Below are 72,089 nucleotides of genomic sequence, written 5' to 3'. Positions count from 1 at the left end.
CCAGACAGTAGGACTTGGAAACACTGGGAAGCATGCCCTTCCGTTTGGAAGAGGCACACTGCGGAGTCACCTCCTCCCAGAGGGGTTAAGTGGCATTTAGACATGTGAAGTAACCCGTAGGGCCCTATTGCACATGGAAGTCTCTGAGATGGCACAGGCTGCATCACTAGAGATGGCAGAACGTGGTCTGCCAGGGGAAACACGGCTCTAATAAGCATACCGTGGAATACACATATGGGATCCCGGCAGGGTCTCTCATATGGGCACTAGCCTCACATCAGATTTCAAGAATTCATTGGCTGAAAGGCCTGGCGCCGGACGCTCCGCCACGTCCGGACGCCGGAGTGCTGGAGGACTCGACAGGGTTTGCCTGGTTAAGGAACTCTCTGGAGAATTAGGCGAAAGAACGCCGCAAGCCGGGCCTCTCAATGCCACTACCCGTTTGAGGTGAGAACACAGGAGGAAACCGGTTCGACACGCAGGCTATAAAACCTAGCGAACGTGTTAGGAGTCGCCCAACCCGCAGCTCTACAGATGTCTGCTAGCGAGGCACCACGAGCCAGCGCCCAGGACGATGCGACACCCCTAGTGGAGTGAGCACGCAACCTGAGTGGGTAGGGCACACCTTGTGCTTCATAGGCCAAGGTGATGGCATCCACTATCCAGTGGGCCATCCTCTGCTTGGAGACAGCCTTCCCCTTCTGCTGTCCTCCGTAACAGACAAAGAGCTGTTCTGAGGTCCTGAAGCTCTGAGTTCTATCCACGTACTGTCCTGTGCGCGTACAGGACAGAGCAAAGCTAGGGCTGGGTCTGCCTCCTCCAGGGGCAGCGCTTGCAGGTTCACTACCTGGTCCCTGAAGGGAGTGGTAGGAACCTTGGGCACATAGCCGGGCCGGGGCCTCAGTGTTGCACTGGAGTCAGCCGGCCCAAACTCAAGGCACGATTCGTCGACCGAAAATGCCTGCAGGTCCCCCACCCTCTTGATCGAGGCCAACGCAGTCAGGAGCAGGGTCTTCATAGAGAGAAACTTCAACTCAACTGACTGCAAAGGCTCGAAGGGGGCAGTTTGTAGGGCTCTTAGCACCAATGCCAAATCCCAAGAGGGTAGGGAGGGAGGCCTAGGCGGGTTTAACCTCCTGGCCCCCCTAAGAAACCTGATAACCAGATCGTGCTTCCCCACCGACCTCCCCTCTACGGGGTCGTGGTGAGCGGAAATAGCAGCAACATAAACCTTAACTCTTCCGAGTCGCCGATCACGCCGGCGTGATCAAGACACATGACCAGTTTAAGACGTTGAAGCATAAAAACAAAGTCACGTTGAGCGCTGCAGTCCACTTCTATCGAAAGTGCTGGCTTGAAACTCTATACTACTTTTTGTTTTGTGTTGATAGACCAAGTAAAAACGGAGATATGATCATTTAAACTTTATATAAAAAATATTGAAAATATTGACGTTCGTAAAAGAACGCAAGATGGGATCGACAGGCGTTGCATTTATTCTAATAACTTCGTCGGTTTTGTCATAAAACAAAACGGAGAAAAATGTGCGAATCTGCTGACTCTGCTCTTCAGACTGCACATTTCAGGGAGTGGAGGAGGAGCCAACTGAGCAAAGAAGCGAAATTGAAAGGCGCCGGCGGAGATTGGTGGAGTAGACGGAGAGACACACATATTAGAGAGAGATATTATTGCTAGTTTTGGAAGAGTTTGAGTAGATTTTGAGAATAGTTTAGGAGTAGTTTAGGTAGTTTTGTCATGGAAATGCAAGGCCTGTGATGTAGCCCTCTGTCTCATTGTTGACAGAAACTGTTTTGAGGAGTGGCACAGAAAAAACAACAACACACTTTTGTTGATATTTGTTGTAAATAGTTGTATGTATAGTTTGACTTTGTGTTCATTTGACCTTTTGTATGGTATATTTGCACTTTTAGGAACCCTCTTACTCAGGAGTGAAAGCCCTGTAATGTAGCTGTCTGTGTAATTGTACATGAAGTGTTTTGTAGAGTTTATAAGCAAAAAGAAAAGAAAAACGCCTATTGCCACACCTGTTTTTTGCTGTATATAGTTAGATTTTATCTCAATTTTACCTTTTTTATGTTGTATTTGCACTATTTGGGAACCCTAATATTCTGGGAATGCAAGGCCTTAAATATAGCTCTCTGTATAATTTTGTGCATGAACTGTTTTAAAAAGTGGCAAAGCTAAAAAGAAAAAAAAAAGCCTATGGCTACACCTGCGTTTTTTTTAAATCATATTTTTTTTGTATATAGCTTGATTATATCTGAATTGTACCTGTATATGTTGACACTTACAACTTGTGTTTACATTTTAAACCTTTTAAAATGCTTCATTGAGCATGTTTGTGTTTTTTGTAGTAAAAAAACTATAATTTTTCTATTCGGATTTTGTATTTTTTTGTGTGATTTTGGGTCCAGTATCTTGATACAGTACATCAAAGTGAAAAACTAATTGTTTGTTCATATAGGTGATGTTGTGCTGAAAAAAATGATACCAAACATTGGTATGGTATAAATTTGTTTATGTCGCAAAATAAAAAAATAAAAAAGTACTCAAAAACGGCCAAAATAGCCCAAGACTCCGAAGAGTTAAGGGTGGAGGGGGACAACCTACGCTCCAACCCTTGTTGCAAAAAGGAAAGCACGGCTCTGATCGAACATCTCCGGGGGTCCTCACGGTGAGAGGAACACCATTCGACGAACAGGTTCCACTTCAGCGCATAGGCCCGTCTTGTGGACGGTGCTCGTGCTGAAGCAATAGTGAGAGCTACCTCCTGGGGCAGATCACCTAGAACCTCCGCGTCCCGTCCAGGGACCACACATGGAGTTTCCACAAGTCTGGACGCGGGTGCCAGAGGGTGCCCCGTCTCTGAGAAAGCAGATCCTTCCTCAGAGGAATCGGCCAGGGAGGGGCTGTCGCGAGGAGCATGAGTTCCGGGAACCAGGTCCTGTTGGGCCAATATGGAGCCACTAACAAGACCTGCTCCTCGTCCTCCCTGATCTTGCACAGTGTCTGTGCTAGCAGGCTCACTGGGGGGAACGCATATTTGCGCAGGCCCAGGGGCCAGCTGTGTGCCAGTGCATCCGTGCCGAGTGTTGCCTCGGACAGGGAATAGAACCACTGGCAGTGGGTGGTTTCTGGAGACGCGAACAGGTCTACCTGAGCAACTCCAAACCGACTCCAAATCAGCTGGACCGCCTGGGGATGGAGTCTCCACTCCCCAGGAAGTGCCGCTCGAGACAGCTCGTCGGCCGCCTGATTGAACACTCCTGGGATGTGGATGGCATGAAGGGACCTCAGATGCTTCTGACTCCAGAGGAGGAGGTGGCGGGCGAGTTGCGACATGCGACGGGAGCGTAAACCGCCTTGACCAGAACGTCCTTGCCCCGAAGGCGCCCTCTGAGGCAGCTCAAGGCAAGGCGTACTGCCAGCAACTCGAGGCAATTGATATGCCAACGCAGTTGGGGACCCGTCCACACCCCTGACACTGTGTGCCCGTTGTACGTGGCTCCCCAGCCGGTGGCCGAGGCATCCGTGAATACCACAGCATGCCTGGATACCTGCTCCAGGGGCACTCCTGCCCGAAGGAACGAGGGATCTGTCCACGGGCTGAAGGTTCTGCGGCAAGCCGGTGTAATCTGAACCCGGTGAGTACCGCGTTTCCACGCCCACCTCGGGACTCGGCCATGGAGCCAGTGCTGAAGCGGTCTCATATGGAGCAGACCGAGCGGAACTATCGCCGCAGCTGCAGCCATATGCCCCAGGAGCCTCTGAAAGAGTTTCAGTGGGACCGCCGTCCTGCCTGATAAAGTCTTGAGGCAGTTCAGCACCGACTGAGCACGTTCCTGGGTGAGGCGTGCTGTCTGGTTGACCGAATCCAACTCCATGCCGAGAAAAGAGCTACTCTGCGTTGGCACGAGTTTGCTCTTTTCCCAGTTGACCAAGACCCAACTGGCTGAGGTGCCTGAGCACCAGGTCCCTGTGCGCACAACTGCTCTCGAGACTGTGCAAGTATGAGCCAGTCGTCGAGGTAGTTGAGGATGCGCACACCCGTTCTCTCAGGGGAACAAGGGCCGCCTCTGCGACCTTGGTGAAGACGCGAGGCGAAAGGGACAGCCGAAGGGCAGGACCTTGTACTGATATGCCCGACCCTCGACGCAAATCGCAGGAATGGCCTGTGTCGCGGGAGAATCGAGACATGAAAGTACGCGTCCTTCAGGTCGATCGCTGCAAACCAATCTAGGGACGGACGCACCCAAAGATGCGTTTCTGCGTCAACATCTTGAACGGCATCTTGTGAAGTGCACGGTTCAAAACTCGCAGATCCAAGATCGGTCGTAACCCACCGCTTTTCTTGGGCACAATGAAGTAAGGGCTGTAAAACCCCGACCTCATATCGGCTGAAGGACTGGCTCTATCGCTTCCTTCGCCAGCAGGACTGCAATTTCCGACGCAAGACAGGGGCATCGGCGGCCTTGACTGAAGTGAACCGGATGCCCCGAACCTGGGGGCGCGGGCGAACTGAATCGCGTGGCCGAGTCTGATGGTCCGCAGGAGCCACCGAGACGGACTGGGGAGCGCTATCCAGGCTCCGAGACCGTGCCAGCGGAACCAACGAGGCCACCGACATACCAGCGGTGGGGCAGCGAGGTGGAACACAGGGACCCGGCCCGGAGCCTGTGACGGCTTGGCCTGTGATGGCAGGGGCGGGTCTGGGTGTGCAGTGTAACACTCACCTGATTCCTCCTCGTGAGGGAGGAAACACAGGAACCCGGCTTGAGGCTTGTGACAGCCTGGCGTGTGACGACTTGAAGTGGGGACTCGAGTGCTACCGCCCTTACCTGGTTCCACAAATGGGCAGGAGGGGTGCTCTTGGGCAACCCACTGCTGCCTGCTGGCGAGAGAGGAGAAGGGAAGTGTTCCCGTGATGCACGGTTCACCACTCTCCTCCTCTTGAGACCCAGAGATTGAGAAAACTGCTCTTTTACTGATGTTTTGGGTACCACTGGCTGCTGGGCCAGCGGCGGAACAAAAACAAAACGAAACAAAAGATTCTCCGCACGGCCCTCCTCCGGGGGAGGGAGTGGTGCGGTCACCATCTCCCGACAAGCAGTCTCCACCATCTCCAGGTCGCCCGTCTCAGGGCCTCTTGCACTTGCGCTTGCCGCCAGGTTTGGCGGGGGCCTGGACGGGCTGGGCGTCCTGCCTGCGACCGGCTCCACAACGCTGCCTGTTGGAAGGCTGCTGCGGCTGCGCGGGAGCGGGGGCAGCCTCAGGGGGGCGCCCACGGCGACGAGCAGGCTGAGGGGCTGCAGCCGGAGTGGAAGCAGCAGGTTTCCTCCGGCGCATGATGTGTTTGATCGCCTCAGTCTGCTTCTGGGCTGCCGAGAACTGCTGGGCAAAGCTCTCGACAGCGTCGCCGAAAAGGCCGGTCTGCGACACGGGAGCATTCAGGAACTGTACCTTCTCCTGCTCCTTCATGTCAGCAAGACACAGCCAGAGATGGCGCTCCTGGACCACTAGCGTGGACATCGCACGACCCAGAGACTGTGCGGTCACCTTCGTCGCTCGAAGCGTGAGGTCCGTCGCAGCACGCAGCTCATGTAGAACCGCCAGGTCGTGACCACCCTCGTGCAGGTCTTTCAGGGCTTTGGCCTGGTGGACCTGCAGTAACGCCATGGCGTGAAGGACAGAAGCCGCCTCCCCACAGGCTCTATAAGCACTGCCAGTTAGACCTGACAAATACTTACAGGCCCGCGAGAGACACGGGTCACCCGCAGAGTGGTAGCGGCTGTTGGACATAGTTGCATGGCCACAGACCGCTCCACTGAGGGGATGCCCGCATACCCCAAAGCGGCCCCACCATCGAGGGTGGTGAGAGCGGAGGAGTCACAAGGTTTGTTTCGGGCAGTAAAAGGTGACTTCCACGATCTTGTAAGCTCCTCATGCACTTCCGGAAAGAATGGCACCGGAGGGGGGCGCTGAGAACCAGCGCGACCCCCACAGAGAAACCACTCGTCCAGCCTCGAAGGATCGGGACGCGGTGGAGGATTCCACACGAGCCCGACATTCTCGGCGGCCCGGAAAGCATAGCCGTCATCTCTGGGTCTGGCTCGGACAACGCTACCACACCCGAAGGGGCAACGCAGCCGAGTCGTCATCCCCAGAGGGCGACTCGCTCTCCAATGCAGCAACCGACATCTGGTCGTCAGGGGGAGCACCGAAGGAAACAGGCGGTATACCCCACTCTGCAGAGGTCCCAGCCCGCTCCAACGGCAACCCCACCGGCTGCGGAGCGCCTGAGGGTGAGGAACTCCTCTTGGGAAGCCCTCACTGTCACCTCAGATCACCTCTGACTCCACCGGATACAGCGCCGCCCGGGAACGAACGCTGGATCGCGGCAGAGGCAGAGGACTCCGCCATGTTTGACATAGCGGAGTCTATTATGCAACTCGAGATGGTCATGTCCCCACAAGAAGAACATGAACCATCCACGAAAGCTTCCTCAGCGTGCTGAATGCCCAGACACATGAGGCAGCAATCGTGACCGTCCTGAGGCACCAGGAAACGACCACACCCAGAAACGCACGGGTGATAAGACATCTTTAAAAAGACGTGATCACCCGTGTTGCTCTTTAGAGAAATTTGCTCTTTATTAAGTGCTGAAGCACGCAGGGGAGCTGGCCACCACACACTCCGAGTGTGACTGTCTTCATGGGAATCGACCTCTTCTCCCGTGAGACCGCGACCACCGCTGCTGCGCTGTAACGCCCGCACTCGCCGCTCTTCTCACTCGCAGGATAGAGAGCAGCAGTGATTCACCGCTGCTCGGCTCGAGCGAAAGGATGAATTATCGGTGCACCCGCTGCCTCTTATACTCACACTGTGATCAGCGGCAGCTGGATGCAATGATCGCATGCCAATGTCCATTGGCTCGTTTAGTTACACTCGAAGTGGATTGGTCTCTCTGGCGAGATCCCAATTCGTCGGTCATCCGACGTGACTCGGAGTGACCGACTGAAAGGGAACTAAACGCATTGTAAATGTCTATTTTCTTTGAAAAGTTCAACTATATAATTTGTAAAACCTTTATGAGGTGAATGCCCATAAATCTTTAGACAGATGCCAGGAGTTTCACACAATTCCAATAAGTTTTTCCTTTTCCTTTTATCTAGTCGCTTAGATTTATTTATCTGCTCCCTTTTTGATATTGGATCAGTATTGGGACATAACTGTATCCCAAGGTGTTAAAGTGGGGAGGGAGGGGTCAGGCTGTCTTGTTCGGGTGGACAGCTAAGGTAATTTGTTCATGGCAGGTTTTTGAGTTATTATTTTGGTCTTGTTTTTTTAATAATTACACCTTAGTCGTGCAGATCTTTTGGTTAACTTCCACATCAAAATATTATTTGATTAACATGGATGTATATAAAGATGTACAATCTAACCTAAGTTAAAGAAAATCTCACAAAACAAGCTGAAGTTCACCTCTTGGAATGTTAGGGGGATGATCAGAATGGTTAAGCTTGAACAAGTTATGACAAGGATTAAACAACTGGAATCTTCCATAGTGTTTTTACAGGAGACTCATTTACTCAAAGAAGAGCTATTGAAGGTGCAAAGAAGATGGCCTGGTCAAGTCTTGGCTTCATGTTATTCTTCTCATTCCAGAGGGGTTATGTTGTTGATTCATAAGTCCGCACCCTTTTTAGTAAATAATAGTATTACAGACAAGGCCGGTAGATATTTGATAGTACAGGGAATCTATATGAGTAAAGTTATTAATCTGGTTAATATTTATGGCCCAAATGAAGATAACCCATCATTTTTTGAAAATCTTTTTATATTGCTAGCCTCTCTTCCAGGTATGGTTATAATAGCAGGTGACTTTAATTGCACTCTGGACCCGCTGCTTGACCGCTCTTCAGGACTGGATAGTTCTCACTCTCAAAGCAGGAAAAAAATTAAACAGTTTATGAAAGATTTAAATTTATGTGACCCCTGGAGAACACTAAATCCATCAAAAAAGGAATATTCATGTTTTTCATCATTGTCTAAAACCTCTTCTCGAATAGATTATTTCTTAATTCCATTTTCTTTACTTCCGAATATAGACAGCTGTATATATGATAGTGCTGTTTTGTCAGATCATTCTCCCATTTCATTATTTTATATAGATTCAAAATTAACAAAAGGCTCCCCTAGATGGCGCTTGCACCCTAATTGGCTGCAGAACCCTGATTTCATTAAGTTTGTTGGTGAAGAAATAGACTTGTACTTTGCTACAAATACTGATCAGACTTCCGCGACTATTAGATGGGAAGCCTTTAAGGCATACATTAGGGGCCAAATGATTGGGTATACTAGCTCTAAATTTAATAAATTTAAACAAAAGATGATTAATTTGGATACCGAAATCAGAGATTTAGAGAAATTAATAAATATAGATAAATCCAAACAACTTAAACAAAAATTATTAGCCCTTAAAGCAGAGTATGAGGAACTTTCCACATTGAGAGCTGAAAATAGTATATTAAGATTGAAGCAAACTTATTATGATCAGGGTGAAAAACCCACCAAATTGTTAGCTTGGCAGCTTAAGAAATTAATTTCAGAAAGATCCATTAATGAAATTAGGAATGAAAAAGGCGTAATTACAACAGATCCTGCTGAAATTAATTATACTTTTGTCTCATTTTATAAATCTTTATATCAATCTGAAATTCCTACAAGCCTTTCCAATCAGAATAACTTTTTAGATGGATTGGATTTTCCCTCTATCACTGAAGAAACAAGATCTGAGCTCGATAGGGAACTGGAATTGGAAGAGGTTTCTAATGCCATTCTTAGTATGAGGAGTGGTAAAGCGGCGGGTCCGGATGGGCTTCCAATTGACATTTATAAGGAATTTAAAGAGAAATTAATATCGCCTTTATTGGAAATGTATGTGGAAGCTTTTCGACAAGGTCATCTCCCTCCATCGATGAGGAGTGCCCTCATCACTCTTATTTTAAAACCAGGAAAGTCACCTGTGGAATGTGGTTCCTTTAGGCCAATCTCGCTTTTAAATGTAGATGCCAAAATTATCGCTAAAGCATTGGCAATGAGACTCGAGAGGGTTCTACCTCATTTGATACATATAGATCAAAATGGCTTTATTAAAAACCGTCAAGGGTTTCATAATGTTAGGAGAGTACTTAATCTAGTGCATGCAGGAGATGGAGCCCCTGATACGGCCATTTTGTCACTCGATGCTGAAAAAGCATTTGACAGACTAGAATGGCCGTACTTAATGGAGGTGCTGGCAAGATTTGGTTTTGGTGACTTTTCCCGTAGATGGATGGAAGTACTTTTAGTTGAATCCTCTGCAAAGGTACTTACTAACAATCTAATTTCGCCTGCATTTAAACTTAGTCGGGGTACTATGCAAGGCTCACCACTTTCACCTCTACTGTTTGTACTAGCTATGGAGCCTCTGGAATAAGATCACATCCTACCATTCACGGTATTTTTACAGAAGCTTTAGAACACCGCATTGCTCTATACGCTGATGATGCCATCGTATTTCTATCAGAACTTGGAAAATCTATCCCCTCCCTCTTAAAACTTATTGGCCTGTTTGGCAATTTTTCTGGATTTAAAGTAAATAAAGACAAGTCCTCAATTATGTTTCTCAATGAACAAGAGAGATTAAACCCTAAAGTAAGCCACCCATTTGTAAATGCTCTAAATGGTTTTGATTATCTAGGAATTAAAATAACCCCAAACATAAGCCTCCTTAGTTCAGCTAATTATAGACCTTTGATGACTAAATTATCTGAAGATACGACTAGATGGATGACACTGCCTCTTTCTTTAATGGGAAGAATAAACGTGATTAAGATGAATATACTTCCAAAATTTTTATATGTTTTTCAATCACTACCGCTTCCCCCTCCCCCAACATTTTTTCTTAGAATAAGTAAACTTCTCTCTAATTTCATTTGGAACAACAGGAAGCCAAGACTGAGACGTTCTTTACTATATCTGCCCTATGAAAGGGGAGGGCTCCAACTACCTAATTTCTTATGGTATTATTGGGCTGCTCAGTTGAGGGCTGCATTGTTCTGGTTTGCTAGTGAAGCTGCTGTGTCTTGGTTACATGTTGAAAAATTGGCCGCAAAAGGCTTGACACTTGACAGCTTTTTATATTCAGCACCACTTAAAGAACTAAAAAAAAGGACCGATAACCCATTTGTAAAAAATACCATTGTAATTTGGTACGAAGTCCATAAATATCTTGGAGACCTCCCTGTGCTTTCCCGTTTTTCTCCTATCTGGGGAAATGATCATTTCAGCCCAGCTAAAAAAGATATGGGGTTCAAATTATGGATGAATAAGGGCATGATTAGTTTGAAAGATTTGTATGAAGACAATATATTAATATTAATGTCATTTGATAATCTTGTAACGAAATTTCACATACCTCAGAAACACTTTTTTAAATATTTGCAACTCAGAAGTTTTATTTTTACGCGTTTAAAGAATTTTACACAACTCCCCCCAATGTCAATATTGGAAACATTTACATTGCAAGATTGCTACATTAAAGGGCAGATTACCCAGTTATATAACATATTAAGAGAAAATCATAAAGAAAGCTCTGAAAATAAAAGGCAAGCATGGATTCGAGATCTAAATATGGATATTTCACTAGATGATTGGAATACAATTTGTTTAAATGCACAAACACAAACTTTGAACTCTCGGTTGAGACTCTTACAATATAATTGGGTAATGAGAATTCATATAACCCCAGTAAGATTAAATAAATTTAACCCTAATATCCCTGATTTGTGTTTTAAATGCAATAAATTTCAAGGTACATTTTACCATTGTGTATGGGAATGTGAGGAGGTGCAGAAGTTTTGGGTAGCGGTGACTCAATATGTTTCTCAATTTACTTCCTCTCCAATTCCTCTTTGTCCTGTATTGTGTGTATTGAGTATGTATGAAGAGGATTGCTCGTTGCCCACTAAAGAAAGAAAGTTGGTGGATTTGTGTCTGTTACAAGCAAGACGTTCCATTGCCCTGTGCTGGAAAAATACCAATTGCCCTTCCATCGGATTATGGCTAAAAAACTTAATAACATGTTTGGCTCTTGAAAAACTTACATATGTAATTAGAAAGAAACCCTTTGATTTTTTTTATATCTGGGAGGTGTTTTTAGACTTTGTTAAAAATGGAGATATTGAAGATGCTTTAGATGTGTGAAGTTATAGAATTTTATTACTGACGGATTTTTAAAAAAAAAAAATTATTTTTTTTTTTTTTTATTTAACCGATCTGGGGTAAGTTATGGGGAAGGATGATGTGTTTTTTTTTTTGTGTTTTTTGAAAACTTTGTTAAAATTCAATAAAAAATATGTTATACAAAAATGTCCCTTAGAGTCTTCACAAATAAACGTGCGGCTTCTTCCATAAATCAGGCATCTTCTACAATACCCAATAAATGAAATGTTGAATTCAGGTTTAGATACTGCCCCAAAAGCCGTCTTCGTCATTTCGAAGCTCTGTTGAGACAATCGCGTCTGTGGTGGATGTTCCGTCATCTCCAGTGACTTTGTCAATGTTCTCGTCTATAAAATAAAATACTTTATCAAACTTCACCACTCTTACAACATCATTGTTGTACTTGCCACGTAATTCATGTACCAAAAACAAATCATCTTTTAGCCATTCTGTGTGAGCACTCAAGTCATTATACAAATCTCTGACCTCTGGGTGAAGCACTTTCAACTTATTTTTACATTGTTCAAACACTTCTGTACTCAGACATGTTATCAGCTCATGAGATCTTACACAATACTCCAATGTCCCATTCTCATCACTGTACCAGATTACAAGTCTAATCCTTTTAAAACAGTTTTGACACAGATCTCCCATGACAAGTCCAGCCTTTTGAATAAACAACATTTGATGACAATTCATGCGTTCGTCATCCCTAACAGCAATCCAATAATCCTGATGTTGTGACAACATTTGCCCTCTTTCTGTTCATCTAAGTTCCTACAAACAAAACATATTTCAAAGTATTTCTTCATTTCTAATATTACATATTTTACCTTTTTCTTTAATTACAAAGTTCAGTTATTATCAGTAAACAGTATTACTCTTTCTTAGATAGAATAATTCAGTAATGTTTACCAATATGTCGAAATGATCCAGGCTGTCTAAGTGTCCAGTGGACTCTGAGGTATACATCCTACTAAAAGCCATTGTCTGCTCGTGTCGATTTCTCAAGCGTTCTGCCTATTATGTTCTAAACATATGTCTTTTCATATGGCTTCACACCACCAATTTTTTTATTCGCATGACGAGTTGAATGTAAATTACTATCAGTGGGCTGTCTCTCTCCTCTTTTACACTTTCTCAGAAATGTACAGGTGTAAGGCTCCACCCGCTAGCCCAAACAACGGAATCCAGCGGCCTGGACGAAGGTTTAATGCATGTTCGGTCTTTTACTTGCGCTTCTGAATTTATCAGGATCTAGTTTCAATTTTAGTCTAACTCCGTGCTTGATCTGACTCCAATTTCAAGTGATCATTAAATTTAGACAATATTTATAATTAAACTGATCACAGATATCGATTGTACATTAACTTAGATATTTGATTATTCCGAAAATCTCATACTTTCAATTCTTCGTTCATTAGGGACTAGGTATCGCATAGGAATTACACTTCGGCCGATTATTTAGTGAATCCACGACACAAACTCGTCAGTTCTGAACTTACTCAGAGGGTGCAGAGTGATTATAATACCTTTAAGTGAGCTGCGCCTGCATGCTCATAACAAAGAGTGTATTTTTCCTATAACCACGAGAGCTACACCGTGTTAAGCCAGCGACAGTCAGAAATCCAAAGTCTCCTTCATGGTGCTCCCCATGGTTCATCCATTAGTGCTTTGGTGTGATCTGTCCTGAACGCAGATTTGCGGAAATACCTCTACCATTAATCTACTGGAAAAAATGATTTCAGAAGAGATCAGAATAAATCAAATATAACAATTTATTATTAGTCAGGTAAACGTATCTCGCCAATTACATAATAAAACAATAAGAAGCCAATTCAAAAATAAGAAAATACATAACAGTTGTTCAAAGATGAATCTAAGAACAAAATGTTTACCTGGCTTCAAGAAGAAGATACATAGTATGGAACATATTAAATATCGCGCCGACTTATTTGTAACTTTCCCTTAAATACCACCAGAACAAAAGGCCCATACACATTTATTCTCTGCCCCAAAACAGATTATATCTATGTATGGGGATGAGAAGCCTCTCTAGGAGCTGTTCTCGTGCCCCAAATGGTCACACCTGTAGAGCAATGTTTATCAGGTTTTGAAAGGAGACCGCCCACAACAGAAGCACAGAGTTAACTTAAGTTTCCAATATTTCCCATAATATAAGTGACTGCTGTGAAATTGAGACCAGTTTACCCATCGCACCGAGACCTTTAAAATGATACCAAACATGAAAGGGAAAAACAACAGGTTCACAAGATACATGATATGTGGTATTTGCATATTCTTAATGAACTTTGAGTGAACCCTTTTGGGGAGAAGGAGGGAGATGCAGAGATGGCAGGGTGAGGAAGGGGGTCATAAATGATCAAAGAAGATAAGTTAGGTTAGGGTGGTGTTGTCTGTTCTCTTTGGAGATCTTTTGTTGTCTTTGGAGATCTCTTCTCCAGGTTAGTTTCATGGCTTTATTGCATGGTATCTGTGAGTTCCTGAGTTAATTTCGTAAAGGAAATAATTTCACTCCCTACACAGGTTTTGAAACAAATCATTCTTAGGAGTTTCCCAATGCCAGTCTGCTCCAAAATAATTAGTAGGAACAGTCCAGTTACTATGATTAATATCATGCGAAAGTTAGTCATTAACCACTTCAAGGTTCTGTATGTGCGTACTGAGACTCCACTAAGGATTATACATTTTTCTGTTATCTTGTTATCCAACATAGACCTTCTACTCTTGGACTTTTCCAAACTAACTTTTTCTTCAAAATATTGTTTCTTAGCCACTATAAAATAAAGTGGGAATGGAGGCATGCATCTTCCATTTTCTTGTACATTGTATTCTACTAATGTATCTGCAAATATATTCTTGTCAGTCTCAATAGGCTCAGATAACAGTCTACTAATGCCTTGATTAATGTAATTTCTCCTTATATTACTATCAATTGTTTGATTTAAACACTCCCAATTTGCAATTCCAGTTTGCTTTATATCTTCAAAATATCTCACTATCCAAAAGGTTTTCAGATTAAATAATTCCCCTTCTTTTAGGTCACCTCTGAAATTCCTTGTTAGTTTATACACCGGTTTTGGTATATCTTCCTTTCTATAGTATTCTGGAATTTCATTAGGAATTGCCCATGTAATTATATTCTTATCGTTTTTGTACCTCATTCTAACTATAGGTATTGGGTAATATTTCCCTAATCTTTTATTATCATACTCAACTCTTACTCCAAGATGTTCTGATTTGGAATCCTTCACTGGACCTTTAATCTTAACTGGAAGTATCTTTTCACTCTCATGCATTGCTACATCTTGCAGCAAATCAAACAGTCTGAACTGTATTATCATTTGATCAGTTACTGTATTATTTTCTGTTATAAAATTTTTCCACAATAGTGGTTGTTTTAGCATTGTTGAAATCATTACTCCCTGACTATTAAATCCATATTCATTTGAAAATACTAGCCAATGTTGCCCTCTAATGTTTGAATCTATCTCTGGTCTGTGGCTATAATTCTTATCACATCTCCACTGTTCTGCACACGTACAGCCAACACAATAAATATCTTCGGCAGTGCAAGCTTGGTCTTTAACCCTGTTGCTTAACACCTTCAATACGTTTCTACGCCACATTACATGTAACTTCCAGTTGTATCTGGTATTAACGCATTCGTTAATATTATCATCAGGGCAATCTTCCCAGTGTTTATCTGTTATAATACTGATCTGATAGAACATCCTTTTATCCATTAAGTATTTGTTATGCCCTAGAGCCACTTCAGCTTCTCTGGTGGATTCAGTATACCACTTTAAATTAGGAAAAGGATTTCTTAACTTTTGCAAGGTTTCATAAAGTGTATATTTCTCTTTAGTGAATTGTTCCTTACATTCTTCAATAAAGTGTCTTTTACTCACTTTTTCTAGCTCTTTCATAGCTATTGGTGACTTTCTCTTAGGCTCTTGTCTAACATTTTCTTTCTCTGACTTTTTAATGTCAATTTCTTTGTTTATCACAAAGGTTCTATCTATCTCATAGTCAGGATCAATATACTCAGAATCAATTTAATCTTTTTCCTTGGTATCTTGATCCACTACAGTCAAATTCCTATTGGATTTTGCTACAATCCAAAATGCTATAATAACTATAGCTATGGTTATCATTGTTACCACAAAGATTGGTTTGTCTAGGCAGACCTTTTTCCATCTTCACGTAATTCTTGGACTTCTTTCTGTGTGAGTCCAACACTTAGTTTCGTCTTCCATTATCCTGTAAAGCATAACAGAGAATTGAGTCTTCTCCTCAGTTTCCCTCAATCATTAATCACTCGGTTACTCTTTTCCAGCACTTGTTACTTCATACAGGTCTGACTTTTGAGGCTGTTTTGTGTGTAAGAAGACCTTTCTTGCTTATTGGGGTTCATTCCCCTTCTAAAAGTCTTATCACATTCAAAACATTGCATTGCATTTTCCCCTTCCTTTGGGGACTGTTATAATTTATTGTAATTAGTGAATTTTTATACTTACGGTGCCAGACAGCCAAGCCATTGCCAGTAAAGACATTTTCTTTTTCTCTGCCTTATCAGTTTCATCTTTTTTGTTTTGTTCCAAAGTATATTCATTATTTTTCACTATACCTTGATAACTTCTTTTAACCCTCTGGGGTCTGAGGTCATTTTGGGGCCCTTGATATGTTTTGACATGCCCTGATATTTGTGCTTATTTCAGCTACTTAAAACATACTATTGACCAACATGTAATTTTTTTTTTGTATTCAGCACAAACTGTGCTACAATAATATGTGACCAAGATGGATGTACATGTTTGCATTTTTTAGAAAAAAAATATTATGCGTGGTTAGTAAGTTTTGGGGAAAAAAAAGTGGCTGAAATAAGGCTATAAAACCCACACTAAATAGTCCTGAACAAGACTTTTGAGTAATCAGTCTTGTAGGCTAGAATATTTACTTCAAAATTATGTGAAAATCATTCTGCTTACTCATTCACAGAAAACAATATATTGATTTAAAATTTTCAAGACATGTTTTGTGGTCGAGGGTCTATATGCGAGGGAGTGGCAATGTCCATGAATATTAAGTGAGTCTCACCTGAGAAGGGCCACAAAGGGCCCTCCCCTAATGGCCTCTAATGGCCCATCAGTGTGACTGTGAGGCAGGTAAGAGAGAATGTGAGGAGATTGAAAATTTTTTTTTTTTAATTATTTGTATTTTATTTACAACACAGTATAATATACATAATGAAGGTCAAAGACACATTATTGTGCACACTGATCTAACCACAGAGATGTGAACAGACTTTGAGTCATTCCTGCAACAGATTCTGTTCAGCAAGTGAAACAAGTAAATCATACCTGATATTTACGTGTGTTATTTAAGTGTTTCTACTTCTTTCCATGGATTCAAGAAGAAAAAAACATAATCAGTAGAAAAGGAGCTTGTTTTAACATAGAATATCAGTGTAGTTGAACATCTGATGTTGGTACAGCGCTCTCAAAGGAAAACAGTTTGAAGAGACATCAGGATACATCTGGTGCTGGTATCTGATTCAATAAAATACAAACAAAAAAAACAAAACTTTTGTGAGCATGTTAATATCAGGAACCTCTGTATGTATATATATATATATTGTGACGGGAGGAGCCAACGACAGACACAGTGGGTGTGGCGTCAGGCCTAGGAGAGGCTTTTATTAAACAAAAATGATAAAATAAAGTGTCCAGGGAAAGAATTGTCCAACAAAACGGGGGGGATCTGGTGTCCTCGTTGTGCTGCGGGGCTCGTGAAGGAGGGCAGTGTTCAGAAGGGGAAGGGTCCTGGGAAGGGGCGGAGTCCGGTGGCCGCACGCGCTCCCGCTCTGGTCCGGTTACGAGGGGCGGCGGCTTCTTCTGAGCGGCTTTGTACAATAAAAGGATGTAGTTTGTACTATAAAAAAGGATATTTTATATCTGAGAAACTAATTATTATTGTTTAGCACGCTATTAAAATCTATTTGTGAACAGAGTATTAATAATAAACATGGTCTAAACATTCTTAGACGCGTAGCATTCATCATGTTGTCGTTTGGGAAAACCCCAACTAACTGTTAGTAAATCTGTTCAAGTTTATGTCACAATAAAACCTTAACTAATGCAAAAAAGAAACATTACTTACTCATCAGATTGATCTCCTCTGCTGGATGAAATCCTGTTCTTCTTTCGAGGGAAATCCTTCCTTTACTCATCGCGAACAGTAAGAGTAGCCGCGATGAGGATCTCTTCTTTGTTTGTGTTCGGCGTTTGCACGTGCGCACGTACCACGCGGCTATTTACATATGAACGGCGCGAGCCGCGCGAGGGCGGGATCACATTAGAGATAATGAGTCAGACGGGACAGACTGAACATCGTGTTGGTTTCATACTGATTACTCCATCACAGAATGTTTGTTTTCGATAAGACTTGCATTCATTTCAAAGTAGACACTTCAAGCTTTCTATAGATATAACGCTCATGTCTCTGTGTTGAGTATTCGTTGAGTTAAAAACAGTTCACGGAGACGGAGAAGACAGAGAGCACACCCTGTTTGTTTTCTTTATTCTTCAAAAGCACAAAGTTTAGTTGTTATTATGAGTGTATACAAATAAAAGTAGACCACTTACAGATTCGAATGGTGTATTGCTCTTATCTGTACGATCAAAAATGGCAGAGTAATTCAAGCTCATTTCGGCCTTATCAGGAAAATCTGCCTCAAAACGCGTATACGCGTTTGTCGACCCCAGAGGGTTAACTTTGGTCCATCCAGAGACATGCTACTTATAGCTTTTTAATTTCTTTCATCACTCATCCTTAACTTTTTCACATACCTTCATGCATGTGTCAAGCTTCCTCTATTTTACAGTTTAGAATGAGGGTTCCTTTCTTTCTTATAAATGTAACTATTATTTAGCTAAAATTATAGTCCATTTTGCAACATTTCTACTGTATGATTGTCGACTATTTTTATTACCTTATCTTTTTTAGTAATTAAATCTTTAAAAGGTTTTGTTGATTTTTTTATGGTCTAATCTTATCCAGACATAATCTCCAACCTGACATTTGTCACTGTACTGTTCTTCTTTTTCTTTTATTTCTCGCTCTTTATTTGCTAAATTGCAATAGTATAATGCCTCTTCCATATACTCATCCCATCTTAAATTATTGTAGTTCGATCTAAAAAAGCTTTTCAAACTTCCTACCGCACATTCAGCTATTCCATTACTTTCCGCTGAATAGCGTAAAGCTTTATGTAAAACTATATGTTTTTCTGAAAGCCATTCTTCTAATTCTCCACCAACAAAATAAGTGGCATTGTCACAACGGACTTTCTGTGGTCTAGACCAACTAGACATTAAGTCCTCTAGCGCTTTTATAATAGTCTTTGCAGATGTCTCTTTTAATGGTTTTGCCCATATATGACCTGAAAATCCATCTACTACTACTACTAGTATTTACTTATTTCCTGATCTTGTTCTAGGATTTAAAGGTCCTGCTATATATATTGACCATTCTTCATTAACCTCTTCTGGAATAATTCTGCCATAGTCATTTCTAATAGTTTTGTGATAGCCTCTTCTCATACAACTGTCACATTTTAGTCTTACTTGTCTATATTTTTTCCTACAATTAGGAATATTTATATGATTATCTGATAAACCTTTACCCATTAGATTTACACTAGGATGTTTTATAATATCATGTATTTTCTGAATGGTATTATTTTCATCTTCTTTGATTACAATTATCCGTCTCATTCTCGCTAACTTGTCTACTTCTCTGTTTCCTAGAGCTGTTTCTGTGTCATCTGTGGTATGTCCAGCTTGATGAATCACTACTAGATCTAACTCTCTTATTAGATCGTAAATTTCCTTCCACAGCTCACTGTGCAAAACAGGCTTTCCATTAAATTTAGCATAACCATTCTGTGTCCAAATGTCTAAGTTCTCATTTAAACTTGTTTCAACATATTTACTATCTGTTATTAAAATAACTTGTTTAGCTTTTATCTCTTTCAATTTAATACAAGCTTTTAAAACAGCCATTACCTCTGCATATTGAGCTGTGCCAGAAACAGAGCCTCTTTCTCTTATTTCTTGCCCTTTCTTTGTTTGTATAATATATGCCCAATGTGCTAGATTATCATCTGCAAGAGTTTTTGATCCATCTGTAAATACTGTTATCCCTCTAAACAAGTTTACTTTCTTTCTCTGACACTTTTTCTTGTCCTTATTTATTATCCTTAAATTTGGATCTAAAAGTACATTTTCCCATCTTTGCCATTGAGTATTTTGGGCTTTTGCATCTTTTATCTTATTCTTAGTTAAATGTTGAATTATTGCTTCATCTGTATTAATTATTATATTCTGTCCTCGAGCGAGACCTTGTAATTCTGCATATCTCTTACTAATAGCTGCTAGTTTTTTCTCTATCGGTAAAAACTTTTTCTCTGGATTCTCCCAGCTTCCTGACATTATACGAATTGGTATATTACTTTTTTCATTTCTTGCTATCAATTGATAACCAATCGGATCTATTTCTAAATCTACTTCTAAAGATTTACTGTCATCTCTTCCTTCTAGTTGTCCTGAGCCTAAAATTGCGTCTTTTAAGTCTTGTAGTGCTTTTTCTGCTTCCTCAGTCCAACATAGTTTATTACCTTTTATTGTAGCATATATTGGTTTAGCTTTTTGACTAAACTTAGGAACTATATCTCTCACTTAATTCATTAGTCCCGTCATTTGTTGTACGTTATTAACGCTGTCTGGAGTTTTTAAATTTGTTATTCTTTCCCTCATTGATTGTGTAATTCCTCTGTTTCCTGCTGATATCCAAAATCCTAAAAACTCAACTATATTTGTCATCACTTCACATTTTTTAATGTTAGGTTTTAATCCTGCCTCTGCTAGGCGATTTATGACCTTCTTTACAGTTTCTACATGCTCCTTTTCATGATTATTTATAATTAATATATCATCAATATAAACTCATACGTTACGTAACGTCTATCTGGTTTGGTTACTCTGTTTAATGCTTTATATTTTGTTACTAGTCTGAAAGTTTTGTCTGGTTTTAGCACTAATTGTATGGTACTATTTGTTACAGCAGATGTAACTTCTCTTAGAACTCCCTGTTCCACTAATTCTTGTATTGTTTGATTTAACTCTTCTTTAGCCATTTTATTTATTGGATACTGACGTTGTGGTTTATGTATTCCACCTAGTATTTCATGTTCATATATATTATTAACTTTTCCGCAATCATTTTTATATCTTCCATAAGGTGCTACTCTTAAGAATTGTATTAATTCATCTTTCGCCCCTTCTGATCCTATAATTTTACTGTATCCTTTTTAATTCTGATTCAATATCTACTTCTTTTAATCTAAAGACCTTCTTTAGATCTTTTGCAGCTAACAGGTTCTCTGATCCTTTTATCATTTTAATACCAAGCTTTTCTCCCATTTGTTCTTCCTCTATTTTACCATTATAAGCTTGAATTAAAATATTATCTGTAAATTGTATTGGCTCTGTTGTAGAGGTCATCTGAGCTCCTGTATCTACAAGACACTCTATTCCTTCTAAATTGACAAATAAATTATCTTCTTTTTCTATTACTCTCTGGTCACAAATGTCCCTCTTCAACAGGCCAAGTATTTCTTGTTTCTTGTTTTTTCTCTACTGCCTTTTTTGTGCTTCCTGCATCTGATTGCATGTCTTTTTTGACTGCTATCTGTGTACGCCTAACTTTATTAATGTTCAAGGTTTCTGTTTTACGCTTTCGAATTACTTCACTTTTTTCTTCTGGGGTCATTATCCCCCATTTATCATCTGGAATGTAACTTGTCTCTGCTGTATTATTTCTCTTCCAGATTTTTGTACTCTGTGTTTCTATTTTCGGTACAATATTTTTATTTCCCTCTCTCGGTCTAGTTTGAAAACGAGTATTATAGGGTTTTCTCTCACTCATCTTGCTACTCTGCATTAAATTTCTGCTGTTTTTGCATATTCTTATTTTGAGGTTCTTTTCTCCTCACTACTCTTAAATGTTGGGAATTTAAATCACATTCAGCAAGTCTCTCCTCTATTTGTTTTTTAGTTATGGTATTTAGAATTGCTATTAATTTATATCCCCCTGGAATGTTTCGTCCTACATCCCTTATCCCGTCTTTCGGATGAGACGTTAAACCGAGGTCCTGACTCTCTGTGGTCATTAAAAATCCCATGACACTCATCGTAAAGAGTAGGGGTGTAACCCCGGTGTCCTGGCCAGATTCCCTCCACTGGCCCCTGTCAATCACGGCCTCCTAATAATCCCCATCCACTTGATTGGCTCTATCTCTATCTCTCTCTCCTCTCCACCTGTAGCTGGTGTGTGGTGAGCGCACTGGCGCCGTTGTCCTGTGGCTGCCGTCGCATCATCCAAGTGGATGCTGCACACTGGTGGTGGTTGAGGAGAGACCCCTCACATGATTGTAAAGCGCTTTGGGTGTATAGCAATACACAATAAAAGCGCTATATAAATGCTTCCTTCCTTCCTTCCTTAACAGTCTAACCTTATCTGTCATAGGTATCTCTTCTTCTATTGATAACCATACACTTAACAATGGAACTTGATCTTTAGACGCATTAATTAACATGTCTTTCCACTGAGAATATTTGTCCTCCGTTCCTGTTAAGTTTCTAACCTTTTCTATTGCTTCTGCAGATATTGCATGGCCTGTGCATGTATGAACTAGACGAGTTACGGCTTCGCAACTTAAACTTGCATTTTCTGCAGCTTTAATTATACGATCCGTATAAGCACTATGATCTTCTCCTTTCTTTTTGGGTCCTATCTGTTTTCTTACTGCATCTGTCAGTTGTAGTTCTAATAATTTAGCTTGTATATCTTGCTCTTCTCTACTCTGCTTCGGAGTTGTAAATTCTAACTGTCTCACTGGAAAATCCCTAATTCCAGCACTAGGAGTATACGGACTTCTACTTTTTCTCTCCTGATCTGTGTCTTCGCTCTCCCAGCTCTCAGATGTTCCAGATCCTAATCTCGCTATAGCCTGCTGACCCTTTACTGTGTCTAACTCTCTCCTCAACTGCTGCATTTCAGCTTTTAAATCCTTTATTATATTCTCCAGTTCTCTAACTATTTTCCTATTAAATTCATAACCTTCCTGAAATATAATTTGTATTCCTGATTTAGACCAGCCTTCATGCTTAGCTATTTGTGAAGCAGGAGGTGACTGGCTAGCTGTTCTCATTTGTCCATAAGTTAAGTTATTATTAGGAATAATCTTCCTATCCCAATTTCTTATTAACTCTCTTCCCCTATTCTTACTAGTGGGATTTTTATATTTAATTCCTTTAATTTCTACTTCAGGCCAATCATTCAGAATTTGTTTTGTTACTCTTTGTAATGGTAATATTCCTCCTTTCTTATTTTTTAATCTCGTATCTCTCTTTTTTATTGCTAATTCCATCTCACTATTTACACTTTCTGTACTTACACTTCTGTCATTCATTAATAAGTTTATTTTTAAAGATTCAGTCTCTGAATTCTTTATTATTCCTGTCAATATCCCTCTCATAACTGCTATTTCTGAATGCCCAAACTGTCCTGTCCCCATTAAAGTTAAATGTATTATTTTAACTCCTCTACTGATTGCTATCTGAATCAAGGACTACATTATTGTTTCGGCTTCTAACTCTGAGCGTTTGATTGTACAAAATTTTGCTTTACAATCTGTCATTATGGCGTGTGCTACATAAGCCCAATTAGGCGAACCAGAGGTTAATCTCACTGATCCTGAACTCTGCATACCCAGTTGTTCTCGTGTATTTTCTATTTCTGCCAACGCCTGATTTCCTAGTATCTTAAAAATGGCACCTGCAGTACCTTCTCCTGGTGGAGTTTATGTTTGTGAAGTGTCGACTGTTCTACCTGCCGCGGGAGTTCACGGCCATTGTTATTGTTGCGGTTTACATTCCCCCGTGTGCAAACGCTAAGGACACGCTTCGTGAACTGTACAGCGCCATCAGCGAACAACAAACAAATAACCCCGACGGCTTTTTCATCATAGCCGGTGACTTCAACCACGCAAACTTAAAGACAGTTTTGCCAAAGTTCTACCAACATGTGAACTTTGCAACAAGGGGAAAAAACACACTGGACTTTATTTACACAACAGAAAAGAACACATACAAAGCCGAACCCCGCCCCCACCTCGGGTACTCGGACCACATCTCTGTTATGCTAATCCCAGCATACAGACCACTTCTCAAACTTGCCAAACCGGTTCAAAAACAGATCACGGTATGGCCAGAAAATGCTACCTCAGCACTGCAGGACTGCTTCCAGGACACAGACTGGAACATGTTTAAAGAGGTGGCCACCTACAACAACCACACAGACCTGCAGGAGTACACTGAAACAGTGACTGCTTACATCAAAAAGTGCACTGATGATGTGACAGTCACCAAGACCATCACCACACGCACCAACCAGAAGGCATGGATGACAGCAGAGGTTCGTGGGCTGCTAAAGACCAGAGATGAAGCTTTCAGATCAGGAGATAAAGCAGCCCTCAAAACAGCAAGAGCCAATCTTTCCCGCAGCATCAAAAATGGAAAACGGTCATATGCTCAAAAAAATCAACAATCACTTCACAGACAGCAGAGACACACGGAGTCTGTGGCAAGCCATTCAGACCATCACAGACTATAAGCCCCGCCACAGGCCTGTGATGATGACACATCCCTCCCAGATACACTCAACCACTTTTATTCACGGTTTGAAATGCAGAATGACACACCTGCACAAAAACTGCCCACACCTCCCAACGACCAGGCGCTCTATCTGTCTCCAGCCAATGTAAGGAAGACCCTATCTAGGATCATCCCACGCAAGGCTGCGGGTCCCGACAACATACCGGGCCGTGTACTGAAAGACTGTGCTGTACAGCTGACAGATGTCCTAACAGATATCTTCAACACCTCGCTGAGCCAGGCAGTCGTCCCCACATGTCTCAAATCCATAACAATCATACCGGTACCAAAGAAATCACCTGTATCCTGTCTAAATGACTACCATCCCATAGCACTGACTCCAATCATAATGAAGTGCTTTGAGATGTTAGTCAACATCAAACCAGCCTCCCCAACACACACTCGATCCGCTCCAGTTTGCATACCGTCCAAACCGCTCTACAGACGATGCAATCTCCTCCACCCTCCACCTGGCTCTTACCCACCTAGACAACAAAGACTCTTATGTTAGAATGCTGTTCATTGACTTCAGCTCAGCATTCAACACAATAATCCCACAACAGCTCATCAACAAACTAAAGCTGCTGGGCCTTAACAACTCCCTCTGTAATTGGATTCTGGACTTTCTAATCGGAAGACCTCAGTCAGTCCGTGTCGGCCACAACACCTCGAACACTACCACACTGAGCACAGGTGCCCCACAAGGCTGTGTGCGCAGCCCGCTGCTCTTCACGCTGCTGACCCATGACTGCACTGCCAAGTCCAGCTCCAACCACATCATCAAGTTCGCTGATGACACAACAGTGGTAGGTCTCATCAGCAACAACGATGAAACGCACTACAGAGAGGAAGTGGCACAGCTGGCAAAATGGTGTGGCACTAACAACCTGTCCCTCAATGTGAGTAAGACAAAGGAGGTTGTGATGGACTTCAGAAGGAACTCCGGTGATCACCCCCCACTGACCATCGACAGCTCGCCTGTGGAGAGAGTCAGCAGCACTAAATTCCTGGGGGTGCACATCACAGAGGATCTCACCTGGACCACCAACACCATGTCACTCTCCAAGAAGGCACAACAGCGCCTACACTTCCTCCACCGGCTGAAAAGAGCAAGTCTCCCTCCACCCATCCTCACCACTTTCTACAGGGGCACCATTGAGAGTGTGCTGACCAGCTGCATCACTGTCTGGTAAGGGAACTGTACTGCAGCAGACCGCAAGACCCTCCAGCGGACAGTGAACACAGCTGCAAAGATCATCGGTGCCCCTCTCCACTCCATCCTGGACATTTTCCTCACATGATGCTCCAGCAAAGCCAACAGTATCGTGAAGGACTCCACACATCCCTCCCACAGTCTCTTCCAGCTTCTACCATCAGGAAGACGGTACCGGAGCATCAGAGCCTGCTCTGCCAGACTGCTCAACTGCTTTTTCCCCCAGGCTGTGAGAGCCCTGAACTCAAATCACCCCGCCCCTCTCTGAAACCCCATACCTCCTGAAACATGGACCATCTGAAACTTATGTACCTTTTTTTTTTTCTTTTTGTGCAAGCAAAGTGTGCTACACACAGGTGAGTGGGCCTGTACAAACCACCTGTAGTAGCACACTCTCCTCCTCTATGTGCACTAGTCACTTTTCACACACACTGCTGTGTGTATACATATCCCACAAAAGACTCAGTAATATATGTATGTTTACATGCTCATGCACTACAAATCATCCTGCACTGTTCCCCAGCCAGCTGCTGACTCACAATGTTTCTCTTCGCACATGTACAGTATTTATCTGAAGCACTCGTATAGTTTGTATTGTTTGTATTTTTTAGTTTATGTATAGATAAAACATTTTTTTATATAGAGTATATTTATAGTCAAATCTATCAGTAGGATAGTTGTGTAAAGGTTTATATTGTTTTACTTCATTGTTGTATGCCTGTATTTATGTAGCACCGTGGTCCTGTGAGGCACGACATTTCGTTCCACTATATGCCCCCACATGTAGCGGGAATGACAATAAAGCTCAACTTGAACTTGAGATGAATGTAATGTAAATAAACAAATCTGCATAGAGTAACTAAACATACATTATCTATTTAATTTGTCCATTAGTACTGTTGATAAATTGAGTAACATTTGTGTTGGATAAAAAGCAGTTAGCAGCTACCTCAACATGTAAATGCAGTATTGAGCAGATAAATCACAGAGGTGACTGAATCTTGTCTGGATGTTACAGGGAAAGATGAGACCGGTGTGTTTATCCAGTACAGAGTGACTGATGAAGGAATGCTGCCATCAAAGGCTCTCAGTGAGTACACTACAGATATCAATAAAACATTGTAAAACGTAAGTTGTAGTTTTTTTTTTTTTTTGCTTAGTTTTATTAAACTTTTATAATAATGGAAGAATGACGATACAAGAGAATAGAAACAATTTTGTTTCCCCCCCAACCCAATACCAAATTTTACAAACCAAACAGACAAAATAAATAAATAAAAAATAAAAACTCATAATTATGAAGTGCATAAATTGTGTACAAAATAAGTTTAGAAGCAAGATAAATAATCACCCAAGTACATTGTACACATTTACATCAGCAAACAAAACAAAGTATGTACATATGGTGCATGTACATATACTCAATATATATATATTTTTTAATCAAAATCAAGCCCCAATCATAAGGACATCCTAATGATTAAATTAACCAACTACAAAAGGATTCACATTACTAGAAAAAAAATTAATAAAAGGGTCTCAGGTTTTAGAAAATATGCCAGTGTTGCCCTTTATTGTGTATCTAATTTTTTCCAAATGAATGAAACTCATAACATCTCTCAGCCAGTCATCAAAGGATGGGGGAAGATTTTATTTCCATAACAGAAGAATACGCCGTCTAGCCAATAATGTTAAAAAAGCAAATGCGTTTGCAGAACATCCAGGCAAACCTGTGACATTTGGAGGGAGTCCAAAAAGTGCAACCAAAGGACAAGGCTCGATCTGTTTTTTGTTACAGAAGAAAAACATTTAAAAATTGACAGCCAAAAAGAGGTTATGGATGGACATAGCCAAAACATATGTATTAAGTCTGCGGGGGTCTGACGACAACGATCGCATATAGGATCCACATCAGACCAAATTTTTGCCAACTTCACTTTTGTCCAATAAATTCGATTAATAAATTTTAATTGGATAAGACTATGTCGTGCACAAATAGAAGAGGTATGGACACGGGACAATATCTGACTCCAAATCTCATCTTCAAATGTGAGGCCAAGGTCTGATTCCCACTGTTGCTTAACAAAAGAGAGAGAGGGAGTAGAGATAGAGGAGATCAGCCTGTATAGAGCAGACAATACACCATTTTTATTTAAGGGTACTTCGAGAATTTGATCTAGATGTGATTTAGGTGGAAGATTTGGAAAGTTGGGAAATTAGTTTGACAAAGTTTTGATACTGCAAGTATCTAAAAAAATGAGCACTAGAAAGGGTAAATTTTTGTGTTAACTGAGAAAAGCTGGGAAAAATATTATCAATGTAGATATCATTAACTACTGAGATGCCTGCTCTCTGCCAACTATTAAATGCTTTATCATTAAGAGGGGGATATAGGATTACGATTAATCGGTGAGACCAATGGCAATCGTTGAAGGCCAAAATGGGTTTGAAATTGGGACCAAATTCGTAATGATTGTTGGACAATGGAATTACCGTATGGAAGACGTGAGACGGCAGTAAGGGGACCACACAATAGTGCAGCTGGTGAGGCTGGGGAGCAAGAACCCTCTTCAATGCTGACCCAAGCTGGAACCCAATCACAGAGCCCAAAGTGGCTCTGAAACCAGAATAGTGTAGTGTGTATATTTGCGGCCCAGTAGTAAAATAAGAAATTAGGAAGGGCGATCCCACCCTCAACCCTTGGTTTCTGAAGTATTTCCCTCTGAATTCTGGCTGGTCTTTTGTTCCAGATAAAAGATGAGATGTGTTGATTTAAAGACTTAAAGAAAGATTTAGGTATAAAAATAGGAACACACTGAAATAAGTACAGAAATCTAGGCCACACGTTCATCTTTACTGAATTCACACGTCCAGCCAGAGAAATGGGGAGAGCTGACCAGCGGGCAAAATCATTCTGAACTCTTTGAAGGAGTGGAGTGAAATTAGTTTTAAAGAGATCTAAACACTTACGAGTAATTGTTATTCCTAAGTATTTAAAACTATGAAAAGCAACTTTAAACACTGAAACGCTCATTGGTAAAACAGAAATTGGAAAATTTATTGGGTATATCTCACTTTTACTTATATTTAATTTATAACCGGAAAAGAGGCTAAAAGGAATTTATAATTCTCAGGACTTCGGGTAAAGAAACAGATGGATCAGAGATATAGAGCAACACATCATCGGCGTATAGTGAGATTTTGTGAACTGTGCCAGCTCTCTCAATTCCATGTATGGACTGTTCAGTACGAATGGCAATTGCCAATGGTTCAATTACCAATGCAAAAAGCAAAGGTGACAGTGGGCAGCCTTGTCTTGTGCCACATTTCAAGGGGAAATTAGAGGAGGATACGGCATTGGTTCGAACTGAGCAGACTGGAAAGAAATATAAAAGTATAATGCAAGAAATGAACGTGCTGCCAAAGCTGAATTTCTGTAAGACATAAAAAAAAGGTAGTTCCATTCTACACGATCGAAGGCCTTCTCTGCATCAAGCAGAAGAAGAGCCTCCGATGGATGAGAATTAGAAGAGTAAATTATATTCAATGCTCTTCTTATATTATGAGACAATAATCTGTTTTTAATGAAACCTGTTTGGTCATTATGTATGATTTCAGGTAGGACAGACTCAAGACGCCTTGCAAGCATTTTAGCCAGAATCTTCACGTCAACATTCAAGAGACTGATTGGCCTGTAAGAGCCACATTCGAGTGGATCTTTGTCTTTTTTTTTTTAAATCAAAGAAATACAAGATTCACGAAGGGTCAAGGGTAGGTGGCCATTATTAAAGGAGTCCTCTAACATATTTAGAAGCGGTGTTTTAAGAGTTTGAGAAAACTTTAAAAAAAAATTCAACAGGGAACCCATCTAGTCCAGGGGTCTTGCCATTTTGCATATTCTGGATAGCCTGAACTACCTCTACTGTAGAAAAAGGAGATTCCAACTCTTCTCTCACAGAGACTGATATTGTAGGTATGGGCAAATGCTCAAAAAAACTTTTCATAAGTGATCCATCAGAGGGAGGTTCAGAATTATATAGTAAGGTATAATAATCTTTAAAATGTGCCGTAATACTTGTAGGATCAGTGATCAGATTGCCATTGGAGGACTGAATCTGGGAAATAAAATTTTTAGCTGACTTTTCTTTTAATTGAAATGCAAGAAGTTTACTTGGCTTTTCACCATGTTCAAAAAATGCTTTTTTGGACTTCAGTAGTAGTTTTTCAGCCTGGTGAGTTGATAACATATCAAAATCGGACTGAACTTTGAGTCTCTTTTTGTAAATTTCAGGATCCGAAGAAGTTGAATAAGCTGCGTCGAGCTGAAGAATTTGAAGGGATAGTTCCTCTAATCTCTTCCTTCTTTGTCTATTTATGCAGGCTGAGTATGAAATAATCTGGCCCCGGGCGTATGCTTTCAAAGCTTCCCAAACCATTGAAGGTGAAGTCTCAGGAATAGTATTTACCTCCAAAAAGATATCTAATTGGGTTTTTAATGAATCACAAAATCCTTTATCAGAAAGAAGCAGAGAATAAAATCTCCACCCTCCAGATTCAAGCATCTTATCTTGAAACAAAATAGAAAGTGTAAGTGGAGCATGATCTGATATAACAATATTGTTATATAAACAATCCTTCACTTTAGACAACAATTTCTTGTCTAAGAAAAAGTAATCAATACGGGAGTAATTGTGGTGGACATAGGAGAAAAATGAATATTGTCATGCTGAGGGGTTGAAAAAACGCCATACATCAGCTTGACCGCAAATATTCAGAAGTGACTGAAGTGTAATTGCAGATTTAGAGGGTTGGGTAGGTTTGTTGGATGAGCGGTCCATAAAAGGGTTCAATACACAGTTAAAATCACCTCCCATAATAAGATAATGTGTGTTCAGGTCAGGGAGTAAAGAAAATATTTTTTGAATAAAGTTTTCACCATCATAATTCGGAGCATATATATTAGCCAGTGTTACTGTTAAACCATATAAAAGACCTGAGACAATCACATATCTACCACCAGAATCAACCAATGTTTGTGAAGGAGAAAACTGAATACGCTTATTGATAATAATTGCCACCCCTCTAGATTTACTGGTAAATTTAGAGTGATATACCTGTCCAATCAATTTCTTACAAAGTCTGGGATGATCTGAGTTTTTTAAATGGGTTTCTTGTAAAAAAACAATATGAGTGTTTAAGTATTCTAAATGTGACAAAACTTTGCTGCACTTAATTGCACTGTTTAAACCTTTAACATTCCAACTAGTAAAATTAATGCAGGAACCCCCTGATTTAACATTACACAAATTATTGGTCATTGGTTACAATAGCGAAAAAAGGAAACATACATGGAATAACTTCTGTCTTGACATATTTGAGACTGAGGAAAAGGAGAAACATAAAAATAAAAAAATAAAAAATAAAAAAAAATAAAAAAAACCCTCCCCTATACATTGGTATGAACATTAACACACAACCAAAAACCTTCTCTCCGTAGAACTTTTGGAGAGAGCTCCGTAACAATTATAGCAGCATGAAAATAGGAAACAACGGAATTTAAAGACCATGTGTAAAATCAAGAAAGTCAGCGATGTACAGTCAGTGAATGTTTGTAGAGCAGAGAGTTAAGACAGTTCTTTAGTACCATGGCCAACCAGTTCACGTAAAAAGTTTATTACCTATACCAGGGGTTCTCAACCTTTTGCAAGCTGGGCCCCCCAAAGCTGGTTCATGGTTAATTTTCACAGCATAGTTTAGACGCGGGCCGGGCCTGTTTTAGGCTTCTCTTTATTTTTATATTTTAGACATCCATCAATTAGTGATGAAAAAAATGGTAACTACCACGTCGCTAGTTTCAGTTTTGCTTTAAGTATTTAGTCTGGGCGTTTATAATAAATGTTTATAGTGAATGCCACTGTAATTTTTGTTTGTTTTTTACTTATTTTCATTCCGTTTTCTGTTATTAACACTGCTAAATTTACAGGATTTTTCGCATCCGTACCAAATATTTTGAGGGGTGTTTTTGACAATTGAGAGCCACCAAATGACGAATATGAAAAAACGAATACGACAGTTTCGGACTCAGTCAGGGTGCAAGGACCTTAAACTTTTGAGGCTTGTGCAGCTTCTCGAGGAGAAATCAAACAAATGAGCGCCGTTTTCTAAAGTCTATGAGCGCAGCACACACACAAATAAACTAAATTGACATACTGCGGTTAAATTTCAAAATGTGGTGTTTTTATATTTATAACATTTGAATACAGTTCAGCAACATACATCACACGACCCGACGACCAAGAGAGCTGACAATTGACCATCACTTAATTTACCATCACCTCACGATTGAAAATGTGACACTGATTTCATATGACAGTTCAACAAACAAGTTAATAATATTAATTCACTTACATTTTAGACGAAATAGTGACTGTTTTGGTCTGTTTTAGCAACGAAAATAGATCCGATGAATCCAAACAAAGATCACAGCATAGCGCATCTCACAGCAACACTCAATAGTGTTTTGAATGATTCAGTGTTTTGAACGAATCGGTTGAGTCAAAGATTCAATGACCCATGCACAAACATCGGTCTCATTCTTGATGAATCGGCCGTTTGAACGAATCGTTTGAATGAACGACTCAATGACTCGCTTAAAAAAACCGCTTATCTTTGCGCTCACTATCGACAAACTAATCAAATTTGTTCAAAACTCTTTTTTTAAATCAGTCCAAACACATTTGAATTTTTATTCAGGAGTTATGTATATACAAAACTATAACTTTTTATGACAGTAGTTTAGTGATAAAAAAAAAAAAATTTGCAAATTTTTTCCTCCCATCCTGTAGCCTACTCGCGCCCCACCAGTTGAGAACCACTGACCTATACAACCCCACTCACATACTGCCGCGAATGGAAAGCCTTTCCAAATCAGTCGGCTACTGTATCTGCAGTGGGCATCTCACTGGACTGTTTGGGCTTAATCACGGTGGTAAAGAACTTTGAAGCGGCATCAGGGGTTTTCAAAGCTGCGCGATTCGCCGTTGAAGGAGAGGAGAAGTCTGCAGGGATACAGCATTCTAAATTTGACACCTGTGGCCTCATTTATAAAACGTGCACACGCACAGATTTGATCTTAGAGTGTGCGTACGCTTAAATTCACGCCAACGCTCATATTTATAAAAACGGTCTTTGACGTGGAAAAGCTAAGCGTAACGTCAGGGTCCGAGCAGACGTACGCACTTTTTATTGTCGGAGTAATGCAGATTTTTTCAAATGTAAGCTGTTCTTGCGGGTCGCTGTTCTAAATTATGATGATTGGTGATATTTTATATGTTAATGGTATTAATTAGGAGTCGTTTACAAGGCAGAGAGCTGAAACCATTCAATTGCACGCAAGTTCAAGATAATTTGCAATTCATAGATTTCACATCTGAAAGAGGCGCGTGAACTCGTTTTCTGTTCGTATGTTCATTCTATGAATCGCACGTACACATTTCTGAGAAACGATCGTAAGATCAAATTTAGGACCGTTTCTGCGCAACATTTTATAAATGACGCCCCTGCTCTGTGCAAGTCGGCCTTAAATTGATCGCGTCGTTTCTTGAGCTCCGCAGAGAAATCCGGAAAGATCAAAATCTTAGATTCCTTATAGTGCAACTCTCCATGCTCCCGTGACAAACGTAGGATTTCCTCTCTCATTTGGAAGCGAAGAAAGCGTACAATCATGGGTCTTGGAAGCGCGCTGGAACGCGGTTTCGGTGCGAGGGACCGGTGTGCACGTTCAATCTCCGGTATCTGAGATAGTTTGTCCTCAAAGTTCCGCGAAGAACAATACCATGAAATGAGAGGGCCTAGCAGTTTCCACATTCTCTGGGATACCCAATATACGAAGATTGTTCCGCTGCGAACGGTTTTCCAGGTCATCTGCCTTAGACTTTAGCTCCTCGTTATCCCTTTCCAGGGACTGACATTTGCGCTCCAGAATGCCAAGCCTTTCATCCATACTGTTCAAAGAAGTTTCAATAACTTTAATCTTGGATCCTTGGCTAGAAATGGTGGTTTGAAGAGCAGCTGTAGAGGCACGTATTTCAGCAAGGAACTCAGACCTCAGCGAAGCGATTTCCTCACGAATTGTTGCAGTGAGCATTTCCTTTAGAAGAGCTGGACTTAACGCTGAAGCAGCCGCGGCCATGTTGTCAGCGTCGTCAGCTTCATCATGAGCAGGGGAAACACGTTTGGGTTTAGGCATAATAGTGATCAAAACAAGCACCAATTGGGATCAAAAAGTTGTTTAGCGTTGTAGACATAGTCCTAGATCATTAAAAGCACTAAACGTTCCCATTAGTTACACAAAAAAAAAAAAAAAAAAACGATTTACGGAGCAGCTCCCGGACGTGCCTCACTCACTCAACTGCATACCGGAAGTCCCCAATTATTGTAATTTCAAACAGAGTTATTACAGCACTTTTCTGATTCTTGATTTATGTGCATTTGCTGCAGAGCTTTTGTGGTGGAGCAGGTGACGGTGGCATTTGTAGAAAAAAATGGGAAAACCTCAAATAAAAATAAAAGATCATTTTGTTACTTCTAATACATAAATCAAATGACATTGTGCTGTTAAAATGACTGCTTTTGTATTGTGCATTTTTATAGGATCTGAAATGTCTGCAGACTGGTGTGAGCAGTGAGGATAGAGAAGTCCACAGCAGCATCCTGGAAATGTTCCAGTGCCATGGATGGGACACTCCACTCCATCTGCCCTCATCTGGGCTGGATGCTGCTGTGGTCTCTTCATCCTCAGTGACCCCAGAGCCAGCGAGAACATCTAGAGAAAGACCAAAAGACACTGAGGATGTGATTTTGGTCAAGTTTGTCCTGCTGGTTTCATCAGTCAATGGAGCCAGAGTTTCAGAAGCTTCAAAAGCATAATCAAATAATGTCATGAAGCTTCTGAAAGTCAGGCTCTATTGAGTGATATTGTATGAACAGAAACCAGCAGGACAAACTTGTTCAGAACCCCCATGCCCCCACTGTAAAGTGTCCACTGAAGGCGAGCGTAGTGAAGAACCCAAGTGCAGTTTATTTACAAAGTGAAATCCAAGATACAAACAAAATCCAAACAAAGACAGACTTGGCATGGCATGAACATACTAGACTCACCAACAGCAGGTTACAACATTAATACACGACAAGGAACAAAGGCGACGACATGGCTACTTATAACAAACAATGAGGGTCACATGACATGAACAAACCAATGAGAGACAAGACACTTGACTAAAGCAACCAATGAGAACATGACACAATGTACAAGGGAACCAATAACATGAAGGCATGAGGGAAAGGGAAGCATGAAACAGCCAGGAACCGTGACTAAACTTCAAAATAAAAGACATGAAAACAAGAACATGAAACAGAACCCAAAACAGACCTTACACCCACAAGGATTGAACAGCATGGAGGCGAGTGGATAATAACTGAATTCATATGTTTGGATGAACTAATTCTTTAAAGCCCCAAAATAGAAATTGTATGAAATATATGTATGCATTTATATTATAGTAGTACCTTGAAGAAATAAACTTTAAGAAATAAGCAGCTTTATTGAGCGTTTGTGCCTAAGATACAAAAAGGTAATTACAACAATCACATTTACATTTATGAATTTGGCAGACACTTTTATCCACAGTGACTTACAGTGCTCTTATTATAGGGATCCCCAATCCCCCTGCAGCAACCTGGAGTAAAGATGCTTGCTCAAGGACAATGAGGTGCGCCTACACCGGTGTGTCCTTGAGCAAGCATCTTTACTCCAGGTGACGACTGCGAAGATCGAACCAGCAACCTTCTGCTTACCAGTTCAGCCCACTACACCACAGAAGTAATGAAGCTATATCAAAAATTACCATCTAATTGTAAACATATGAAATTAAATTTAGCAAGAAATGGAATGCTGACAACATGAAATGTAAAATGTTTTACTCTGTTTAAATATTTTACAGGGAGTCGAGCTCATGGAGAGCAGGCACACAGATGTTTGGAGCAGACACAGCGATAGCCAGATTGTCCCGCACATGTTCTCCTGCTCTTGTTCAAGATTGTGTGGCTTAGGGGCATCATCATGGTCTTCCTCATCCTCTCTGTGCACTCAGCTTCGATGTCCCTTTTCCATTCATGATCTGATTCAGTCTGACTGCAGCAGTGAGGGTCATGAGGGACGGCAGAGACAGGTGAAGGTGGACACGGTGGTCAGCTGCTTCATCAGAATAAAGCTGCAAAAATGGCTCAGCTGTGTTGAGATGGCAGTAGATGTGGGTTCACTGGCTGTAGAGTATGTACTATTTTAGTGCTCGTTAAGTAAGTACTTATTGAAATTAAGTACCTACTCATTGAGTACGCGGTTTCAAATGCAGCCATAGATTCCATTGTTAAAAAGACCCAGCAGAGGTTGTACTTCCTTCGCCAGCTGCCACATAACTGTCTGGTTCAGCTCAGCTACCAAATCTGACCTCAGAAGACTACAAAGGGTAGTCCGGACTGCTGAGCGAATCATTGGTACAACCCTCCATACTCTCCAAGAACTGTACTTATCCAGAGTGAGCAAAAGGGCTGGCAAAATCACTCCGGATCCCTCACATCCAGCACACTCCCTCTTTGAGCTGTTGCCGTCTGGTCAACGCTACAGAGCTCTGAGCACCAGAACGGCCAGCACAGGAACAGTTTCTTCCCTCAGGCAATCCATCTCATGAACACTTAACAATAATTGTGGAACACACACTATTTATACACTTATACACTTATTTATCTAACACACACTAAGTATAATGTCTACATTTCAATTTGCACATAATATACCTGTACATACAAAACCGTCTATTGTAATTACCTTTACATACAATTGTCAATTTGTATATTGCTATTCCATATTTACTTGTTCTATTTTTTTGTTCTTTTATTATCTGTGTTTTTGTTCTGTCACTGTCATTCTGTTGCACTGTGGAAGTTTCTGTCACAAAAACAAATTCCTCGTATGTGTAAACATACCTGGCAATAAAAGCTCATTCTGATTCTGATTCGGATGAGCACACGCGCAAATCTTCTCACAGCGCGTCCGTCAGTGACATTAGAATTATTGTCCATAGCAGAGCAGATTCAGCTTTCCATTAGTGATAATTAAAGATCAAGGCCTGATCAGCGGAGCAGCTCATGTTGTATGCATAGACTAAATGAGTAAATTCACCAAAATTACAATTCTGCCATTATTTACTCAGCCTTACAAATCAGTATGATTTTTTTATTTTAAATTTGATAAATATTTGAAATTAGTTCTCTTTTTTTTGACAGCCCTAATAAGAGCTAGCAGCCATGGACCGTTCTCAGTTCACATACAGACAAAAGAAGAACATCACAAACACATTCAGACATGTGTGATCAGCCCCTGAATGACCTCCACTTCAGTGGTGGACAGTAACAATGTATTTTTACTTTGTTACTCTACTTAAGAACATTTTTCAAGCATAAACTATTTTTATTTTGAGAAACTTTTACCTTGCTACATTTTAAAGCATAATATCATACATTTTACTCCACTACATTTCAAAAAATCATGTTGTTCTTCGTTATTTTGAACATAGCAAACTGTCTGCCACTCCATGATAGCGGTGTCCGATTCATGGATGAGCTGATTCTTTTAAATGAACCTGTTAAACCTGATCTGATTGCAGCTGCTCTCAAGTCAACAACTCACTGATTTAAATAATATTGACAAACTGTTTTTCTGTTTGAAACTGTAAAGCTGCTTTGACACAATCTGTATTGTAAATACATTCTATATAAATACATTCTATATAAATAAAGGTGGCTTGACAACAAACACATTTTCTGCAATCTTTTTAACGTGCCAATAAAAGTATGCTAGTTTATCTAAGGTCTTCATTGTGTATTTCACTAACAAATGTACACAGTAGATGGCAGTGTTGCTCAAAACACATCCACAAACATCTCTTTATTTTTACTCAGTAAATCTACTGTTGTATTTACAGAACTTATGTGTTCTTGTTTTAAAAACACTATTATAAGTATTCAGAGTTTATTTTAATCTTTTATAAAAATGTTGAAAGTACACAGCAGCATTGCTCATGATGACTATGTAGACACACAATTTTTCATTAGATTTAACAAATCAATTAGTCATTAGATTAACAAATAATCACAGACCCCTCACCCAATACACATACTGGGTGCCAGTATGTCTGTGAATGACTCCAGGCCCCCAGTTACCATGACAATCAGAACACTTCAGCCAGACCAGATAAACTTTATGGCATAATGGCATACTGAGAGTTCTCCCCCTCACCATCTTTGAACCTTAGGAAAGATATTATGCCGTAAAGATGGACTCTTCTCTAATTAACTCATAGAAAAACCTTTTATTGAATGAACACACATATCCTTCAGGTCATTGCATATATTATTACTGTTCTTGTATATGTATCTTCAACCCGGAAGAACTTGAAGAACTCCAACACCACCAAACCTTCAAACCATCAGAACTTTCATCCGACACTGCATCCGGACACTCGTTCAATGACCAAGGCAATGTAAGTATTGTACATTTAACTAAACGAAACAGAGGTTTAGTATAAGCGGTAGACCCCATTGTAAAATGGCACTAATGGTTTTACTCAGGTGGTTAACTGACTCTTTCCATAACTGCATTCTCTGGTTTCTCTAATGGCTTTATTCATCCACTTTAGCTACCCTTTGAATGTAAGCGTGAATGTATGTTTATTCGTTTGTTTGTTTAGATTAGTCGTTTTAGCGTTTAGTTAATAAAAGTTTTGTGCACAAATTACATGAGTTTCTGGTTCTGCCTTGCAAATCAATGTCCCTTTATGATGTTGACCCTTGCTACATGCTCTAATGCATTAATAGGAAGGTATTTTCTGTGGCCATGGAAATATCCTTTCTTAGAGTTGATATGAACTTACATGGAATGTTTGCTGGACAAACCAGATTAGTTGATGGCAATTTAATTCTGCTACAGTTAATACTTGCAGCTGATATAAATAATTGTAATTAATCATAATTAATTATAATTATTTATATACATTTCCCTTTTGAGCTAATTTGCTAAAACTACTTGTTGTCCAGTTACTCTGATAGCGGACAGCAGATGGTGCCCCTGTGTGATTATCTTCACATTTGTCTTTGCTGAGGCTGTTAGATGGCAGTCAAGCTCCAGTGTAATCGAGGTGGATAACCAGCCAACGCTGCCTTGCCATCGCTTTGAGCACCAGTCACCGGGTGCGAGATCCTGCCAAATCTCTACAGAAGCATTGAACAGAAAGAATGGAGGTCTCAGAGACAGCCAGGTTCATGTTTGTCATGGCCTATCTCAGAAGCCAGACAGGCTTTGTACCATACAGTAATGGCATATTATTACCCAAATCACATTCATATGGAGGACAGCCAGGAGCGTGTGTGAGCTCTGATTGTGGAGCTGTAGGTAATTTCACATTTGTCAGGAATGAGGCACCAGTCCAGATTCACCTGTAGCCAGTTCTTAGTTGTACATGTACAAAAGCATTACTGCGGAAACACTTGGACAGAAATATATCTGTATGTTTATAGAGTAATATATGTCAGTTTTCAAGAGTCTGATCAGAAGCTTTATAAGTTCATCAGTTGCATTTTAGCCTTATTAAATGCTGAAAATGATGTCAAATACAAACATTATATATGGTTATTATTAACCATTTCATTCTGAAATTCAACAGAAGTATCATTATCCAGAGCTGGTCATGATTGATGGTTCCCTAGGAGGACATCTGTCTGAGCTCACTGAGCTTTCTAAACATGTGGATACTGAATGTCCCAATTCAGCACTGATAAAGAAACACAGGGAAAACCATGTGCAAGTGATGGCAGGGAAAAAAAGACATTTGTCAACATAAATCTTTAATGTCCTGAAGTGCAAGGTGCTTATAATATTACCAAAGAGAGCTGAAATAGAAAAAAGAAGCTGATCACACTGATTACCTATAGTTCCTCAAACATGTCAAGTCTAATATATAAATCTATAATAAGTAATCGTATATAGTATAACTGGAGGTGCAGCACCACAGGGTCTGATGAGGACCATTCTGGAGGTTAATGAAATGCAGTTGAGCTGAAATTAAGGTCAAAGAACCAATTGTTTCTTCGTAAGTTGCATGAGCTCAAGCAAAGGAGAAAGCTTTCTTTGTCTGCTGCTCAGTGTTTTCTTTATTTCTCCTTTTTAGGAAATTATCAGGGAAAAATACCCTATTTTTCCTATTTATCCTCCAGCTCTCCATTTAACAAAGTAATTATTCCTCACACCATTCACAGGGATTACATCAATATAATGAAAGTGAAATACAGCACATTCCTGGCATGATCATAGTTTTAAGAGTTGAGTTTAGTCAGGTTAGTTACAGTTAAATCTCAGTTATTTAATATATATATCCTTAAATAATATATAATATATTATATATAATATATTCTTAGAATAATATAATAGAATAATATATTCTTAAATATCAGTTTAAAAGAAAAAACACCCAAAACACAAAATTTGAATCAAAACCAGTAAATAGGTGTCACGGTGGTGGTTTAAGTTGACAGCAGTGAAGCTGTCTATCAATCTTATCAACAGCAGACAGAAACTGATTGATTGATTGATTGATTGATTGAGTATGGTTTATCAGACTGTAAGAGATCGAACTGCTTATGACTGACGTGACTGGGGTCATGGACAAGCTTGACCTTCTCAAGACATCTGAATAAATATTCTGAATGTTTAGTAGCTTACAGTCTATGATGAGTGACGTCACAGCCTTTTGCAGCGTTAGATGAAGTAAATGTGGGCGTAGCTGTGAAAAAGCTCATAATCTCCTGACAGCTGACAAACATTCTTCTGGATGTTTTCTTTTATTATGCTTATTAAATCCAGGCTCACTTCAAGTGTTTTTAGTTAGGGTTAGAGATGTTTGAATAATGTGCACTCAGAGGATGCAAAAAAAGATGCTATGAGAAGATAATCTACTGCTTTCAAGGTATAATACAAAGAGAGATAACCATTACCAGCAAAGCAGAAAATCAAGACACAAACACAAATATTTCAAATGAAAGCCTACTGTAGAGAAATGTTTCATATACAGAATCATTCAGTTATTTTGAGAAACACGTGTCCAAATCATTTTTCTCTGTGGCTGCATTTAGAATAATTGTTTTTCCATTTATCATGTTTTCATTATAGAATGCATTAAAATCTTTATCGTAATCATATTAGTTCACTTTACATAGTTTCCAACAAAATGGGCACTTATTAAAATGAATGTCATATATCTGGAATTCAATTATTAATTAAGAAGTGACATTTATCCCCAAATCACAAACCTCAAGTTCCTTTCACTGTGGCAAATGTTGCTCAAATGTTGATGGGTGCCATGTGGAAAGGAATTCAACTTGTTAAAGCTGTTTGAATACAAAAGATGCTCTGCAATATCTGAGATGGGCACACCACGAGTTCATCCCAGAACTGTGTGTGTCTGAATATTACTGTTTCTATCCTTCCTAGTAAACACAAGCTGTTCAAGAGTCTTTCATCTTACAGAATTCAAGGCCAACCAGTCTGAGAGATGATAAGCTGCTTACTAAAATCATTCTGAATGTAGAGTTGTGGTGTCAGTTACCTGGACACTGAGATCAGGAGAGATCCAATCCTCCAGAACCGCAGCCGAGAGCTTTCATCACAAACAACGCCAATGCACATATGGATCTGTCAGTAATGAACGACGCTATGTGATGCAATAAGACAAATAACAAATATGAACTTTTTAAAAAAGACACTTCAGACAGAGAGCCAAAACTTTTCAAATTCCACATCCAAATAAAAACTTCAAATCAACAATATTGTCACGGTGCACACAGCAGGGAGGAACGAGAAACATGATAAACTCAAATTAACAGTCTTTAATGTTGACATCAGGGCAAGACAGGGCAAGGTTGACACAGACAGGAACACCGGGGAATAACGAGTAGACCAGACGAAAACTAACTAAACAGGCATGAACTAAATACACATGACAATTACTGATAATGACTAAAACACAGCTGGACAAGACTTAACTAATGATCATACTTAACAAGGACAGGAACATGACCAAATATGGACACAAGAGGCGGGAACACATGACACACACGACGGTGTCCTGACATTACTACCCCCTCCCGGAAGGTGCGTCCCGTGGGTGGGTGCTCTGGAGGCCCCTCAGGACAGACATAGACAGGAACACAGGACGGGGACCTCCAGAGTGGAACAGACAGACGGAGGCCATGGCAGGGCTGGGAGCTCAGGAGGCCATGAGCTCGTTCCTCGGCCCGCCCACTCCGCCCAGAGCTCTACTACAAATCTGCGTCTAAGACCTGGAATAAAGTGCAATGCATCCAATCTGGAGATTCTCTGGGCATCCGGGATTGGTTTCCCTAGGGAGAAAAAGAGAAGCAAATGAAGAATAATAAGTGTAACTGCTGTTCATTACATATAAACACAATATAAGCATGTGTATTTAATCCAAAATATAGTACAAAGTGCAAGGTTATGTACAAACTATAGTACAAAGTTATGAGAATGCTTGGTTAAAGAGATGTGTCTTTAATCTAGATTTAAAAAGAGAGAATGTGTCTGAGCCCCGAACTTTACCAGGAAGGCTGTTCCAGAGTCCAGGACCCAAATGCTAAAATGCTAGGTAGGTAAACCCGTAAAACCCGACCATTTATGGCTGTCCATTAACAGTTTCTGAGATGTTTTTATTTACCAGACAAACAGGTTGCAGTATAGACAGAGTCTAATGCTTACAATTGCGAGCACTCACCGGCCATCACGGACGCCAGCACTCTGGACACCAGCACTGACGAGAGAATTCTCAGAATCCATTAGTACTTGCTAGAAAACACTTTTCAGGGCATTTTCATCTGAGAACGGCTGTCCAATATTGAGTCTGAGTCAAAGCCATTTAACCCTCAGAGGCCTTGTTCCTTTCATAGACATTTCATATTCCCCTATAAACGTCTGTCATATCTCACATAACAGATACCAAAACATAATGAGCATATGAATACAATGGCTAATCAGACAGAATTTTAATGTAAATTTCATCAATCTTTCTTTAAAATGTATTAATTTCACAATACATTGTTTCAAAGCCGCTTCAAAACAGAAAATCATGCTATTATGTCTATAATGCCTTAATGCTTTAACAAAGCAGTTTTAGGGCTAGGCGATATGACAGTATGGAAGACATCTAACTGTATTGAATTTATTCTTTTATCTAGCAGATAAAGATACAGCTGTGCTTATAGGTTTACATACATTGAGGACAACTAAGGAACTCAACTATTACAAAAGGTGAAAACTTTTGCTGTTGCTCAAGAAGGAAACATGATGCATTAAGAGTCGAATGATGTAAACTTTCTCTGAAAGGCAGTACTAAATATGATCTTTAAACAAAATAATTAAACAAATAAATGATAACATGCAGTTTTCCCTCTTGGAGTATGTTAACTTCTGAGCAGAACTGAAGAGCAATCATTAACAATCACAACTATGATGTCAAGGAAAATTTTCTGCAATTACGATTGTTGTCATAACCACGCAACCCTAATGCAAGTGTGATCATCATTTTTTTAACATGAATTGGTAGAGATGCTCAGATCTCAATTCTCCAGACCCTGTTCTGAGAGACACATTAGTATAACATCAATACCTGCTTACAGGAGTCCATATAAACTTGATTTTCATAACATGAAATAAAAAGCCTAAGTCTCTGTGACTCACGCGGTGAACGCTTTCCATACAGTGCATCCAGTGACAATGAACAGGACACACATATAATGATTTTGACACGTTCTTCTATTATGTAAGCATTTTTGCACATTTGATATTTCAAAATGATTGTACAAATGATTAGTCTTTTTAGTCTATGTAATTGGATAACAGAAAATAAACATCTTACACGTTCAAGATGATCACAAAGTGAACTCACTGTTCTCCAAGACTTCTGTTTCTATGACAGACAATACAAGCTTCTAGGATTTTCTGGTGGGATTTGGTGTCCAGCCAGCGACACCTCGGAAACGCTTAACAGAGCATGCAGCCTCCTGAAGCTCAACCCTCAAATCCTCTTAAACACCCTAATGATTCCTGACGATTCTATTAATGCTGCACTCTTGCCGTGCCACGGCTGAAGGAGCCACTTTAACTGAAATCTACTGCTAGAAGACACTGCCAACTACCTGCGTTAGTGATGCCAGCTCAATCAGCGAGGCTGCCATTTCCAGACAAGCATTGAGCTTTTCTTCTGCATTCGTTCTTTGTGCTCAGAAGTGCAGCACTCTCTCCATCTCTCTCAGTACCAGTGTCGATCTCTCTCAACAACTCTCAGTCAAAGGCACACTTTTTTTAAACATCTGATTGGTTCATCGAATGCAGTGGTTCCCAACCATATTCCTGGTAAAGATTAATCTACACATCCTCAAAGATCTATTAATAAGCATAAATAGTTCAAATACTATACACACTATGTACTGTACTATACTGTTTGTGTGTTTGCAGCCCAGTTTATTTGATCTCGTCTCGATCACTGGATCACTGAGAGGGAATGATGGGGTTTTTGTGGTTCATCATGTTTGGGGTCATGGTGAACTCTTGCTATTATAAATCATCACATATTTGTCAAAAATGCAATTTACTGAGACATCAGTTTCTGAATGTTCTTGTTCCATTTCATCAGAAAAAAAGCAGCATTTCACCTATAATTCACAGCCTTAATGACATGAAATTTAATCAAACAATACTATTACTGGTTAAAGCAATCTCTGTCGTTGCTAATAACCACCCTGCAGGTGAAATGAAAAGAAGTGCAGGTTAAAGCGATCCACACGCCGCATGTCAGGAAATATGTCTTGTTAGGTCAGTGAGGTGGAGAGAAGAACAGGGAATTCATTCACCTTCCAGCATCAGTGACATTTGAATTATTGTCCATAGCAGAGCAGATTCAGCTTTCCATTAGAGGTAAAGATCATGGCCTGATCAGCACAGCAGCTCATGTTGTATGCAGAGATTAAAAGAATAATTTCACCAAAATTACAATTCTTACAAATCTGTATGCTGTTATTTTGTCAGCACAGAATGTTTCTTCAAAGTAAAATATCAGAAGTATACAAGTTGTGTGGTATAGTTCAGGATTTCTAAAGTCAGACACTATTTTTCTCAAAAAATTATTTTCTGTTCCACACAAACACACACACACACACACACACACACACACACACACACAGAGAGAGGAACCACTTGAGGGTAAATAAATAATGACAGAAGTTTGGGGGTAAATTCTTTTTTTTTTTTAAGAAAGGGAGGTTGGAAAAGAAGGACAAACCGTATAAAGAACAAAGAGGGTTAAACAGGAAGCAGCTGGTCCAGATAAAATCAGAGTGAAATGAGAGAGAGAGAGAGAGAGTGAAAGAGAGTGATTTTGATTTGATTTTGAAAAAAGCTTTATTTACAAATACTCAAAGACTCTTTACAAAAGACTTAAAAACAAAACATACCACAAGAACACATTACGGAAACCAAAACACCATAGGATTATAAGGAAAACACCAGAACATCTTCAAATAACACACACAAAGCCCCATAACTGCACCAAATTTGTTCAAACGTGGAAAGATCTTTCATAGTTCTATAAAACCCACCATCTCTCAGGACCTGAAGTGGGACAATCACATTGACTCCATCGTGAAAAAGGCCCAGCAGAGGTTGTACTTCCTTCGTCAGCTGAAAAAGTTCAACCTGCCACAGGAGCTGCTGAAACAGTTTTATTCAGCTGTTATTGAGTCGGTTCTGTGCTCCTCCATAACTGTCTGGTTTGGATCAGCCAGCAAATCAGATTTAAGAAGACTTCAACGGACTGTTAGGACAGCAGAAAAGATCATTGGTGTGCACCTGCCCAGCCTTCAGGACTTGTACAATTCCAGAGTGAAGAAACGGGCAGGTAACATCAAAGACCCCTCTCACCCCGGACACAACTTGTTTGCACTTCTCCCTTCAGGCAGACGCTACAGATCTCTGTGCACTAGAACATCTAGGCATAAAAACATTTTTTTCCCCCATGCCATCTCCAGCTTAAATAGCTAACACGTGGATCATTACCTGTGTTCTGTAATTCATTCTGTAATTCATTCTCCATCTTTACTTATTGCCTCCCTCTCAAGTATTATGTAAATACACATACATATGTTTATCTATACAGCTGTATATAGAGTAAATAATGCACAAATCTGTAGATAAATCTACTCTTCCAGATTCATACTTATTATTATTAGGATTATTATCCATTGTTAAGTCTTACTATTTAAATGTTTTTTTCTGTTCTCATGTCACATGTGTATTTATGTATGTATGTATGTATGTATGTACCAGGAGCACCTTAAAACCACAACAAATTCCTTGTGTGTTTGCGCACACCTGGCGAATAAAGCTAATTCTGATTCTGATTCTGAAAACTGAAAATCAATCAATACTCTAGATTTAACCAATGCCAGAAAACACACATAAACATCATCACTAGATCTTTGTTCAATCTTATTCTTTCGGCTAATATACACAGCCAACTTTGCTTGTCCTAAAATAAAATTCAACAATTGACAGATAAAACGTTTTTTTTCTGTAAATATTTAAAGCCCAAAATAAAAGTCTCAATTGAAAAATTCTCGTTCAACCTACAAAACAACTCTTTTAGCTTCACAAATAAAGGTTCTAATCTAAAACAGTACATGAAGGCATGAAAAATAGTATATTTTTGGAGACAGAAAGGACATTCAGGACTAACTCCAGGGTTCATCAATGAGATAAATGAATTAACAGCAATAGCACCGTGCAAAACCCTCCATTGTATGTCACCTACCCTCTTTGAAAATGGTGGCTTATACAAAGATCTCCATTCGGGTTTTACATCACTGTTCAAATTAAAAACAGACCGCCATGGTGTATCAATTCTTCCAACAAGCAACTTCTTATTAAAGACCAAAACACAGACCTCATACAGTTTTTTACCTTCACATGACAAAAAATCTAACAACAAAGATTCCCAGGGGATTTAAAAGAAAACTTGTATTCTCATCAAGAATGGGTTGCACGAATAAACAGGGAAAAAGATCCTCAATATCAGGAACATTAACCCCTTTAAAAAAGTCTTCCAACATATGATCATCTTCAACTGTAAAACATAGTCTTAACTTGGTTAAAAATTGCTTGAACAGGCGAACAGATCTAATTCCCAAATGCTTGGAAGTTGCCTCCACATTCTCAATGTGAGGTCCAGTTAAAGTCAATAAATGTCCCAAAGTAAAAACCCTGGATTCCCGAAGAGAAGTACTGAACCCGGATAAGTTACAGTGTGAAGTAATATCCAAGCGGGCTCCAAATATCAGTGGCTCCTGTAGTAGCCAGTGAAGAGAAAAAGAGTTCTCAGTCTTTTGGACACAAAAAAGGCTCCACACTTTAAAGAGATTCCGATAAAAGACAGGCAATTCTGATAAATCCAACTTGGTAGGATCCACTAAAAAGAGCATTTTATCCAGTCCAAAACCTCCAAGAGTACGCAGAATCATACAGCTAACTGCACGCCAGCTACAATCTGTTGAACCATCCAAAAATCTTTGTAAAAAACGTAAACGAAAAGCAGAAATCCTACTTTGTATGTGATTAAACCTTGTCCACCTTCTTCTCTTGGGAGGTATAAAATACTCTGTGAGACCCAATGTAATTTATCCCCAAAAAAATTAACAAGAGCAGCTTGAACTTCAGATACAAAATGTGTGTGTGTGTGTGTGTGTTGTTAGGTCAATAAAGTGATGCTTTATTGACCTAACAATAAAGCATCACTTTTTTGCCAATTAAACTTAGCAGAAGACAGTATTCTAAAATCTTTGATTAAATTAAGCAAAGACTGCACATCACTTTGTTTACTAATCAACACCACAATATCATCAGCATAGGCTGACAACCGAACATTATTATTACAATTTGGTAAACACAAGCCACATACATTATTCCTTATTTGTTGAAGTAGTGGCTCAATTGCCAATGAGTGCAACATTCCAGACAAGGAACAACCTTGTCTGATACCCCTAAGAACCCAAAATGGAGCACATAAGCCACCATTAATTTTCAGTGCACTCTCAACATCACAATAGAGTACTCTGATCATATCTAAAAATTCTTTGCAGAAACAAAAAGCTGTTAAAGTGTTCCACAAATAAGAATGCTCAACCCGATCAAAAGCCTTCTCTTGATCTAAAGATAACAAACCACAGTCTAAGTTTAACAATTTAGAAACATGAAAAATATCTCGAATTAAAGAAACATTATCAAAAATAGATCTACCGGGGACACAATATGTTTGGTCCGGATGGATGACCTGATCCAACACCCCAGCCAATCTAGTAGCCAAAACTTTGGAAAGCAGTTTGTAATCGCTGCAAAGAAGCGAGACAGGGCACCAGTTCTTAATATCAGTAAGGTCCCCTTTTTTTGGAATAAGGGTGATAACCGCTCTCCGGCAACTCAGAGGCAACCTGCCCTCTGTCAAGCTGACACTGAGTACCTCAAGCAGATCTTCTCCCAGCTCCAACCAAAAAGCCTTATAGAAGTCAACTGGGAGGCCATCCACTCCTGGTGCCCTCCCAGACTCCATGCTCTGCAGGGCCTTAAAAAGCTCTCCCAGGGTCAACGCACCTGAAAGATCAGCGCTAGCCTCCTCTGAGACTTTAGGCAAGTTGTCAAAAAAGACACTTTCCACACAACGCCCTGAATCAAGCTCACTTCTATACAGGTTTTGATAAAAACTAACTGCTCTCCTACGGATATCGGTGGCGTCTGACAACAACGTTCCGTCCTCAGAGCGAAGTGCATAAAACGCTTCTGCCCATTCTTTTTTTCCATGCTGAAAAAGTATTTGGATGGTACATCCATCTGATCAATGCTTTGGAAGCGTGAACGGACCAAAGCCCCCTGTACTCTGTACCCCAGTAGATCTGCCAACTGTGCCTTTTTCGTAGAACAGGCTTCCATATGTTGAATTTCATTTGAATTCAAGTATGAGATTCAAGTATCTCTTTTTCCAAATGCTCTAAAGACCGAGTCAACTCTTTAGTAACATTGTGAGTGTACTGTTGTGTAAACTGCTTTACTTGGACCTTTCCAAAGTCCCACCACTGTTGTAAGGAATGAAAGGAACACTTCATTGTTTTATGAACGTCCCAAAAGGATTTAAAAGATTCCTTAAAAATTATCATTTAACAAATTGGTGTAAAAGTGCCAATAAGCACTCTTAGGTTTTACTGAACTTAAAATACATTTACAACGCACCATACTATGATCTGAAAAACTCACTGGCGTAATATAACACTTATTAAAAATGTTAAGATGATAGTTAAAGCTGTAAAATCTATCCAGTCTGGCCAAAGATATAACATTATCACGGGTATGAGCCCAGGTATACTGCCTTTCATTGCCATTTAAAGATCTCCAAATATCACATAATTCATATTTTTTAATAAAATGAATAAGACTGGTACGTGAAGCTGGATGAGGCTCAATATGATTCCTATCTAGATTGAGCTCAGTACAATTGAAATCACCACCTAAGAACAAGAAATCTTCAGGGCTACAGTTTTGTAAGGTTGAACACAGTGTGTCTAAAAAAACTAATCTTTCAACTGGTGCAGTTGGAACATACACACAGATAAAAGTAAACAATTTTCAAAAACTGCTCTAACTTTTAAAAGCCTACTGTAACGGGTGGAAGAATCACACGACAAGGGAGATCAATAAATGCCCCGAAGGGTGCGTTTATTGTGCTTAGGGATTGTGCCGTAGTGCTCGTGTGAGGTTTCTTCGTGCTCCAGGATCAGCTTCCTTCCATGCTCCACGTGAATGAGGGCTTGGTGTCCGTGCGGTGAGGGTGCCTCGGGGCTGGCCGGTCAGACACTGCTCTCTAAGGGAGACGGAGAGGAAAGTTAGCGATTCTACAACTGGAGTCATGTCTCACCCGTCTGAGCCTCCTGGCGGCTTATATCGGTGTCTCTTAATTGGCCTCAGGTGTGGCCGGCCAGCCCGCGTTGATGGCGTGCAGGTGATTCTCCTCCGTTTCCAGGGCGACGCTGATGAGGTCTCGGGACACGCGTCACACTCCTCCCAAGCGTTGTCCTGTTCCTGCGGGCGAAAGGGGAAACTGGGGGTGGGTGGGGAGAGAAACCTGACAGACCTGTGCAAGCTGACCAGATCCGCGAGAGTCCATTGGCGTTAGCGTTGGAGTATTGGAGTGACCAGTGAAAAGAATGTCCCTTCTTTTTCAGTGCATTGATGGGTTCAGCGATCTTGGAGAAATTTGGGACAAAGCGGTGATACCATCCAGCTAGTCCAAGAAAAGCTGGACCTCTTTGATGTTCCTTGGCACAGGGTAAGATCTGATGACCTCAACTTTGGATGAGTCTGCTGTGATGCCATTGATGCTAACCACATGTCCCAGGAATGTAATTTCTGTAAGGCAGAACTTGCTCTTTTTAAAGTTTATGGTCAATCCAGCTTCCTGCAGTCGATTGAGATCAGTTTGAAGGTCCTTGAAGTGCTGAGCTACAGATAGTGAGTATATAATAATATCATCGATGTAGACAAAGCAAATGTTTCTTCGTAAGTCTCCCAGTACTGTTTCCATTCACCTCTGGAATGTTGCAGGTGCATTTTTTAATCCAAATGGCATGACATTAAAGTGGAAGAGCCCTGATGGAGTGATGAATGCTGTCTTTGATTTACTCTGGGGGTCCATAGCCACCTGCCAGTAGCCACTGTTGAGGTCGATGGTTGAAAAGATGGCTGCTCCAGACAGAGATTCAAGGATCTCGGTGACGTTTGGAAGCGTGTAAGCATCATTCTCAGTGATGGTATTAAGCTTACGGTAGTCTAGACAAAATCTAAGGCTGCCATCTTTTTTGGGAACAAGGATGACAGGTGAGGCCCAGCCAGAATGTGAGGGTTCTACAATTCCTGCATTCAACATCTCGACAAGTTGCTCTTGTACCACTGCTTGTTTGGCCGGGGACATGCGGTATGGCCGTTGCTTAATGGGCACTTGATATTGTGTATAAATAGTGTGTTGTAGGACATCAGTACGACCTGGTTGAAGGGTGCACACCTGAGTGTTGGACTCCAGAATTCTCCTCAGTCTGTTTTTTTCAGCAGGTGGTAAGTGTGCTTCACTTACAGCACTATCAATTAAACATTGTGCATCTATACTGACAAGTGGTGATGATCGGCATACAGGTTATGGTGGAGGGATTGAGCTTAACAGTGAAAGGCTTTGGTTAAAAGTCTTTACATGTGGTCCCGTCTTTTGACGTTGAGGGCTGATATCAGGTACACTCACATTGCCAGGTTGAAATGGATGATCATCTTGTGGGGAGGACTTAAATTAATATTTACTGTCGATTACATTAATTTGTAGGCCACTGAAGAAGATGAAATCCAGTCCCAGAACTACAGCATAGGCGAGTGCTTTAGGGGAAAGGACAGCGACAGGTAAAGTGAAAGTGTTGTTGTGAATGTGGATTGGTAACTGCAACCATCCTAAAGGCACCTCTGCTTCGCCATTAGCCAAATACAGTGGACCGCGAGACCAAGATTGGAGGTTCTCTTGTGGAAAGAGATTTTTCCACAAACTCTCATGGATCATGGTGTAGCTGGCCCCTGTGTCCATGATGGCCTTTCCAGACCACCCACCAATGCGGATTGGAACGATCAGTTGTTGTGGGATAACAACAGGTGAACCAGGCATTGGTGTAGGGGGTGATTTCTTGGAAGTTGGCAATCTTTTATTTGTTGTGGCTGTCACAGAATTACTAGTTGCTTGACCTCCAGACTTGCGGGAATGAAATGATCGTTGACTAGAGAAAGGATGTTGCTGTTTTGCATGTTGGTTTGCGGATGGGTTGGCATAAAGTGGACAACATCCAGGTGAGTGATGTCCCTTACATCTCCAACATTGCACTTGGGGTTGGTCAGTGGGTTTAATGTTTTTTGGAGTTACTTCCTGCGGTGATTTTCTGCTCATACATTTTTCATATTGCCTTTGCTGCTCATGGTCCTTCTCTAGCTGATGTCCCAGCTTTACCAGCTCCTCAACGGTGCTCACACGACTACGTAGCTGACTAGCGAGGTAAGGTTTTAAATTTTTGAGAATAATTTTTACTATTTCATGTTCAATTAGGGAAGGTTTCCATCTTTTGCAAAGAGCTCGATATGTAAAAGCAAAATCTCTGATGGATTCTCTCTCTCTTTGATACCTTGTGTGGACTCTTTCAGCCAGCTCATCTTCGTAGTCTTCGGAGAGGAAGGCTGAGAGGAAAGCAGTCTCGAATTCGTTCCATGTCGTTACTGAAGATCGAGCGACTTCCCACCAGTCACGTGCAGTGCTGTGGAGTACGCTGCGGAAGGTTGCGAAGAGGTCGGTCTCTGCAAGTGGGTGCAATGCCAAGAAGTCCTGACACCTTGTTAGGTACAGCAGAGGATCGGCGTCATCCGACGGTCTTCCAAATGTGGGAAAGGTCAATTTTAAATGGTCACTTTTTCCAGCAGGAATAGGAGGACACTCTGGGGCATTTTCTAGTGGTGATGGGTGTGCGGTAAGTATGGCACTGGGTGGTGGTATCCCTTTACTGTGGTGATCAGCCATTTCTTTTCCTTGCCGTTTGACTTCCTCTATGTTTGTTTGAATCTCATTTACTTGTGTTGTTAGCTTGTCAATTTGAATGATGCACTGATTACATTCAATGGAGAGTTGCTCATGATCCTTTTGAAAGTTCTTTTGTGTGGCTCTGATGTCTCCCTGAAGTTCGACCTGAAGTTGATCCACCATGAAACGGACTTCAGAAATAAACGTAGACTCCACTTTTTGTAGCTCTTGTGAGATCATCACTTTCATGGCTTTGACTAGTTGATCTGAATTGGCTAAATCTGCTTTTGTTGCAGTTAACGTGGTGAACATTTGTTGCTGGTTAGCCTCCATTTTGGCAGTCAGGTCTCCAAGTTATTTTTCATGATGGGAAGTGGCTGTCTTTTGCTCCTGGGTGAGTTCGTTCACAGCTTTCTCCTGATGTTTCATGAAATCAAACAGGTTGTCCCAGTTACCTTGAACTTGCGCAGTCAAATGGTGAATTTCTTTTCCAGGAGTTGGGAGGTGACCAGGCAGGCGATGCTGTGACACTGAGGAAGATGGTGTAGTTTCAGTGGATGTGCAAAGTTACATAGGTTCTGGCTGAAATGAAGCAGTGCCACCTGGAGGCAGGGAGGCAAAGTGCACCTGAGACTGGGGATGGGGACTGCTGAACTGAGTTGGGGTGAAGTGGAAAGTGGAAAACTGAGGTGGATGAATGGGTCTTGGTTTTCAGATTCAAGTGTTCAGGTGTTCGAGTGTTCAAGTGAAAGTGTTCATGTCAAAAGTGTTCAAGTCCAGTTGTTCAAGTTAAAGTGTTCAAGTCCCTGTTCGGGCGCCACTCTGTAACGGTGGCCGCCGCCCTAGCTTAAATAAGCTCTAAGGGAAATGTTCGGGCGCCAGTCAGGACTAATCCTGACAATTTAAATTAACCCAGGATAGCAAAATAAAGGCCACCTGTTACAATATTAATTTACAAAAAACAGTCAAAGAAAAAAACTCTGTTCACAAGGGGAAGATTTATTCCACGATGTCCATGAGATGAAAAAAAACAACAAGAAAAAAAAAAAAAACAGTTCACCACTTTAGTTCACTTTGGAAGCCGTGCAGAAATTGCGTCACGGTAATTCAAGTTCCCCACATATGCAGATTCGCGTCCACAATCATAAATAGTCCATAAAAAGAGAGAGAGAGAAAAAAGAAACATAAAACATTGTTCATTTCATAGTTAAGGAAAAACAAACAATAATCTTAAAGCAAAAAAAACAAACATTAACACTATGTAAATACAATAAGCACATCGAATGTGCGGAAGTGAATGTTGTGCGAGAGCATGCGTGTATAGGAGTGAATGAATGAATGTGTATATATTGGCGGCTTAGAGGTACTGACCACGTTTGCAGTCATAAAGGAAACGAGTGCGTTTCGGGTTTTGTCCGACACCAGGACAGGTGGATGAGCAGCCATCACTTGTCTTCAGAACAGCTTTACTAACAACAGACGATCGTGTTGTGCAACGCTTGAAAGTCAAGTGAACTCCATGACGCACCAGACATCACTCACAGGAAGCAACAGTTCGACAAGCGGCAGTCTTTCCACGTCACACGGTAATCCCTTCACTCTCACTACTGCAAACCTACTGATGATGCAAAATTTCTCGGGTACTACACGCTTCCTTATATCCTCCTTCCTTCCGCCGTTAATTGAACACTCCACCCCCAAACACACAAAGTGAAAGTAAAATGATTTCAGTGGCACGGATTTTCCGCATTGCCACAACTTCATTACTTTTCTTTCGTTTTTGGGGCATTTTAAAAATAGATTGCTCTTCTTCCTTTCCAAAACAGTTATTCACCTCACACATTTCTTGCAGCTGTTCCATTTACATTTACATTTAATCATTTAGCAGACGCTTTTATCCAAAGCGACGTACAAATGAGAACAATAGAAGCAATCAGACCATAGAGAGTGCAGCAGTATAAGTGCCATGACAAGTCTCAGTTAGTCCAGCACAGTAGACGTAGCTAGTTTTTTTTTAGTTTTTTTTTTTTAAGACAGACAGACATAATAGGTTAGTGTTAGTATTAGTTGGTCAGGTGCTGGCGAAAAAGATGTGTCTTTAGATGATTTTTGAAAATGGCTAAAGACTCCTTTACGATGGCTTTACGAATTGAGATCGGGAGGTCATTCCACCAGATGGACACAGTCCAGGAAAAGGTCTGTGAGAGAGATTTGGTACCTCTTTGTGATGGCACCACAAGGCATCGTTCACTTGCAGAACGCAAGCTTCTGGAGGGTGCATAAGTTTGAACTAGTGAGTTTAGATATATTGGTGCAGTGCTAGTTGTCATCTTGTAGGCAAACATCAGTACCTTGAATTTGATGTGAGCGGCTATTGGTTTCCAGTGCAACCTGATGAAGAGAGGGGTAACGTGAGCCTTCCTCGGTTCATTAAAGACCACTCTGGCTGCTGCATTCTGGATCAGTTGTAGAGGCTTGATAATATTTGCGGGAAGGCCTGCCAAGAGCGCGTTACAATAGTCCAGTCTGGACAGAACAAGAGCTTGGACAAGGAGTTGTGCAGCTTGCTCAGACAGGAAGGGTCTAATCTTCCTAATGTTGTATAAGGCAAATCTGCAGGACCGGGCCGTTGTAGCAATATGGTCTGTGAAGCTTAACTGATCATCTATCACAACTCCAAGGTTCCTGGCTGTTTTGGAAGGAGTTATGGTTGACGAACCCAGCTGTATAGAGAAGTTGTGGTGGAGTGATGGGTTGGCTGAAACCACGAGCAGTTCTGTCTTGGCAAGGTTGAGCTGAAGGTGATGGTCTTTTATCCAGCTAGATATGTCACTCAGTCAAGCTGCAATGCGAGCAGCTACCGTCGGATCATCTGGTAGGAATGAGAGGTAGAGTTGAGTGTCATCAGCATAGCAGTGATAAGAAAAGCCATGCTTCTGAATGACGACATGTAGATGGAGAAAAGAAGTGGTCCAAGCACTGAGCCTTGAGGAACCCCAGTAGCCAGAAGTTGTGACTTTGAAACCTCACCCCTCCAAGACACCCTGAAGGACCTATCTGAGAGGTAAGACTCGAACCACAGGAGCGCGGTTCCTGAGATGCCCATCTTTCTGAGAGTGGACAGAAGGATCTGATGGTTAACTGTGTCAAAAGCAGCAGACAGGTCCAGTAAGATGAGTACAGAGGATTTGGAAGCCGCTCTTGCCAGTCTCAGGGCTTCTGTAACCGAGAGTAGGGCAGTCTCAGTAGAGTGGCCGCTTCTGAAGCCAGATTGGTTGTCGTCCAGAAGATTGTTCTGTGCAAGAAACAAAGAGTTGGTTGAACACAACTCCCTCAAGTGTCTTTGCAATGAATGGAAGAAGGGATACCGGTCTGTAGTGTTCTAAAAGTGCTGAATTTAGAGGGGTTTTTTTAAGCAGTGGGGTTACCCGAGCCTGCTTAAGTGCTGTGGGAAATGTACCAGAGTGAAGAGAGGTGTTGATAATGCGAGTAAGCGCAGGTATGACTGAAGAAGAAATGGCCTGAAGGAGGTGAGTGGGAATAGGATCTAGCGGACAGGTAGTGGGATGATTGGAAAGGATGAGTTTGGAGACCTCCGCCTCCGAGAGAGGAGAGAAGGAGGTGAGAGAGTGTGTATTTGTCGGTAAGAAGTTATCAGTTTGTGGTGGGAGGAATTGGTCACTGATGGTTCTTGTTTTATTTGTAAAGAAAATTGCAAAGTCATCAGCTGTAAGAGTTGATGAAGGAGGAGGGGGAGGAGGACAGAGAAGAGAAGGTTTTGAAAAGTGTGCGAGAGTCTGAACAGTTGTTGATTTTGTTGTGGTAGTATGTCGTTTTAGCAATGGAGATATTTGCAGAGAAGGAAGAGAGGAGTGACTGATACGCACTAAGGTCAGTAGAGTTTTTAGATTTGTGCCACTTCCTCTCTGCAGCCCTTAGTTTAACGCGATGTTCACGGAGAACATCAGACAGCCAGGGGGCAGACGGGGTAGTGCGTGCTGGTCTGGATGAAAGGGGGCAAAAGTTGTCTAGGCAAGATGTTTGAGTGGAGCAAAGAGTGTCAGTAGCACTGTTTGTGTCCAATGCTGAAAACTGGGAGGGTGAAGGAAGTGCAGATGAAACCATTGAGGAAAAGCAAGAGGGAGAGAGAGAGAGCGTAGGTTACGGCGAAAGGTGACCTGTGGGGGAGTGTGTGCTATGTCAGGAGTTAGTGTGAGGTTAGAAGTGATGAGGAAGTGGTCTGAGATGTGCAGTGGAGTAACTAATGTGTTGTCAGTGGAGCAGTAGCGTGTGTAGATGAGGTCCAGTTGGTTACCTGATTTGTGAGTAGCCATAGTAGACACTCGCTTGAGGTCAAATGAAGTGAGAAGAGTGTTGAAGTCAGTAGCCTGGGGTTTTTCTAGGTGGATGTTGAAGTCACCAAGCAGTACCAGAGGAGTACCATCTTCAGGAAAGTTTGAGAGCAATACATGCAACTCCTCCAAGAAGTTTCCCAGTTGACCTGGGGGACGATACACAACTACAACGTGGATTTTAATAGGGTGGGTAATAGTAATAGCATGAGATTCAAATGAACTGTTGCCTGTAAGAGATGGTAGAAGATCAAATTTCCAGTCATTTGAAATAAGGAGACCTGTACCTCCACCCCTCCCAATTGTGCGAGGGGTGTGGGAAAAAGTGAAATTAGTGGAGAGAGCTGCAGGAGTGGCAGTGTCCTGAGGTTTGATCCAAGTCTCAGTTAGGGCCATGAGGCTGAGACCGGAGTGAGTAGCAATAGAAGGAATAAAGTCTGCTTTGTTTACAGCAGACTGGCAGTTCCAGAGACCAATTGGAATAGAGAGCAAAGTGGTAGATGACAGAGGAACAGGCCGTAGATTAGTAGGATTAGTCTGCCTCCACTGTGCAGTGCGTGCCTTCCGAGTGTTAGTAGTAATGATGGAGATTTGAAAGCACATAGTGTGTACAATTGACAAAATAAGTAAATGCGAACAAGTAGTGCAAAAAGTGAAGGAAGGGGGAAGAGCAATACTCAAGTGCCTTGTCGGTGTTCTTGCTTGGTGGAGTCGCACAAGGTAGAGTCGATTGTCTTTACACTCGTCGGTCTTCACACGAGGGCTGCCGCGACCGCTGCCGCGGTATACAACCCAGTTTTATACTTGCCTAATTATTCGTTAAAGAAGTCAGCTGACCACGCCTTACTACTTAGCTAAACGAAACTGGGAAATTCCCGCGATACGGCCGAGAACAAACGCGACTTCACTTTACCACGGTAAAACACAGTATGCAAAACAAAGTTTCCTAGCAACAACAACTGCGCTGAAATCTAATGAGAAAATACAAAACACTTACAAACTGCTGTTCTCTTCTGCTGTTCTTCTGCTTCTTCTCAAATAGTTCCAAACTATTGTCTGAACCCCCATCAATTTGCTCATCTCCAATGTCTCCAGAACCCTGTGCCACATTTGTTAAATCCTTAACACCAGCATCTAAATGCGTTTCAGTGTATGCCACACTCGAGGGCCGATGCAACAAGGTCGATCCAGTCACAGACTCACTGGAAGGACCTGGAGCCGCAACCGCCACCCTTTCTCCCGAGGGTACCGTCTCAGCTGCACCGGCAACACCAGTTACATCACCACTTTCAGAATTCTCACTACCATTCTTTGCTTTTGCTGCAATTTTATCAGTACAGTTACGGATTAAATGGCCAAAAATTCCGCATCCAAAACATTTCATCTTTGCGGTAGTGACAAAAACAATATAGTCAGAATCGTCAATCTGAAAATTAAGTGTCATGTCCAAATTAGCATCATCTTTAGTGATCATATAAGCGAAACGCCAAAAAGAAACAATATGTTTCAATAAAGGGGAGGCACATGTAATTGGAATCTTCTTGATCGGAGGAACCAGTTTACCATAACGAACCAAAGCCTGAGTTAAAATGTCATCGCTCACAAAAGGTGGAACGTTTGACAAAGTAACTCGCTTCGCTGGTAATGAAAGGGGCAGAACAGGGACAAATTCTCCACTGATAACTATTCCATGCTCAACTATATCATTAGCTTTATCTATACTATCCAGAAAGACTACAGTAGCACTGTTCATTCTAGAGGCGGAGAGCACACTCTCATGTCCCACCACCTCTCCTATTGCCAAACAACAATCTTCCACACTTACTGCAGACGCCACCTTTACAGCGTCGCGCCGCGTAAGTGAGCCTAACCCCTGCACATTTGGGACCGACATGCTTCCTCAGAGCGGATAGCACACGTCCCGAAACTAACAAAGGATACACCTAGAACTACGCAGCCTAGGGATAGACACAGCGAGAAAAAGGACAAAGGAGAAAAGTTCCACTCACAGCATTCCGCCTGCTCACAACCCTAGAGAGAGAGAGATAGAGAGAGATAGAGAGAATTGAATTTTAACAAAACTTTTATTACAAACCTATTCACAATACACTCCTACAACATAGTAAAATATTCACAATGTAAAAAACAATTCTCCCTCAAAAACAGAACACAAAGCCTCGTTACAACACTAAATACATTCAAAAGTAACAAAATCATCAATAGCCTTATAAAAGAAAATCAACCATAACTCTTGATTTCACCAGATTAGAAAACACAGCTACTATGTTCTGATTTACATTCTGTTCCACTTTCGTTTTCCTGCTCATATAAATGGCCAGTTTTGCTCTACAACAATGCTCTTACAAATTGTTGTAGATTAATCAGCAACCTACTAAGTCCAGGAAAAAAAGAACTGTCCGTTAAGTACAAGCGAGAGCCATAGATTAAAGGCTCCCCAAGTAACCAAAAAAGAGTGTGTGAATCTTCTGATAGTTGAACCGCAAAAAGACAAAAAATTGGCAACATAGATGTGTCCAGTTTTATGGGATCCATCAAAAAAAGTACTTTGTCCAGGCCCAACCCTGTAGCACTACGTAGAAGCAGGCATGAAACAGCACGCCAGCTAAAATCTGACGGTCCATCCAACAGTCTTTGCACAAACTGCAGACGAAAGGTTGCAATCCTGCTTTGGAGATGTATGAGTCCTTGACCACCTTCCTCCTTAGGCAAATACAATATATTCTGCGAGACCCAATGTAATCTGCCCCAAAAAAAGTCCACCAAAACAGCCTGAATTTTTAAAAGCAACTGCAAAGGAGGATCTACGCAGGCAAACTTATGCCATAAGGAAGACGACACCAAATTGTTAACAATTAAAATAAGTCCTCTATATGACAATTTTGAAGACAAAAACTTCCATTTTCGTAGGCGTCCTTTGACTTTCTCAACTAACCCTTCCCAATTTTTCTGTACTGTTGACTCATCACCTAAAAAGACTCCCAGGTACTTAAAACCTTCTTTTCCCCAGTGTAAACCAGCAGGAAGTCTTGGTTTTCCACTTTTCCAGCTTCCTATCAATAATGCTTTGCTTTTGTTCCAATTTATATTAGCAGAAGATAAAACTTAAAATTCTCCAAGCAATTCAGATAAAACTTGTACATCACTTTGCTTACTGATCATAACTACTATATCATCAGCATATGCTGATAATAAAAAAATACCATTACAATTTGGTAAAGATATACCATGAAGTTTATTTCTTATTTGCTGTAATAAAGGCTCAATGGCCAAAGAATAGAGCATACCAGAAAGTGAACACCCCTGCCTAATACCTCTACACGCCCCAAAAGGAGCGCATAAACCACCGTTCACCTTGAGAATACTCTGAACGTCACTGTAGAGAACTTTCACATGATCTATAAATTTATTACCAAACCCAAAAGCTTTCAAAACACTCCATAAATAAACATGTTCAACACGATCAAAGGCTTTTTCTTGATCCAAAGATAATAAACCACAATCTAAATTTAACATCTTAGAGACATCAAGAAGATCTCTAATCAGAGAAACATTATCAAAAATTGACCTACCAGGGACACAGTAAGTCTGGTCAGGATGTATAACTTGGTCCATGACCTCTGCCAATTGATTAGCTAAAACTTTAGAGAGCAGTTTGTAGTCGCTACACAAGAGGGAGACCGGCTGCCAGCACTTGATGTCCGTCAGATCGCCCTTTTTGGGCAGAAGAGTCAGGACTGCTCTGCGGCAACTCAACGGCAGCAGCCCTCAGGCTAAACTGTCATTCAGTACCTCCAGCAAGTCTTCTCCAACCTCTGACCATAATGACTTATAAAAGTCAACTGGCAGGCCATCAATCCCTGGTGCTTTTCCAGTCTCCATTCCTTGGAGAGATTTACACAGTTCCCCCATGGTCAAGGCACCTGAAATCCTTGTGTTGGCTTCCTCCGACACTTGAGGAAGACTATCAAAAAAACTCACTGTCAGCCCTATAATCTGGACCCAGTTCATTTTTATATAAAGACTCATAAAAAGTGACTGCCCTCTTACGAATGTCTTTAGGATCAGTCAGTAATGTTCCACCTTCAGAACATAAAGCATGAACAAATCTGTTCTGTCCATTTTTTCTTTCCAAACTGAAAAAAAACCTTGATGGTATATCCATCTCATTTACACTTAGAAACCGTGACCTGACCAGAGCACCCTGTGCTTTAACCCCTAATAGAGCAGATAACCGAGTCTTCTTATTTTTTATATGGGACTCCACAACACTATGATTTCCAGGCAAGTGAGCCAATTCTTGCAGTTTTAAAATATCAGCCTCTAAGATGTTCAAAATCAAGGTTACCTCTCTAGTGACGTTCTGAGAGTATTGTTGACAAAATTGTTTTATCTGGACTTTCCCAAAGTCCCACCATTGCTGTAATGTTCCAAAATAATTCTTTGTAGTTTTAAAAACATCCCAAAAAGTTCTAAAACCTTCTTTAAATCACTTATCACCCAATAAGGCAGTATTTAAGTGCCAATAAGCACTCTTTGGCTTAATAGAGTTTAAAAAGATACAGCACTGTACCATACTATGATCTGAAAGACATGATGGGGTAATAAAACAATTCTTAACAATACTACCATGATGTTTAAAAACATAATACCTATCTAATCTTGCCAAAGAAATCATGTTATCATGAACATGAGTCCAAGTGTATTGTTTTTGCTCTCCATTAATCTGCCTTTAAATATCAATTAATTCATGCGTTTTCATTAACTGAACAAGACGTTGACGTGAAGATAAATGAGGTTCAAAATGATTTCTATCTAAATTAGCCTCTGTGCAATTAAAATCACCACCCAAGAATAAATATTCATCAACACCAAAATTTTGTAAAACAGAGCACAAAGTATATAGAAATAACATTCTTTGAACAGCTGAAGTTGGTATATACACACAAATACAATGTTTTCAAAAGAAACTTACTTTCAAAAGTCTGCCTTTAATAACCTCTTCAACCTGATAAGAGTGTGGGCTGAAACTCTTAGCAAAAAGAATAGCAACTCCACCACTAAGTGAAGTATTATGACTTAAGACAGCAATCCCATTCCATTCTACTGCCCAATCAGCAGCATTATTAAAATCAGTATGTGTCTCTTGTAGCAGAGTAACATCAATTTTTTTCTGATGAATTACTTCAAATAATTCAGCTCTTTTGTGCATATCTCTAGCACCATTCACATTCAGAGTGGCAACATTAACGTCACACATATTTAAAAAAAAAGAAAAAAACCCTGTCCACAAAAAAAATCCTCTTAAAAAACATGGAATTAGGCTTTCTCACTGTCCTCATTACTAAGGTCAGAGTTAAGTTTCCTCACTATTTTTTTTCAGCCGATAGACCTCCTTATTTGTAAAGGAGCCCTCCATCATGAAACACTTAGTTTTCTCAACAAACTGTTTTATGTCAGGAAATTATTCATTAATACGTACTCCTCTTATTTTTAGTAGCTCTAAGGAACAGTTTGATGTCATCTACCTCATTATGACATCCAGAGAAATCACTCTGAGAAAGATTAACACTTGAATCAGAGGACTCACTATCCCTTTCCGTTTCATCCTTGTCACTTAACTCAGTTATATCAGCTTTCTTTGCATGTCTTACAATTCGAGCTTTACCAGACTTCTTCCTCTTTAACGGGACTTTAAAACCTGTCTGCTCTGTTTCCATTAGTGTGTCATCACATATTCATCGCAGTAGATTGAAGGTCATCATCAGAAGCATTGTTTAAATGCCTGTCTCAGTAACGGCTACCTCCGCCTGAGCATTAGACACTTCTACACCAGAAAACATGTTTTCAGGCACTAATTCTTTAGCAGCCGTTACCGTGCTCACAGGTAAATCATCATAATTTTTGTCTTCCACTACTTGTACCCCTGATACACCCGGAGACTCATCTGATGGTCCAGCTTCATCGGGTGCAGCGTTACCCACCACATCACTTCTACCAGCGCGTACGTCACCACCAGCTGACGGATTGTTCAAGTTTTTTGTGGGACAAGCACAAATTAAATGATCAGATTGCCCACAATTAAAACACTTCATTTTGTCAGTTGTTACATAAATAATGTAATCATACTCATCAGCCCGAAAATGCAAGGACACATCTAAATCAGCATCATCATTCATGACCATGTAAACGAAACGCCTAAACGAAACAACATGCTTTAATAAGGACGATTCACTGCGGATAGGGATCTTCTTAATGGGAGAGACCAGTTTACCGTAAAGAGACAAAGCTTTAGCTAATATCTCATCACTTAAGAACGGTGGTACATTAGACACTGTGACTTCCTTTGATGGTGTAGAAAGTGGAAGCACAGGGGTAAAAAGCTCATCAACAACTATCCCTACCTCAACTAATTCATTAGCCTTTTCGACAGTGCTAAGAAATATAACAATAGCGTTATTCATCTTTGAGGCGGACAGTATACTTTCATGCCCAACAACCTCACCCACTGCCAGGCAGCATTTCTCCACACTAATTGCAGACGCCACTTTCACCCCATGACGCCGGGTTAATGAACTCAAACATTGCGAGCGCAGGGCCGTCATGCTTCCGGTAAAACAGGTAGCACGCGGCCCAGAACAACTATAACTTAAACAAAACAAAAAAAAACAAAAGACAAAAGCCAGAGCCAAAAAACTGCTGAGTTCAGGTGCACCGCATGTCTGTCTGTAGCCATTGCACCGTGAATAAGCCTCCACTGTAGATCTGCTGTTCTCTATTCTATGGGAGGCTTATACAGGGCTCTCCACCTGTCCCTCACGAGGAAATCTGATCCTAACAATCTTGGCCACTTTGAAGCTTTAATTCTCTTGAGAAAAATTTGATGTATGACTTTTACTGAAGAATCGTAAATTGCTTTCTTTGATGATGATTCAAAATAGTCCAACTGGGGTGTATCAAAAGACAGAATTGAGTCCATATTTACTTCCACACTCTCCTCAAGCATAACTGGAGACACTTTAATTTTTGGAAATTCCTTTTCTGTGTCTCTTAAGTCCATCGACCGACCTTTTTTGATGTACTCTCTGTAGCCACTTGGTAAGACATTCCAAATCTCCTCTATCAGTTTTGATACAAGACGTTCAGATTTTAATCCGGTCATTTCTTTAAGGATTCCAACCGGCTTCCACCCATCATCATCCAAGAGGTGTCTCATTTTTACAACCCCATTCCGCTTCAAAACTGTAGACACACTCACTGAAGACAAAAGCCTTGTTTGGATCATTGGATTAAAGAATAATGGTTCCTCCAAAACCCAGTGTCCTGTATCATCACTACTCCGATCCACCTTAAAAATTGTTTTCCAGGACTGTAACACTGACTTATAGAAGGGAGTGATCTCTGACAAACTCACCTTCTCCAAGTCCATTATGAACAAATGTTTATCCAAACCAAGTCCACCTGCGTTCTTCAAAATCAGTCTTGCAGTTTGAGCCCAAGCTAAGTCTTTGTGATATAAAAGTCTTTGTGCTGTTTGTATTCTGTAAGCTGTCAACCAACTTCTCACATCCACCAGCCTTTGACCACCTTCATGGACAGGTAAATAAAGTGCTGCAGCATGGATCCAGTGTGCCCCACTCCAAAAAAAATCCACGATTGTCCGTTGTATTTTACAAACCAACTCAACTGGAGGCTCCATAACAGTCATTTTATGCCACAATGTTGAGGCTGCCAAGTTGTTAATGACCAAGACTCTGTACGACAATTGTGGTAATAGCCAGTTCCATTTAGACAATCGAGCTGACACCTTCTCCAGCAATCCCTCCCAGTTCCTTATCTGAAAATGTTAATTCCCTAAAAAACACCTTCTCTGCCCCATCGTAAACCACATGGTAAATTTGGAGGTCCTACATCTTCCCACTTACCAATAATATATCCCTCACTTTTTCCCCAATTCACTCTGGCTGAGGATGCCTTTTCATATTTTCATATTAATTCCCATTAAAACTTTCACATCATCTTGGCTCTTTATAAACACGGTAACATCGTCAGCATATGCTGACAAAGATACTTTAAATGTACTCTTTAAATCTGGAAGTAAAATTCCAGTTAGATCCTTCCTTAATCTGCACAAAAAAGGTTCCATTACCAGACTATATAACTGTCCAGAAAGTGGACATCCTTGTCTGATACCCCTGGACATCATTATAGGTGCACTCAAACCACCTCCAGCTTTGACCATAACAAATGCATTAGAATACAACAATTTTATACATGATATAAAATTCTCACCAAACCCAAATTCTTTTAATACAGTGAAAAGATACTTATGGTCAACTTGATCAAAAGCTTTTTCTTGATCAAGCGAAAGAACCCCAATATTAAAATTATTACTTCGATTAAAATCAATCATATCACGCAATAAAAATAAATTATCCATAATTGATCTACCTGGTATACAATAGGACTGGTCTCTATGAACTATTACATGCAAATATTTTTTAAGTCTATTTGCTAACACCTTAGAAATTATTTTGTAATCTGAACATAACGACACTGGTCTCCAGTTTTTTAATAATCCCAAGTCTCCTTTTTTAGGAATTAAGGATAGAACTGCTCTACAACAACTTGTGGGTAACGCATTTCTTTTGATACAATCCATCAGTAGATCATTAAAATCCTGTCCAATTAAATCCCAAAAAGCCTGATAGAACTCCACAGGTATACCATCCACTCCAGGGGATCTTCCAGGAGATAATTGTCTCATTGCATCTATAAGCTCTTGCAAAGTTATTTGTTCATCCAGTGACTTTTTTAGTTCATCTCTCAACTGAGGCAGATCACAAAGCAATTCAGCAATACTTCCAGAGTCACAATTCTGAGTACTATATAATTTAGAATAAAAAATCTACTGTCATTTTCCTCATTTCCATAGGGTCAGAAGTTACAGTTCCATTCGGACGTTTTATATGGCACAACTGTTTTTGTTGAAAACTTTTCTTTTCCAAATTAAAAAAGAAAGCACTAGGAGCATCCATATCTTTGATTGAACAAAATCTTGATCTTATAAGTGCTCCTTTTACCTTTTCTTGTAAAAAGGATCCAAGTTCTTCTTTTTTCTTATTTAACTTTTCATTATTCACAGTCCCATTATTATTCAAAATGTCTTTTTCCAAAAATGCAATGTCTCTTTGTAAACTTTTAACTGTTGTTTTCATCAATGCAGTAGAATATGAAGTATAGTTTTGACAAAAAATCCTAATATTTGCTTTAGCAACATCCCACCATTGACCAAGATTTTCAAAAACCAAGATTTTCACGGGAAGTCGTGGCCTAATGGTTAGGGAGTAACCTGAAGGTTGCTGGTTCGATTCTCGCACCGGCAGGAATTGAAGGTGGGGATTGTGAATGAACAGCACTCTCTCCACCTTCGATACCATGACTTAGGTGCCCTTGAGCAAGGCACCGAACCCCTAATTGCTCCCTGGGCGCTGGAGCAAGGCTGCCCACTGCTCCGGGTGTGTGTGTGTGTGTGTGTGTGTGTGTGTGTGTGTGCACTTGTTCACTACTCACTGCTGTGTGTGTGCACTTGGATGGGTTAAATGCAGAGCACCATTTCGAGTATGGGTCACCATACGTCACGACTTAACTTAAGTGTCTTTCTGGAGTTTCCACTTATCTCAAAAAAAGGTAAACTTTTCACAGAAACTAATGTCTTGTAACAATTTAACATTAAAATGCCAAAAATAAAAAGGTTTAACCACTAGTAATCATATGGTGATCTGAAAACCCATTAGGCAAGATAGAAACATTCATTACCTTATTATTCCAAATCTTACCCAAATAAAAACGGTCTAACCTTGCACCACTAACTTGATTATCTGATACCTTTAACCATGTATATTGTCTAACTCCAATGTTTCTATTTCTCCACAAATCTATTAAGTCAAACTCATTTATAATTTTTAACAACTGCATGCTTGATTGATTATGAGGCTCCTCTCCATTCCTATCAACTATTAAAATTGGTTGTGCAATTCCAATCACCCCCAATTACCATGCAAACATCATCATCATCAAACTTCTGAATGACTGATCTCAATTCCATATGTGACCCTTGACTTAGGATACAAAAAGAAACCCGACTACGCCACCTAGGTTATCACCCAGGAAAAATAAAAGAAAACAATTACCTAAAATAAAATTAAACCAAAAAGATTTACAATATTATGAAGGACCCTGCTAGTCCGGATTGGACCAAAGACAGAGATGTGACTTACCAAAATAACACATTTCACACCAAGGATGGATCATAAATTCTAAAATATTATGCTACAGGTCTCATTAACAGTTTACCACAGGTTACAAAGAGACCATAAAATCCTATTCTAACAGAAGGGGAAAACCTCACAACAAATCAGTGCATCCATAAAATTCTTAAAGCAAGTGACAAACCCAAAAAGTAACCAACAAAAGAAACAAAACAAATCCACACTCCCCTTCTGTTAAACTTCAGGATTGGGATCATCCAGCAGCCACCTGTGGATACTGGCGCACTTAATATTTAAAAATCAAGCGAACACAGGTTAATTTTAATAAACTTGCATAAGACAAAAATGTCCAAACTCTCGTCATAAGATTACCATACGGATCAGTCGGACAAAGTAGTCGGTATAACACCGTGCCCACCACGCAACCAGCTGTATACGCAATAAAAAAAATAGAATCTAACAATACACAAACACAGCAATATGAAGGGAATAAAACAGCTACAAACAGCATTAAATCAGACCGATGTAACAAACGGCCAAGAATACAGGGATAATAAACAGCAGCTAGCGTTCTCGGGCCGCACCTAAAATACAAATAAAAACATAAGTTTAACTTCAATAAACTTCCCCTTTAAAACCCACAATAGACTTCTTACCTCCGGGATGAAGTTCATAAGCTAAGGCAGACTACACGAACTGTGCTCACCACTCCACTCACACTCTCCTAACGGCAAACACATCCTTAGATGGTAACATCTCACAAAAGGACTAATCAAAGGCAGACAACTCACCAGGAAAACGGGGATTGACGGCAAGAAAGTCTATACTGTAGCACAGCGTATGGAGACACAGCAGAGAAGTCACACACCATGCTTTACCCGGGACCTTTTAAAGCCATGTGAATCAATACACTTTAATCACAGAGCCACGCAGACACTATGCAACCAGCCAGTGGGTGTGTCCTACCACTGAAGATATACCCAACCATTGTGAGAGAAACTAAACCAGTCACGCATAAAAAAAACCCCACACGCTCATGTCCATTATTAGGAGCATATACATTGATTAAAACAAATATTATTCCTTCACACTCTACTTTAGTTAAAAGTGCTCTTCCTTTTACAATTTCTTCCACTGATAAAATATTAACATTCAATTTTTTTGAAAAAAGAATAGCTACCCCAGCACTTATATTTGTTCCATGGCTAAGAGCATACTTCCCTTCCCACCACATTCCCCATTGAATCTTATTATCATCATTTGTATGTGTTTCTTGCAAAAAAAACTGTATCAATTTGTTTAACAAACTCTGCAATCATGGCTGATTTATTCCTATCTCTGCCCCCATTTATATTTAAGGAACCTAGTTTTAAAATGTCCATAGAGAGATAGAAAAAAAGAAAGATTGATAGAAACAAATACAAAAAGTAAAATATCAGATTAACCCTGTGCATTTGAACATTTTATTTTTGTAAAGCTCTTTTCCCTTTCTGTAATTTGGCTAAAATCTTCCTCAATCTGAACCTCTTCTTACATAAGGCTTCGTAGCTAACAACTTTCTGCATTGACACCACTGACCATATGAATTTGTCTATATCCGGAAAAAAATCCTTCACCTCAACAGTTTTTCCAAACGTCAAGTCCAAAAAATCGTTAATCTCTTGCACTGAGTATGTTTCATCTATGTTCTGTGACCCAAACTCAGACATGTCAGATACCTCAGACAATGTATCATCATCCTTCATTCCATATCCCTCACTTTTTCCAACATCATCTGATCTTTCAGTATTTTCCATACTAACTACTTCACAAGGAGCACTTTCACTTAATTTCTTTGCCACTATGACTGTACTACATTCCAAAACCTCATGTTCCTCTACCACATTCACCGTTTTATCTTCTTTGTTTTGATTTCTGTCTACACTTTCATGTAATTCATCATTCTGAGCGAAACTCTCCTCTTCAGGCTGAGACTGCATTGTTACCTTAGCTACAGAAACACCACTAGGCACTGCGGCCTCCTCATTAGCCTGGGCTCTATGCGGGCATGCCAACTTTTTGTGCCCAAAATCTCCGCACTCAAAACACTTCAAGCTACCTGTATTAACGTAGAGCATATATGATTTCCCTTCATGTACTACTCTGAAAGACACATCTAATTCCGGCACATTCAAAAACATAAACACCTGTCTCCTAAAAGACATCACATGTTTCAATGCTTCATTTTTACATCCTAATGGGATAGTTTTAATCGCACTAGCACATTTACCATACTGAGCTAATGCACGTTCAATATCCTCATTTCCAATAAATGGTGGAACATTTGATATATAGACTTTTGTCGTAGGTGTAACAAGCGGTGAAACAACAGCAAAATCGCCACTTACCACAATCCCGTTGCTTACCAGACGGTTTACTAACTTGTCCTCTTTAACAAAAATCACTACCGCTTTATTCATCCTGGACGCCGAAGAAATGTTGCCATATCCAACCTCTTCTCCGACCGCCAGTAGTACATCCTCCACCGATACACCCTGAGCAGGTACGCACCGGACTCCATGACGCCGCGAAACAGGTGGTTCTCCCCCCCGTCAGAGGTGATGCCATTCCGACGCTACCGCGAACACCACCAACACGTGGCTTTAAAAATCTAAATTCAGCTTTACAAAAATATTATGTATCAAATTCCCCCTATTAAATCCAAAGTAGAAAAAAAGAAAAGAAGGAAACTTTCAAGCACCTCTCCGTGAGCACCCTCACCCACACCCAAACACTCCCCGCATGCAGAGAGAGAGAGAGAGAGAGAGAGTGAGAGTAATTATGATACAAGAAGGTAAGCCTATGGAATCAGATTTGTGCCAATTAAAATGAATGTAATTTTTCAAGAAACTTATGAAAATATAAATTGAAACTGAATAAAATGTCTTTGAAACTAAAAAAAATAAAAAAATTACAGGCAAAATCTTTGACCTCGTTTTTAATATACTGCATGTTTTGCAACGGTTTTCTCCTCTTTCATTCGCTGATCTGTACTTACAAATGCACTTCCAGAGTTTTCATATACACTTCTAAAGTTTTCATTTATGTTTCTGAAGTTTCCATTTACGCTTCTGAAGTTTTAGTTCGCCATTCTGGCACAAATCGCTCGTGGGGGCGGGGCTAGCAGTGTTGTGTTCTCATTGGCTACTGAGTTTTTGTTTGACAGCTTCTTGACCTGGAAGTGAAGGCGTCAGTATTGTTGCACCAGTGTGGATGTGAGCGTCTGTTAGGGGCTTCCTATTGAATTTTAATGATATAAAATGATATATAAAGATTTTTTTTATTATTATTATTTTATCAGTATTGTTCTGCTGCTACACTACGTTGTTGAGATGATTTCTTAGGAATAGCACAGATGAATGATATAAATAATAATAATAATAATAAATTTTATTTATACATTTACATTTAGTCATTTTGCAGACGCTTTTATCCAAAGCGACTTACAATTGGGGAATACATAAAGCAATTCATCTTGAAGAGGCAATCAGACAGACGAAGTGCTTGCAACACCAAATCTCAGGCATTGTTCAAATAAATACAAACTACCAAAGGAAGGAATAAGTAAAGAGAATTTTTTTTTTTTTTTTAAGTTTAGGATGAAGTCAAGTGCCGTCGAAAGAGATGAGTTTTCAGTTGTTGCTTGAAGATTGACAGGGATCCAGCATTCCGGATAGGGGTGGGAAGATCATTCCACCAGCCAGGAATGATGAACGAGAATATTTATAACGCACTTTATATTCACACAGAATCCCAAAGTGCTACAGATTAAAACAAGAAGAAATATTACAAAATAAATACCAAAATTCAATCAAAGGCTTTGCTAAAAAGGTAGGTTTTGAGACCACGTTTAAAAACATCGACAGGTTGTGGAGTCCGTAAATGATCAGGGAGAGCATTCCACAGACTTGGAGCAGCTGAGCAGAAAGCCCGATCTCCCATAGTGCGAAGCTTGGTCCTAGGGACTTTTAAAATATATGTTGAAGCAGAACGGAGTGTACGTTTGGAAGTTTGTGGAGTAAGGAGTTCCTTAAGATATGATGGGGCGTCGCCATGGATGCACTGATGGGTAAGGAGAGAGACCTTGTAAACAATCCTGAATGAAACAGGAAGCCAATGTAGTGATTTTAAAATGTGTGTGATATGATCGTATTTGTGCGCCCTCATCAGGATCCTAGCAGCACTATTCTGAATGTACTGCAAATTCTGTAGGCTTTTGCCAGGGATCCTAATGAGGAGCGCATTACAGTAGTCCAGCCTGGAGGAAACAAAAGCATGGACAAGCTTTTGCGCATCTGCTAGAGTGAGCATTGGACGAAGTCTAGCAATATTCCTAAGATGGAAAAAAGAAGTCTTGCACAGTTGATTAACATGAGCCTCAAAGGTGAGATGAGAGTCCATTTTAACACCCAAATTAATAACTGATGTTGAGAGTGGAATATTTTTGCCAGAAAAGTTAATACTTGAAATTACAGATGTCTGGATCTGGTGTGGGGTGCCTACTAGAATGGCTTCAGTCTTTGAGCTGTTTAACTTCAGGAAATTTTGGCTCATCCAGACTTCTGCCTCCTCCAAACAGGTAGTCATGGTGGAAGATGATAGGGCAGCAGAAGTGGATGAGTTGATCTTAAGGTAAAGTTGAGTGTCATCAGCATAACAGTGAAAAGATATTCCATGCCGGCTGATGGCATGACCGATAGGGAGCATATATAGTATAAACAGAAGAGGGCCAAGCACTGAGCCTTGAGGGACACCACAGGTGACATTGTGTGTCACGGATTTAGCCTCTCCCAAAGCAACATATTCCATTCTCCCAGTAAGGTAGGATGAAAACCAGTTATAGACGGAGTCAGAGAGACTGATGATGTGACGTAAACGATACAAAAGAATATTATGGTCCACAGTGTCGAATGCTGCAGTCAAATCCAGGAGGATGAGAAGAGATGGAGAACCAGCGTCTGCTGCCATCAGCAGGTCGTTTGTGACCCTCACCAGAGCGGTTTCGGTGCTGTGGCCAGAGCGGAAACCAGACTGGAATTTCTCAAACAAATTGTTTTGTTTTAAGTGGGTCTGAAGTTGTGCACCAACAATTTTTTCCAACACTTTAGAAAGGAATGGAAGGTTAGAGATGGGCCTGTAGTTGGCAAAGACTTCTGGATCTAAAGTTGGTTTTTTGAGGTGTGGTCTGATGACAGCAGTTTTCAGTTCAAGTGGTACATGACCAGTCTGAAGGGAATGATTTATAACCTTAGTAATCAGGGGACTTATGGCACAAAGATTAGATTTCACCAGGGCTG

Source organism: Onychostoma macrolepis, chromosome 13 (genome assembly GCF_012432095.1).
Source record: "Onychostoma macrolepis isolate SWU-2019 chromosome 13, ASM1243209v1, whole genome shotgun sequence".
Lineage (NCBI taxonomy): Eukaryota > Metazoa > Chordata > Actinopteri > Cypriniformes > Cyprinidae > Onychostoma > Onychostoma macrolepis.
The sequence above is the reverse complement of the archived record's forward strand: the minus strand, read 5'-3'. Positions refer to the sequence as shown.